At 47.0% G+C, this 71,117-nt stretch overlaps 3 protein-coding genes, 3 long non-coding RNA genes and 3 other non-coding genes across 15 annotated transcripts; 2 read left to right on the top strand and 7 right to left on the bottom strand.

Moving 5' to 3' along the window:
* Positions 1-20,365: 20,365 nt before the first annotated feature.
* Positions 20,366-24,364, bottom strand: LOC141041579 (uncharacterized). Its single transcript, XR_012202092.1, has 2 exons — positions 23,293-24,364; positions 20,366-22,032 (listed from the first exon to the last, which is right to left on the bottom strand). It is a non-coding gene; the product is annotated as an uncharacterized lncRNA (long non-coding RNA).
* Positions 24,365-26,837: 2,473 nt separating this feature from the next.
* Positions 26,838-29,363, top strand: LOC109755171 (exocyst complex component EXO70B1). Its single transcript, XM_020314060.4, has one exon. It carries the CDS (start codon positions 27,067-27,069, stop codon positions 29,029-29,031), a length of 1,965 nt encoding a protein of 654 aa, XP_020169649.1. The 5' UTR covers positions 26,838-27,066; the 3' UTR covers positions 29,032-29,363.
* Positions 29,364-31,924: 2,561 nt separating this feature from the next.
* On the bottom strand, positions 31,925-31,998 carry TRNAV-AAC (transfer RNA valine (anticodon AAC)). Its single transcript has one exon. It is a non-coding gene; the product is annotated as a tRNA-Val (tRNA).
* Positions 31,999-34,398: 2,400 nt separating this feature from the next.
* Positions 34,399-34,472, bottom strand: TRNAV-AAC (transfer RNA valine (anticodon AAC)). The gene has a single exon. It is a non-coding gene; the product is annotated as a tRNA-Val (tRNA).
* A 1,984-nt stretch (positions 34,473-36,456) lies between these two features.
* Positions 36,457-41,462, bottom strand: LOC109755172 (uncharacterized). 6 transcript variants are annotated; one of them, XR_012183856.1, is made up of 9 exons: positions 41,094-41,462; positions 40,927-40,965; positions 40,762-40,833; positions 40,348-40,546; positions 39,265-39,334; positions 39,008-39,107; positions 38,749-38,864; positions 38,414-38,646; positions 36,457-37,039 (listed from the first exon to the last, which is right to left on the bottom strand). It is a non-coding gene; the product is annotated as an uncharacterized lncRNA (long non-coding RNA). The 6 variants fall into 6 exon arrangements; XR_012183854.1 differs by having other exon boundaries at positions 36,645-37,039; positions 38,397-38,646; XR_012183858.1 differs by lacking the exon at positions 38,749-38,864 and having other exon boundaries at positions 36,645-37,039; positions 38,397-38,559; positions 39,226-39,334.
* Positions 41,463-41,624: 162 nt separating this feature from the next.
* Positions 41,625-44,193, top strand: LOC120968250 (uncharacterized). 2 transcript variants are annotated; one of them, XR_006669008.2, is made up of 2 exons: positions 41,625-42,420; positions 42,634-44,193. It is a non-coding gene; the product is annotated as an uncharacterized lncRNA (long non-coding RNA). The 2 variants fall into 2 exon arrangements; XR_005762540.3 differs by having other exon boundaries at positions 42,629-44,193.
* A 2-nt stretch (positions 44,194-44,195) lies between these two features.
* On the bottom strand, positions 44,196-44,269 carry TRNAV-AAC (transfer RNA valine (anticodon AAC)). Its single transcript has one exon. It is a non-coding gene; the product is annotated as a tRNA-Val (tRNA).
* A 228-nt stretch (positions 44,270-44,497) lies between these two features.
* LOC109755180 (cation/H(+) antiporter 15-like) lies at positions 44,498-47,299 on the bottom strand. The gene is made up of 4 exons (XM_073508218.1): positions 46,985-47,299; positions 45,884-46,879; positions 45,137-45,796; positions 44,498-44,854 (listed from the first exon to the last, which is right to left on the bottom strand). The coding sequence occupies exons 1-4, from the start codon at positions 47,174-47,176 to the stop codon at positions 44,498-44,500; spliced, it is 2,205 nt and encodes a 734-aa protein (XP_073364319.1). The 5' UTR covers positions 47,177-47,299.
* Positions 47,300-49,334: 2,035 nt separating this feature from the next.
* LOC109755183 (uncharacterized) lies at positions 49,335-52,149 on the bottom strand. The gene is made up of 2 exons (XM_020314079.4): positions 51,819-52,149; positions 49,335-50,744 (listed from the first exon to the last, which is right to left on the bottom strand). The coding sequence occupies exons 1-2, from the start codon at positions 51,890-51,892 to the stop codon at positions 49,619-49,621; spliced, it is 1,200 nt and encodes a 399-aa protein (XP_020169668.3). The 5' UTR covers positions 51,893-52,149; the 3' UTR covers positions 49,335-49,618.
* Between the last annotated feature and the right edge of the window lie 18,968 nt (positions 52,150-71,117).

Genomic DNA, 71,117 nt, shown 5'->3' with positions numbered 1-71,117 from the left:
CTATTTACTTGCTTTCTTTACTTTTACTCTTTATCATAAAAATACCAAAAATATTATCTTATCATCTCTATCAGATCTCACTCTCGTAAGTGACCGTGAAGGGATTGGCAACCCCTTTATCGCGTTGGTTGCGAGGTTCTTATTTGTTTGTGTAGGTGTGTGGGACTCGAGCGTAGTTGTAACACCCCGAGAATCATGCTACAGTAATCCCCCTCTAATGATGCCTTGTCATCATTGTTATTGTTGCTAATTTCACTTTGATTCTAATCCAGTCCAAATCTCAAATTCAAATTAAAGTCAAAAATCAAAAAATGTTTTAAAACTTTAGAAATTCATAGAAAATAAACCGTAGCTCGGATCAAAAAACTTTATACATGAAAGTTGCTCAGAACAACGAGACGAACCCGAATACGCTACCCACATATCTGTCAGATGCCTTTAAGTATCTGAACATGGAACATTCCCCTCCAGTCATCTGTCTGACACAGGTCCGGAACCGGGAATACATTCCCGGTTGAGTTCCCCCTTCACCTTTATCGTGTAGCCATACGTTAGGTCACACCCGGCACAACATATTGCCATGTTATGCTTTGTGATGTTATGTTTGCTTTATATTTACTGTTTCTTCCCCCTCTTCTCTCCGGTAGACCCCGAGACCGATGTTGCCCCTGTGATCGACTGCGTCGACGATGACCCCTCCTTGCCAGAGCAACCAGGCAAGCCCCCCTTTGATCGTCCCGATATCGCCCATTCCATTCTTTCATGCTTGCATTAGATTTTGCTACTGTAATTGTTTGCTCCTATTCTGATGCATAGCCTGCTTTTGTATCTGCTGTTGTACTACCTGCTTATCCTAAACTGCTTAGTATAGGTTGGTTAGTGATCCATCAGTGACCCCCACCTTGTCCTAGTTGCCCCTGCTTCATCATCGAAGACCCGATCAACGGGATCAAAGACCAGGCCCCGGCACCGCACATCACTTCCCCTTTTGTTGCTCGACTCTGCAGAGTTACTATCGAGTGCCGAGGGTGAGACCTCTACAACACTTCTGATGTTAACCCTGTAGTGTAGCTATTCGGTCGTGGTCATCGAGGGTGATTCCGCCTTAACCACTTCTGATACGACTCTGTCGTGCAACCCCTCAAGTGTGAACCTCGCGGGTGGTTCCTCTTACATTCACCTTGATGATTACATCGAGTGGAATTCACGGGGGGTGATTCCTCGGGTTTTCCCCTTGATGTTTGGACACACGGATACTTGGACTTTACAGCTGTTTCTTGGAAAGGCGGGTCGACCCTGAGGGGTCCCCGCGAGTGATGTGGAGACGGGTTGACCTGGAGGGTGCCCGCGAGATAATTACGAGGCGTGGCCGGGCATTCCTAGCCCTTGCCGCAAGTCCTCGAGACGGGGCGACGGGGTCACATCTTTCGTGAGTCTCTGCTTGTTACCGCGCGTTCCTAATCCACTGTGATTTGGATATTTGATCCGAGGGGCCTCTGGCCTGATAGCACTAACCATCACGTGGGCATAGTATGGGCGTTCTGCGTCGTATGCATCAGCCGAAGCTTAACAGACGTCAGCGACTGAGCGGCGCGCGGCGGGTTGGACTGGTAAGCTCCTGCCTTTTAGGGAGGTAGCTAGGTCTGCTCACCGGCCGCGTACGCAACGTGCAGGAGTTCCTGGGGCGATGGCCCATGACCCCTGGGGGCATAGGTTTAGTCCGGCGTGCTAACCTCTCTATTAAGCCTAGGTCGGGTTGCGGCGTATTGTTTGGCCGAGGCCGGGCATGACCCAGGAAAGTGTGTCCGGGCGGAGTTAAGCGAGCGTGGTGGGTAAGTCGGTGCACCCCTGCAGGGAAGAAAACATTTATCGATAGCCTGTCCTACGGTAACGGACACTTGGAGTTGTATCCCGATCGATACAACTAGAACTGGATACTTGTGATGAGTAATGGATTGTGATGATAACTGGATAGTATGGCTCTGGGATTGCTTTCTCGCAGGGAGTCGAGAAAGGATCTCTGGCTGAGGTTGATAACACTACTACTACTTTACTTATGCTACTCTACTCCCTCCTGTTGCTGCAAGATGGTGGTTTCCAGAAGATGCTAGTCTTCGATAGGACTAGGCCTTCTCTCTATTCTGGCATTTCTGCATCCCAGTCCACATATACAACCTTCCTTTGATAATGTTGCATATGTAGTGTAGATCCTTGCTTGCGAGTACTTTGGATGAGTACTCACAGTTGCTTTGCTCCCCCTTTTCCATTCTTCTCGGATGTCGCAACCAGATGGTGGAGCCCAGGATCCAGACGCCACCTTCGACGACAACTGCTACTACACTGAGGGTGCCTACCACTACATGGAGGCCGCCGACGACCAGGAGTAGCTAGGAGGCTCCCAGGCAGGAGGCCTTGCCTTTTCGATCGATGTTGCTTTTGTGCTAGCCTTCTTAAGGCAAACTTGTCTAACTCATGTCTGTACTCAGATAATGTTGCTTCCACTGACTCTTGTGTATTCGAGCTTATGTATTCGAGCCCTCGAGGCCCCTGGCTTGTAATATAAAGCTTGTGTTATTTTAATTTGTGTCTAGAGTTGTGTTGTGATATCTTCCCGTGAGTCCTTATTATTGATCGTACACATTTGTGTGTATGATTAGTGTACGATTGAATCGGGGGCGTCACAAGTTGGTATCAGAGCCAAATGCCTGTAGGTAGCCCCCTTTACAACTCCTTGGCCGAAGTTGAGTCTAGTCATTGAAAAACTTTTACTAACATGGCTGTGTGGCTTGCGGGCCCGCGTCGCCATTGGGTGGTATTAGGATCTTTTATTCCTCGTCTATACTCTAGGACTCTGATCTCTTTTCTAATTGGGTTAAACGATTTTGCAAACTCTAACATTAGGTTCTCGTAAATACTTCCTCCCGGAGAGCCCCTCATTCCAGATGATCGCCTGCTTCACCAGAACATTTCGAAGTTACTCTACGTTGTTCTCTCAATACTTTGTGCCAATGCTTTTGCAATTCCCTTCCATCGATAAACCCCTATGGATAACCGCGTATGCTTGCCATTCGTACAATCATTCCCCGTTGATCTTATTATTATAAGATACCCCGAAATTCTCTCTATTGTTCCGAGCATACTGTGTCTACTGCCTTGTAGTTCTTTGCCACATGAATACCCCTTCGGAGAATTCCTTGCCCTTACCGAGTATCCGCTCATCCCCAGTTGTTCATGTGTTTCACAAAAGTCTTCAAAATACCATTCAATCTTCCGTAAATCCTCAGTAGCCTATTGTTGTTGAAATTCTTGCTTGCTTGCATTATGGTTAATTCCATATTTCTAGTAATCTTTGTTGGCATCCTCTGTCACTATCGTTTCGAGTCCCTTGATCCAATATGTTGCGAATGCTCGCACTCCTCAATCTGATCCTAGCATTCATCCTTTTTCCCCCTTTTTCCCCCTTTTCCCCCTTTTCCCCCTTTTGGGTGAGTACTCACGGTTGCTTTGCTCCCCCTTTTTCCCCCTTTTCCATTCTTCTCGGATGTCGCAACCAGATGGTGGAGCCCAGGATCCAGACGCCACCTTCGACGACAACTGCTACTACACTGAGGGTGCCTACCACTACGTGGAGGCCGCCGACGACCAGGAGTAGTTAGGAGGCTCCCAGGCAGGAGGCCTTGCCTTTTCGATCGATGTTGCTTTTGTGCTAGCCTTCTTAAGGCAAACTTGTCTAACTCATGTCTGTACTCAGATAATGTTGCTTCCGCTGACTCTTGTGTATTCGAGCTTATGTATTCGAGCCCTCGAGGCCCCTGGCTTGTAATATAAAGCTTGTATTATTTTAATTTGTGTCTAGAGTTGTGTTGTGATATCTTCTCGTGAGTCCTTGATCTTGATCGTACACATTTGCGTGTATGATTAGTGTACGATCGAATCGGGGGCGTCACAAGTCTCCTACTGGATTGATACCTTGGTTCTCAAAAACCGAGGAAAATACTTACGCTACTTTACTGCATCACCCTTTCCTCTTCAAGGGAAAACCAACGCAGTGCTCAAGAGGTAGCAGTGACATGGCGTGCTTCATACTCTAGTGCACATAACAACCCATGTATCAACTCTCCTTCGAAGCAAAATGTTTACTCGATTCATCTTCAACTTAGTCTTATACAAGTAGCCTCAAAAGTTTAAGTCTGAATCTCGAGAAGTTTATAAATTTGTTGTGTCTCTCGAACACAAACTCTACCCCCAAGCATCCATCCGTAGTCCACTGCCCCAACCTCCGCGCCAATCACGCCCCTCCTCCATGCCACACCGTCATTTCCACCTTCGTGACTTTTGTCCTCTCAAACACTTTGAACATCTTGTCGTGCATGCCATTCCTGTGGCTTTCGCCTTTCTCAAGGCCACGTCATTTTCACCTTCCACTCATACCTCTGGCTTAACTCATTCGACTATCTGCCGCAAGTTACCCATCGTACATGAGCACTGCCACCACTCGAGCGTGACCTCATCCGTCTCGTGCCTACTACGAACCAGTAAAGACGATGGCTAGTCCATGTGCTATCGTTCTCTACCACAAGCAACATGATCACACACGACCACACAATCAACACTCTGCAAGGTGTCGGTCCTTAGGGAGACAAACTATGGAACACCACATGCCTACCAATTACGGTTAACACTCCTTTCATTCAGATAGAGGAAACTATACATGGCTTGTACCAAATATTGACTTACTGGTTTCTATTCAATACATTCTCGTTTCTTTGTTAATGATGCAACTTGAGATGATGAATGCAAGTTCTTTCTCATGACGTGGTGCTCTAGAGAAGCTACATTGCAAACTTCTCTCAATGAGATCAAATCACCTACATATGTACTACTTCATTCAGGGAGATGCTCACAACAATATAGGGATATATGCCCATGTGTTCAACAGTGGTATTGAAGTGCATTAAATTATCCGTCTCATGGTGGTTGCCCCATATTTTGTAAAGTTCCTATTTAAGCATGAGAAGACATACCCAATATGATCATAGTTCACAAAGAAGCAGCCATGAATCCTTAAGGTCGAGAAAGGAGTAGAGCCGGACTGTTGCTAGGTTTGTAGTAGTATACACCACATACATATATGCATTGTATTTAATTAGAACCGTTGTTGCAGTGTTGTTAAAACACAAACATCATAGGAGTTGGAAGCATCGGGATTTAGGACAATATTGCCATAGGTTTCTACATCAGTTAACAACAACGTGGCTATTGGTTGATGGCGTCCATGACATTAGGGCATCAATATTCTAGTTTTCAGGATTCTTGATTTCTGTCATACTCATGGAGCACCTCACTGGAGTTGCTAGAGGAGAAAAATGTTCCTTTGTTTTGGACAAGTCTGGCATACGTAACCACAGCGAAGTAGTCTCCTGCATGTACAATGATGCCGCAACAATTATCTTATTTACATTTTGGATATATTAGATTTTCAAGCAGTGGATGTGAAACAAAAAAGTGACAATGACCAAATAAATATATTGGTGCGAGACATAAACAGTTATGCCACTATCAAAAACATACTCGCGCACATCACGCCACATCATCGAGATTCTCATTCCCAACTTTGTGGTGCGTCGCCGCTTCCTTCGCATTTTCGTCGGCTATCTCAGCAAACACCGTCTTACTTTTCTCCGAGAGATGACGTGCCTTGTACTCTCGTGCACTTAACAACCCATGCAGGAACTCTCCTTCGAAGCAAAACGTTTACTCAATTCATTTCCAACTTTTTTTGCGGGAAAAAGGGAGATTCTCATTACTCAAGGTGGCTTCTCAGCCGTGGCCAGGCTTACAAAGGAGTCTATCCACGAATGGAACCAAACAACGGTTTGGGGAGTTCTACGGCCATAAGAGGCAAGTTCATGACTACACTTATTCTGTGAATGACTACGAAGAGTAAAAGAGATCTCCTCAATGGTGCTACGGTTCAACTTTGTCCTGTACCTATGGCCATCTAGCTTACGAGATTAAGGATCATATGGTAGTTAGGGAGTTTGTTCCTCTAAATATTAGCAGAGATCAGAATAGGGTAGCACATCAATTGGCAAATTGTAGTCGTACCGAAGGTTGTACTGAGGTATGGCTAAACTCGTGTCCTCCATGTTGTGAGGAGCAGTTGTCTCGCGATTGTAGCCCTATCGTAATGGAATAAAACTCCCCTTACACCCGAAAAAAAAACACCTCAAAGTTTAAGTTTTTTTCAAGAGTACACAAATGGCGTATCATATTTTTATAGAAGAAAGAGGTTATTAATTACAAGAAGTTGTCCTCGAATGCGAACATCCGGGATGGCACACCAACACCAACACACACACCTAGCTTGCTATCTCACAATACGGTCTAAAACACCTACCCCCAAACCCGCGGTCTTCCAGTCCCTAATCTCATCGAGCACCAAGTCAACCAATTGCAACGACGTTCTTTGTTAGTTTGGCTTGTTGAATACTCTCGCATTCCTTTGCTTATAGAGTGCTCACGCGGGCCCTATGATGAAGAAGTCGAAACCACGCCTGGACTTCCCTATGAACCTCTCCCTTTGCTTCACCCACCATTCCTTGAAAGTTTAAGTTGAATCTCGAGAATTTTGTACATCTGCAGTGTCTCTCGAACACAAACTGTACCACCAAGAGTCTATCATTTGTAGTCCACCCACCGGCCCTACCTCCGCATCAATCACGCACCTCGTCCACGCCACGCCGTCATTTTTTATTGATGATGCAACTTGAGATGGAGAATGGAAGTTCTTTCTCATGATGTGGTGATCTAGAGAAGCTACATTGCAAAATTCACTCAGTCAGATTAAATCACATATACATGTACTACTTCATTCAAGGGGATGCTCACAAGAACATATGCATATATGCCCGTGTGCTCCCTACGGAGGTATTGAAGTGCATGAAAGCATCCGTCTCATGGTTGTTGAGTCACGTCTCATAATGTTCCTATTTAAGCATGAGATGACAAACTGAATATGACCATAGTTCACAAAGAAGCAGCCATGCATCCTTAAGGTCAAGAAAGGAGTAGAGCCCAACTGTTGCTAGGTTTGTAGTAGCATACACCACATACATATATGCATTACATTTAATTGGAACCGTTGTTATAATGATGTTGAAACACAAACATCTTAGGACTTGGAAGCATCGGGATTTAGGACAATGTTGTCATAGGTTTCTGCATCAGGTAACAACAACGTGACTGCTAGTTGGATGCATATTTTTGTCCATCCTAGAAATATTCTAGTTTTCAACATTCTAGATTTCTGTCATAATCATGGAACACCTCAGTGGAGTTGCTAGAGGAGATAAAGGTACCTTTATTTTGGACAAGGCTGACATACGTAACCACAACGAAGCACTCCCCTGCATCTACATTGGTGTCACAACCGTTAGCCTGTTTCTATTTTAGGTGTATCGGATTTTCAAGTAGTGAATGTGAAACACAAATGTGACAATGACCAAATCAATTTATTGGTGCGAAATATAAACATTTATGCCATTGTCAACAACATACTCGCGCACATGATGACACATCATTGAGATTCTCATTCCCACCATGGTGCGCCGCGGCCATCGCTTCCTTCGCATTTTCGTCGGTTATCTCATCAAACACTGTCTTATTTTCTCTGAGAGATGACGTGCCTCGTGCTCTCGTGCACTTAACAACCCATGTAGCAACTCTCCTTGGAAGCAAAACGTTTACATGATTCATCTTCAACCTTGTCTTTGTACAAGTCGCCTCAAAGTTTAAGTTTGAATCTCGAGAAACGTATACATTTGCAGTGTCTCTCCGACACAAACTCTGCCCCAAGCGTCCATGGTCCATCCTCCATAGTGTTGGAAATATGCCCTAGAGGCAATAATAAATGGTTATTATTATATTCCTTTGTTCATGGTAATTGTCTATTGTTCATGCTATAATTGTGTTATCCGGAAATCGTAATGCATGTGTGAATACATAGACCACAACGTGTCCCTAGTAAGCCTCTAGTTGACTAGCTCGTTGATCAACAGATAGTCATGGTTTCCTGACTATGGACATTGGATGTCATTGATAACGGGATCAGATCATTAGGAGAATGATGTGATGGACAAGACCCAATCCTAAGCATAGCTCAAAGATCGTGTAGTTCGTTTGCTAGAGCTTTTCCAATGTCAAGTATCTTCTCCTTAGACCATGAGAATGTGCAACTCCCGGATACCGTAGGAGTACTTTGGGTGTGCCAAACGTCACAACGTAACTGGGTGACTATAAAGGTACACTACGAGTATCTCCGAAAGTGTCTGTTGGGTTGGCACGGATCGAGACTGGGATTTGTCACTCCGTATGACGGAGAGGTATCTCTGGGCCCACTCGGTAATGCATCATCATAATGAGCTCAATGTGACTAAGGAGTTAGTCACGGGATCATGCATTGCGGTACGAGTAAAGAGACTTGCCGGTAACGAGATTGAACAAGGTATTGGGATACCGACGATCGAATCTCGGGCAAGTAACATACCTATTGACAAAGGGAATTGTATACGGGATTGATTGAATCCTCGACATCGTGGTTCATCCGATGAGATCATCGTGGAACATGTGGGAGCCAACATGGGTATCTAGATCCCACTGTTGGTTATTGACCGGAGAGGCGTCTCGGTCATGTCTGCATGTCTCCCGAACCCGTAGGGTCTACACACTTAAGGTTCGGTGACGCTAGGGTTGTAGAGATATGAGTATGCGGAAACCCGAAAGTTGTTCGGAGTCCCGGATGAGATCCCGGACGTCACGAGGAGTTCCGGAATGGTCCGGAGGTGAAGAATTATATATAGGAAGTCAAGTTTCGGCCACCGGGAAAGTTTCGGGGGTCACCGGTATTGTACCGGGACCACCGGAAGGGTCCCGGGGGTCCACCGGGTGGGGCCACCTATCCCGGAGGGCCCCATGGGCTGAAGTGGGAAGGGAACCAGCCCTTAGTGGGCTGGGGCGCCCCCCCATGGGCCTCCCCCCTGCGCCTAGGGTTGGAAACCCTAGGGTGGGGGGCGCCCCACTTGCCTTGGGGGCCAAGTCTTCCCCCTGGCCGCCGCCCCCCATGCAGATGGGTTCCTGGCCGGCGCCCCCCCTCCCAGGGGGCCTATATAAAGGGAGGAGGGAGGGCAGCACTACAGCCTTTGGCGCCTCCCTCCTCCCCTGCAACACCTCTCCCTCTTGCAGAAGCTCGGCGAAGCCCTGCTGAGATCCCGCTACATCCACCACCACGCCGTCGTGCTGCTGGATCTCCATCAACCTCTCCTTCCCCCTTGCTGGATCAAGAAGGAGGAGACGTCACTGCTCCGTACGTGTGTTGAACGCGGAGGTGCCATCCGTTCGGCACTCGGTCATCGGTGATTTGGATCACGGCGAGTACGACTCCATCAACCTCGTTCATTGGAACGCTTCCGCTCGCGATCTACAAGGGTATGTAGATGCACTCCTTTCCCCTCGTTGCTAGTATACTCCATAGATGGATCTTGGTGAGTGTAGGAAAATTTTAAAATTCTGCTACGATCCCCAACAGTGGTATCATGAGCCAGGCCTATGCGTAGTTACTATGCACGAGTAGAACACAAAGCAGTTGTGGGCGTAGATGTTGCCAATTCTTCTTGCCGCTACTAGTCTTATCTTGTTTCGGCGGTATTGTGGGATGAAGCGGCCCGGACCGACCTTACACGTACGCTTACGTGAGACAGGTTCCACCGACTGACATGCACTAGTTGCATAAGGTGGCTAGCGGGTGTCTGTCTCTCCCACTTTAGTCGGAACGGATTCGATGAAAAGGGTCCTTATGAAGGGTAAATAGAAATTGGCACATCACGTTGTGGTTTTATGTAGGTAAGAAACGTTCTTGCTAGAAACCTATTCAAGCCACGTAAAAACTTGCAACAACAATTAGAGGACGTCTAACTTGTTTTTGCAGCATGTGAGATGTGATGTGATATGGCCAGAAGATGTGATGAATGATATATGTGATGTATGAGATTGATCATATTCTTGTAATAGGAATCACGACTTGCATGTCGATGAGTATGACAACCGGCAGGAGCCATAGGAGTTGTCTTTATTATTTCGTATGACCTGCGTGTCATTGAATAACGCCATGTAAATTACTTTACTTTATTGCTAAACGCGTTAGCCATAGAAGTAGAAGTAATCGTTGGCGTGAAAACTTCATGAAGACACGATGATGGAGATCATGATGATGGAGATCATGGTGTCATGCCGGTGACGAAGATGATCATGGTGCCCCGAAGATGGAGATCAAAGGAGCAAAATGATATTGGCCATATCATGTCACTATTTGATTGCATGTGATGTTTATCATGTTTTTGCATCTTATTTGCTTAGAACGACGGTAGTAAGTAAGATGATCCCTTATTATAATTTCAAGAAAGTGTTCCCCCTAACTGTGCACCGTTGCGAAGGTTCGTTGTTTCGAAGCACCACGTGATGATCGGGTGTGATAGATTCTAACATTCGCATACAACGGGTGTTGACGAGCCTAGCATGTACAGACATGGCCTTGGAACACACGCAATACACTTAGGTTGACTTGACGAGCCTAGCATGTACAGACATGGCCTCGGAACACGGAGGACCGAAAGGTCGAGCATGAGTCGTATAGAAGATACGATCAACATGGAGATGTTCACTGATCTTGACTAGTCCGTCTCACGTGATGATCGGACACGGCCTAGTTAACTCGGATCATGTTGCACTTAGATGACTAGAGGGATGTCTATCTGAGTGGGAGTTCATTGAATAATTTGATTATATGAACTTAATTATCATGAACTTAGTCTAAAATCTTTACAATATGTCTTGTAGATCAAATGGCCCATGTTGTCCTCAACTTCAACGCGTTCCCAGAGAAAACCAAGCTGAAAGATGATGGCAGCAACTATACGGACTGGGTCCGGAACCTGAGGATCATCCTCATAGCAGCCAAGAAAGATTATGTCCTAGAAGCACCGCTAGGTGAAGCACCAATCCCAGAGAACCAAGACGTTATGAACGCTTGGCAATCACGTGCTGATGATTACTCCCTCGTTCAGTGCGGCATGCTTTACAGCTTAGAACCGGGGCTCCAAAAGCATTTTGAGAAGCATGGAGCATATGAGATGTTCGAAGAGCTGAAAATGGTTTTCCAAGCTCATGCCCGGGTCGAGAGATATGAAGTCTCCGACAAGTTCTTCAGCTGTAAAATGGAGGAGAATAGTTCTGTTAGTGAGCACATACTCAGAATGTCTGGGGTACACAACCGCTTGTCTCAGCTGGGAGTTAATCTCCCGGATGACGCGGTCATTGACAGAATCCTTCAGTCGCTTCCACCAAGCTACAAGAGCTTTGTGCTGAACTTCAATATGCAGGGGATGGAAAAGACCATTCCTGAGGTATATTCGATGCTGAAATCAGCGGAGGTGGAGATCAGAAAGAACATCAAGTGTTGATGGTGAATAAAACCACTAAGTTCAAGAAGGGCAAGGGTAAGAAGAACTTCAAGAAGGACGGCAAGGGAGTTGCCGCGCCCGGTAAGCCAGTTGCCGGGAAGAAGTCAAAGAATGGACCCAAGCCTGAGACTGAGTGCTTTTATTGCAAGGGAAGTGGTCACGGGAAGCGGAACTGCCCCAAATACTTAGCGGACAAGAAGGCCGGCAACACCAAAGGTATATATGATATACATGTAATTGATGTGTACCTTACCAGTACTCGTAGTAGCTCCTGGGTATTTGATACTGGTGCGGTTGCTCATATTTGTAACTCAAAACAGGAACTGCGGAATAAACGGAGACTGGCAAAGGACGAGGTGACGATGCGCGTCGGGAATGGTTCCAAGGTCGATGTGATCGCCGTCGGCACGCTACCTCTGCATCTACCTACGGGATTAGTTTTAAACCTCAATAATTGTTATTTAGTGCCAGCTTTGAGCATGAACATTGTATCTGGATCTCGTTTAATTCGAGATGGCTACTCATTTAAATCCGAGAATAATGGTTGTTCTATTTATTTGAGAGATATGTTTTATGGTCATGCCCCGCTGGTCAATGGTTTATTCTTGATGAATCTCGAACGTGATGTTACACATATTCATAGTGTGAATACCAAAAGATGTAAAGTTGATAACGATAGTCCCACATACTTGTGGCACTGCCGCCTTGGTCACATTGGTGTCAAGCGCATGAAGAAGCTCCATGCAGATGGACTTTTGGAGTCTCTTGATTACGAATCATTTGACACGTGCGAACCATGCCTCATGGGTAAGATGACCAAGACTCCGTTCTCCGGTACAATGGAGCGAGCAACCAACTTATTGGAAATCATACATACCGATGTGTGCGGTCCAATGAGTGTTGAGGCTCGCGGAGGATATCGTTATGTTCTCACTCTCACTGATGACTTAAGTAGATATGGGTATGTCTACCTAATGAAACACAAGTCTGAAACCTTTGAAAAGTTCAAGGAATTTCAGAGTGAGGTTGAGAATCAACGTGACAGAAAAATAAAATTCTTACGATCAGATCGTGGTGGAGAATATTTAAGTCACGAGTTTGGTGCACACTTGAGGAAATGTGGAATCGTTTCACAACTCACGCCGCCTGGAACACCTCAGCGAAACGGTGTGTCCGAACGTCGTAATCGCACTCTATTGGATATGGTGCGATCTATGATGTCTCTTACCGATTTACCGCTCTCATTTTGGGGCTATGCTTTAGAGACTGCCGCATTCACTTTAAATAGGGCTCCGTCGAAATCCGTTGAGACGACACCGTATGAATTATGGTTTGGGAAGAAACCTAAGCTGTCGTTTCTAAAAGTTTGGGGATGCGATGCTTATGTCAAGAAACTTCAACCTGAAAAGCTCGAACCCAAGTCGGAGAAATGCGTCTTCATAGGATACCCTAAGGAGACTATTGGGTATACCTTCTACCTCAGATCCGAAGGCAAGATCTTCGTTGCCAAGAACGGGTCCTTTCTGGAGAAAGAGTTTCTCTCGAAGGAAGTAAGTGGGAGGAAAGTGGAACTTGATGAGGTGATAGTCACCCCTTCCGTACCGAAAAGTAGCGCAGCACGGGAAGATGTTCCTGTGGTGCCTACACCGACTGGGGAGGAAGTTAATGATGATGATCATGAAGCTTCGGATCAAGTTACTACTGAACTTCGTAGGTCCACAAGGACACGTTCCGCACCAGAGTGGTACGGCAACCCTGTCCTAGAAATCATGTTGTTAGACAACGGTGAACCTTCGAACTATGAAGAAGCGACGGCGGGCCCGGATTCCGACAAATGGCTAGAAGCCATGAAATCCGAGATAGGATCCATGTATGAAAACGAAGTATGGACTTTGACTGACTTGCCCGATGATCGGCGAGCCATAGAAAACAAATGGATCTTTAAGAAGAAGACAGACGCGGATGGTAATGTGACCATCTATAAGGCTCGACTTGTCGCTAAGGGTTATCGACAAGTTCAAGGGGTTGACTACGATGAGACTTTCTCACCCGTAGCGAAGCTGAAGTCCGTCCGAATCATGTTAGCAATTGCCGCATACTATGATTATGAGATATGGCAGATGGACGTCAAAACGGCATTCCTTAATGGCTTCCTTAAGGAAGAATTGTATATGATGCAGCCGGAAGGTTTTGTCGATCCTAAGAATGCTAACAAAGTATGCAAGCTCCAACGCTCAATCTATGGGCTGGTGCAAGCATCTCGGAGTTGGAACATTCGCTTTGATGAGATGATCAAAGCGTTTGGGTTTACACAGACTTATGGAGAAGCCTGTGTTTACAAGAAAGTGAGTGGGAGCTCTGTAGCATTTCTCACATTATATGTGGATGACATACTATTGATGGGAAATGATATAGAATTCTTGGAAAGTATAAAGGCCTATTTGAATAAGTGTTTTTCAATGAAGGACCTTGGAGAAGCTGCTTATATATTAGGCTTCAAGATCTATAGGTATAGATCAAGACGCCTCATTGGTCTTTCACAGAGTACGTACCTTGACAAGATATTGAAGAAGTTCAATATGGATCAGTCCAAGAAGGGGTTCTTACCTGTATTGCAAGGTGTGCAATTGAGCACGGCTCAATGCCCGACCACGGCAGAAGATAGAGAAAAGATGAGTGTCATCCCCTATGCCTCAGCCATAGGGTCTATTATGTATGCCATGCTGTGTACCAGACCTGATGTAAACCTTGCCGTAAGTTTGGTAGGAAGGTACCAAAGTAATCCCGGCATGGAACACTGGACAGCGGTTAAGAATATCCTAAAGTACCTGAAGAGGACTAAGGATATGTTTCTCGTTTATGGAGGTGACGAAGAGCTCGTCGTAAAGGGTTACGTCGACGCTAGCTTCGACACAGATCTGGATGACTCGAAGTCACAAACCGGATACGTGTATATTTTGAATGGAGGAGCAGTAAGCTGGTGCAGTTGCAAGCAAAGCGTCGTGGCGGGATCTACATGTGAAGCGGAGTACATGGCAGCCTCGGAGGCAGCACAGGAAGCAGTCTGGATGAAGAAGTTCATTACCGATCTAGGGGTGATTCCGAATGCGTCGGGCCCGATGACTCTCTTCTGTGACAACATTGGAGCTATTGCCCTTGCGAAGGAGCCCAGGTTTCACAGGAAAAGCAGGCATATCAAGCGTCGCTTCAACTCCATTCGTGAAAGTGTTCAAAATGGAGACATAGATATTTGTAAAGTACATACGGACCTGAATGTAGCAGATCCGTTGACTAAACCTCTCCCTAGAGCAAAACATGATCAACACCAGGACGCAATGGGTGTTCGATTCATCACAATGTAACTAGATTATTGACTCTAGTGCAAGTGGGAGACTGTTGGAAATATGCCCTAGAGGCAATAATAAATGGTTATTATATATTTCTTTGTTCATGGTAATTGTCTATTGTTCATGCTATAATTGTGTTATCCGGAAATCGTAATGCATGTGTGAATACATAGACCACAACGTGTCCCTAGTAAGCCTCTAGTTGACTAGCTCGTTGATCAACAGATAGTCATGGTTTCCTGACTATGGACATTGGATGTCATTGATAACGGGATCACATCATTAGGAGAATGATGTGATGGACAAGACCCAATCCTAAGCATAGCTCAAAGATCGTGTAGTTCGTTTGCTAGAGCTTTTCCAATGTCAAGTATCTTCTCCTTAGACCATGAGATCGTGCAACTCCCGGATACCATAGGAGTACTTTGGGTGTGCCAAACGTCACAACGTAACTGGGTGACTATAAAGGTACACTACGGGTATCTCCGAAAGTGTCTATTGGGTTGGCACGGATCGAGACTGGGATTTGTCACTCCGTATGACGGAGAGGTATCTCTGGGCCCACTCGGTAATGCATCATCATAATGAGCTCAATGTGACTAAGGAGTTAGTCACGGGATCATGCATTGCGGTACGAGTAAAGAGACTTGCCGGTAACGAGATTGAACAAGGTATTGGGATACCGACGATCGAATCTCGGGCAAGTAACATACCGATTGACAAAGGGAATTGTATACGGGATTGATTGAATCCTCGACATCATGGTTCATCCGATGAGATCATCGTGGAACATGTGGGAGCCAACATGGGTATCCAGATCCCACTGTTGGTTATTGACCGGAGAGGCGTCTCGGTCATGTCTGCATGTCTCCCGAACCCGTAGGGTCTACACACTTAAGGTTCGGTGACGCTAGGGTTGTAGAGATATGAGTATGCGGAAACCCGAAAGTTGTTCGGAGTCCCGGATGAGATCCCGAACGTCACGAGGAGTTCCGGAATGGTCCGGAGGTGAAGAATTATATATAGGAAGTCAAGTTTCGGCCACCGGGAAAGTTTCGGGGGTCACCGATATTGTACCGGGACCACCGGAAGGGTCCCGGGGGTCCACCGGGTGGGGCCACCTATCCCGGAGGGCCCCATGGGCTGAAGTGGGAAGGGAACCAGCCCTTAGTGGGCTGGGGCGCCCCCCCCATGGGCCTCCCCCCTGCACCTAGGGTTGGAAACCCTAGGGTGGGGGGGCGCCCCACTTGCCTTGGGGGGCAAGTCTTCCCCCTGGCCGCCGCCCCCCATGCAGATGGGTTCCTGGCCGGCGCCCCCCTCCCAGGGGCCTATATAAAGGGGGGAGGGAGGGCAGCAGTACTACAGCCTTTGGCGCCTCCCTCCTCCCCTGCAACACCTCTCCCTCTCGCAGAAGCTCGGCGAAGCCCTGCCGAGATCCCGCTACATCCACCACCACGTCGTCGTGCTGCTGGATCTCCATCAACCTCTCCTTCCCCCTTGCTGGATCAAGAAGGAGGAGACGTCGCTGCTCCGTACGTGTGTTGAACGCGGAGGTGCCGTCCGTTCGGCACTCGGTCATCGGTGATTTTTATCACGGCGAGTACGACTCCATCAACCTCGTTCATTGGAACGCTTCCGCTCGCGATCTACAAGGGTATGTAGATGCACTCCTTTCCCCTCGTTGCTAGTATACTCCATAGATGGATCTTGGTGAGCGTAGGAAAATTTTAAAATTCTGCTACGATCCCCAACACATAGTCCATGTACACCGGCCCGACCTTCGCGTCAATAACGCCCCTCCTCCATGTCACGCCGTCATTTCCACCTTGGTGACTTTTCTCCCCGTCGGCCACTTTGCACATCCTGCCTGTCGCGCATGCCACGGCCCCCGCCTTTCGCCTCCCTCGAGGCACGCCGTTTTCACCATCCACCCATCCCTCTCCCTGAGCTCATCCGACCGTCCGCCGCGAGTTACCCGTCCCACGCGAGCACTGCCAGCCACCACTCGAGCACGGCCGCTTCCGTCCCTTGCCTACTACTAGTAAAGTTGATGGTCAGTCCACGCGCTATCGTCCTCCGCCACAAGCAACCGCGTGGGAAAGGGAAGGAAGTCATCGCCTCACCCCCAACCCCCGTCTCTCTCTTGATGTTGCCAATCTATAATCTATAATCTATAATACCTAAATAGTTGATCCCCACTTTCTTATTTCTCTTAACATGCAAGCTATCCACATCATCAGCCAAGCTACATCAGCGTTTGTTATTGGCTTACAGGAGGGACCTACAACAGTGCAAAACTGCCACATTAGCATTCAGTTACCAGTAGGAGGACCCACCACAGGCTGATCACGCATGTATTTCTCCCTTAAAGGCCATGCACCACCTGTAGGCCTGCAGGGTCCCTTTTTCCAATGCGGGCCGCTTGCTGCTCTGCATCCTTCTCCACGCGAGCGTCTTTTGCCCCTAAAAAAATGCGAGCGTCTTTTCCCCAGCCGAAGCATTCACCATGTCGCTCGCTGGCGTTTCCTCCTGTACATGGAAGCCTCTCTCTCTTCACCTTCTCCAATTTTCATCAAATCCCACTACTCTTCTGCAATAGAAACGGTCTCCATTAAGTATCACTACTCCCATGCAACAAAAAACTGATGGATTTACTCCTCTCTCATGCACGAGTAACCAACGAGGTTCATCTCACTTATAAGATGTGGAACTGCTCCATTCCCGTTGCCTCTACGAAATCTCGCCCATGCCCTCGCTCGGGAGTCGCTGGAGTTTCGCGGGATAATCAGCGACGTCCATCGCCGGCTGGTGCGTGTTAGCCGGGACACATCTGCTTCCCGGACGCCGCGTCCACTCTTCGTACCAGGTTCTTTGCGCAACCTCCCTTGGCTACATGTCTCACTCTTAAATCCAAAGAATTAAAATTGTTGTCAGTAGAATAGAATTGCAGTCGTTCACTATCTTGCTTGGTTGTGATATCCCTGTCTTGGATAGGACATGCCTTGGTCTTGACCGATGCAAAGGCCATGATATAGCATCGCTACTGTACTGGAACATACTGCTCTGAAAATTACGGCGTCGCTACCGTACTGGAACAACAGCAAAATTACGGTGCCAATATATTTGTAGTATCAATCAATAGTTTACTAATACAATCTGTTAACCCCAAAACTGCACCTTAATACCTAGCAATATTTTTTCACGGAAGCACAGCTAGAACCCCATACCAAGAAGGAACTTATATATGAATAGAGAATTCCTACTATGTAGTCTACTTCTTTCACTTTTTATTTGTTTATATTTTTTCCTTTTAGGATCAGCTATATGTTGACCATGAATTTCGTCTTGGTGACCATGAATTGCCCTGCAGCATTCCAAACTAACTTTCCTGTTTAAGTACTATATTTTTTTTGCAGGCCATTGTGTTACAACTGATGGTGCAAGAGACCCAAATGGTAAATGTTTAATTTTTTTTTTGCATGGGTTTTCTTATCAATATTTAATCAGTACAATTTCCATGGGTTTAAGGTTAGCTAGCTTCTTCAGTAAATGCTACCGCTAAGAGTGTTTGGGCCAATACACAGGCACATATCGTCCTTGAATTAACCTCCATGGCACTTACGATAGAGATATGTACCATCATCCAGGCCCCACTTTGTGGTGTCACTTCATGTTGTAACCTGAAACTGCACATATTTTATTACTCCATATTGTATTTATTTTGGACCTTGCAGACTATGTATGTCCCTATCAAGCTCTTTTGTGGTTCTCTTTTTGTCTGGCACCTTGTAGATTATGTATTTATTTTGAACCTGGCACCTTGCAAATTTGTCTGAAGTTTGTCGTCTTACCATTGTGTGAATGTTTGGTATAGTTGTATTGCCTATTATCTATGGTCGATATTTCTATAGGGGGTTGTGCTGTACGGCAACCATTCACAAGTTCCCATGGCGGACAAATCTAGCATGTTATTGATTCAAATTATTTTCTTTTTTGATATATTGAAGTTAATTACTCGAAAATCAGCGACAAACCCCCGCAGCAACGCGCGGAGCATCATCTAGTTTTTTTATTACTCCACTACGTTAGGGAAGACATAGTGTTGTGCAAGGCCTCACTCATGTTGTCTAGATTATCCATAACACTACAAGCAGCCCATAGCCCATGATTTTTTGATCACCTACGGTAGGCTTGCATTCCGCTCCCAAAAAAATTCCTACTGTCGAGACCGAGCGAAGGGACATGATCACCCGCTCTACCTATTAGCAACAAAGGTACACGGTCGGATACACGAACTTTGGTTGAATAGATTTGCATTTGTACCTAAAAAAGTTCAACCTAAAATGTTCGCCCGGGCTAACTTTGGGTCCGCCACTGACTACTTCATCTAGGGGATGCTCACAACAACATAGGCATATATGCCTATGTGCTCCCTATGGTGGTATTGAAGTGCGTGAAAGCATCCGTCTCATGGTTGTTGCATCATATTTCATAATGTTCCTATTTAAGCAAAAAAAGATAGACGAAATAGGATCATAGTTCACAAAGAAGCAGCCATGCATCCTTAACTCCGAGAAAGCAGTAGAGCCCAACTTTTTTTAACACAATATAGACGCAGGCGCTCATACATACACGCATATACTCACCCCTATGAGCGCACACACGCACACCCTATCACTATGAGCATCTCCGAGAGACTGAGCTGGCATATCATTTTAAGATTTACGAAGTCACCGTAAGTGCCTCGTCGTCGACGGGACGTCTCCTCTCACTGAAAGTGCATCACCGGAAATCCCGAAATTAATCCAGAAATAATGCGAGCACCGGGACTTGAACCCTGGAATAATGCGAGCACCGGGACTTGAACCCTGGTGGGCTGGGGATACCACTGTCCCTCTAACCATCCAACCACAGGTTGGTTCGCGTAGAGCCCAACTGTTACTATGTTCATAGTAGCATACACCACAAACATATATGCATTACATTTAAATGGAATCATTGTTCCCGTGTTGTTGAAGCACACACATCATAGGACTTGGAAGCATCAGTCATGTGTTTTTACATCACGAAATAATAACATGATGGTTGGTTGGATCCAGATTCTTCTCCATCCTCGGGGGCATCCATGACATCATGACAGAAATAGTCTATTTTCAACATTTTATATTTTTGCCATAGGCATGGAATACCTCACCGGAGTTGCTAGAGAATATAAGGGTGCCTTGTTTTGGGGCAAATCTGACACATGCCATCAGAGTAAAAAAAATCTACGTCTAAAATGATGTCACAACAATTAGCTTTTTTGCATCGCAGATGTTCCATATTCCGAAGCAGTGAATGTGAAAGACAATTGTCAATTTATTTTTTGACATGTAACCACATGACTGGGTCATTCTATTAGTGTGAGGATGTGACGCCCCCGATTTAACCGTACACTAATCATGCACGCAAATGTGTACGATCAAGATCAGGGACTCACGGGAAGATATCACAACACAACTCTGAAACATAAATAAGTCATACAAGCATCATAATACAAGCCAGGGGCCTCGAGGGCTCGAATACAAAATACAAGTGCTCGATCACAGACGAGCCAGCGGAAACAACAATATCTGAGTACAGACATAAGTTAAACAAGTTTGCCTTAAGAGGGCTAGCACAAAAGTAGCAACGATCGAAAAGGCAAGGCCTCCTGCCTGGGACCTCCAAACTACTCCTCGAAGCCGAACTCCATGTAGAATCATCCTCGGGATCTCTAGCTCCTGGACTCCAGCATCTGGTTGCGACAACCAGGTATAGAAAGGGGAAAAGAGGGAGAAAAGCAACCGTGAGTACTCATCCAAAGTACTCGCAAGCAAGGAGCTACACTACATATGCATGGGTATATGTGTAAAGGGCCATATCGGTGGACTGAACTGCAGAATGCCAGAATGAGAGGGGGATAGCTAATATTGTCGAAGACTACGCTTCTGATAGCCTCCATCTTGCAGCATGTAGAAGAGAGTAGATTGAAGTCCTCCAAGTAGCATCGTATAGCATAATCCTACCCGGCGATCCCCTCCTCGTCGCCCTATTAGAGAGCGATCACCGGGTTGTATCTGGCACTTGGAAGGGTGTGTTTTATTAAGTATCCAATTCTAGTTGTCATAAGGTCAAGGTACAACTCCGGGTCGTCCTTTTACCGAGGGACATGGCTATTCGAATAGATAAACTTTCCTGCAGGGGTGCACCACATAACCCAACACGCTCGATCCCATTTGGCCGGACACACTTTTCTGGGTCATGCCCGGCCTCGTAAGATCAACACGTCGCAGCCCCACCTAGGCTCAACAGAGAGGTCAACACGCCGGTCTAAATCCTATGCGCGCAGGGGTCTGGGCCCATCGCCCATTGCACACCTGCATGTTGCGTACGCGGCCGGAAGCAGACCTAGCCTAGTGGCGTTCCAGTCCAATCCGGCGCGCGCCGCGCGGTCGCTGACGTCACGAAGGCTTCGGCTGATACCACGACGTCGGGATACCCATAACTACTCCCGCGTAGATGGTTAGTGCGTATAGACCAAATGGCCAGACTCAGATCAAATACCAAGATCTCGTTAAGCGTGTTAAGTATCCGCGAACGCCGACCAGGGCCAGGCCCACCTCTCTCCTAGGTGGTCTCAACCTGCCCTGTCGCTCCGCCATAAAGTAACAGTCGGGGGCCGTCAGGAACCCAGGCCCACCTCTACCGGGATGGAGCCACCCGTCCTTTCAGCCCCCTCATCAGAATCACTTGCGGGTACTCAACGAGCCGACCCGACTTTAGTCACCACATGTGTCATGTATATAAGGTACATAGTATATACCCGTGATCACCTCCCGAAGTGATCACGGCCCAGTAGTATAGCATGGCAGACGGACAAGAGTGTAGGGCCACTGATGGAACACTAGCATCCTATACTAAGCAGTAGGATAGCAGGTAAGGGTAACAACTGTAGCAACAATGATAGACTATGCAGCAGAATAGGATTAACGAAAGCAGTAACATGCTACACTACTCTAATGCAAGCAGTAGAGAGAAGAATAGGCGATATCTGGTGATCAAGGGGGGCTTGCCTGGTTGCTCTGGCAAGTAGGAGGGGTCGTCAACTCCGTAGTCGAACTGGGCAGCAGCAGCGTCGGTCTCGTAGTCTACCGGAGAGAAGAGGGGGAAGAAACAGTAAATACAATGCAAACATAAGCATGACGATGCGTGACATCCCGGCAACAGGCCTACTCATGCATGTGGCCCATGACAATGAGTGGTGCTAGGTGTGCCCTAACGCGGCAGTAGGTGGTACCGGCGAAGGGGGGAACATCCGGGAAAGTATTCCCGATGTTTCGCGTTTTCGCACAGACGGACCGGAGGGGGAAAGTTCCATGTTCGCTATGCTAGGAACGTGTGGCTGACAAACGGACTGCGTATTCGGATTCGTCTCGTCGTTCTGAGCAACTTTCATGTACAAAGTTTTTCCATCCGAGCTACGGTTTATTTTATATTAAATTTTAAAGATTTAAATCATTTTTAGAATTTAATAAATTAATTTAATTCAAAATTTAATTAATGCATCAGCATGACGTCAGCAGTCAACGTTGACCGTTGACCTGGTCAACCTGACAGGTGGGTCCCACCTGTCAGGGGCTGTTAGCTAATTAACTACTGTTTAATTAAATTAACTAATTAATTAGATTAATTTAAACAGGATTAGTTAACTTAATTAATTTAATTAATTAATTAATTAAATTTATTTTTATTATTTACTTTATTTATATTTTCTTGTAATTCTTTTTTTCCACGAGCGGGCCCCACGTGTCTGTGACTATGGGGATAGCTTAGGTGGGGGGGGATTAGCCCCGCTAATCAGAACAGGGGGGAATCCGGTTGGGCACGCGTAGCAGGAGCCACGGCCACCGCGCGGCCGCGAAGGCAAGCGGCGCCGGCAGCGGCCCGGCGGAAGTGGCGGCAGGGGCGGCGAGCGGCGCGGTTTAGGCCGTGGGTGGTCGCGGTCGCGGGCGCAGCCACGGCGCGGCAAGAGGCGGCCAAGGCGCGCGGGCGTCGCCAGGAGCCCGCGGAGGCGGAGCTCCGGCCGTGGCGGATGGCAGCGCGGGGGCGGCGTTGAGCAGCGGCAGGCGGCGGGGTGATGTGGGCGAGCAATGAGCGCGGTGGTCGCGGGCATCAGCGAGCGGCGGACGGAGCACGACGATAAGCAGGGGCGCAGCAGCGGGCGTGCCCAGATGCGGGCGGGCACGCGCGGGGAGTAGGGGAACAGGGCGCGGCGGATGTGGGGCTGGGCACAGTCAGAATCGATGGTTGGGACCACGTCCGGCGGCGGTGGAGCTACAGACGCGGCTGCGAGTGCTCGAGCTCGAATCCGAGCTCGGGAAAAAGGCGGGGAGGTAGGCGGGGCTCACATTGAGGGGAAGACGGGCTCGGGGAGGCCGGGAGGTCGCGGTGGAGTGGAGCCATGAGGGGGCAGAGGCGGCTTCCGCCGAGGGAATCGATGCGGGAGATGGCGCGGCAACGTCTCGGTCCAAGCTAGCAGGCGCAGGCGATGTGGACGACGATGGAGGTCCTCCTGAACATGCGCGGGCGTCGTGGGGAGGCAAGTGGCCGCGGGATCGAGCGACGCATGTCGACGGCGGCGTCGGGCGAGGGAAGAGGAAGAGGGGAGAGGCGAGAGGGTGAGTGGGGCTAGGGTTCGACAAAGGGGTCGACGACGACCTTGTAGGGTGGCGGGGTGGTCTGGATGGCCGCCATGCGTCAGATCCGCGGCATGGACGCACGGACGGCGTCCAGCGCGCTCCGTGAACAGGGAAGACGATGGAGGGGGTAAGTTGGGCTGGGCTGGAGTGTTGCGCGGCTGGGCCAAGTGCACAGTGCAGCCAAGCCTTTTCTTTCATTTTTCTTTTTAGTTTTTGTTTTTCTTTTAAATTCATCAACCCATTCTGTTTTGCAAATTGTTAGGCCTCAGAAATACTTTTGTAAAATATGGAATGGTGCCACCTAATTACTTTGCATCATCTAGCATTGTCATAAAATGGTTTGGTATTTAATACAAATGCTTGGTAATTTTTATAATTCAGAAGGCATTTAAATTATCGCTTTAGCCACTGCTTACTTACTATAGGGCAATTAAATATTTAATAATAATGTGGTTTCTTCACCATATTTACTTATAAATTATTTGGCTCACTCCGAACATTTTAGTTTTAATGTTTGAAAGCTTTTGTTGTTTGCCATATTTTCAATTTGAATTTGAATCGGTTTTTGAACTAACGCGAGATTGGCAACAGTAATGGAGGTGACGTGGCATCATTAACAGAGGTTCACTGTAGCTTAATTATCCGGGCGTCACAGAGGAACTGACAATTATCAGAGAAAAAAATTATGCCCCTGTCAACATCATACTCACACAGGCGAAAAATGTATTCCACTAGCACATAAGCAAATTCTCACTGCCGACGCCATGGAGCTTCAGTGCTTCCTCTGCATTTCCGCTTGCTATTTCATCAAAAACAGACTTACTTTTATGTGAGATGGCGCTTCGTACTCTAGTGCACATAACAACCCGTGTATCAACTCTCCTTCGAAGCAAAATGTTTACTCATTTCATCTTCAACTTAGTCTTATACAAGTAGCCTCAAAAGTTTAAGTCTGAATCTCGAGAAGTTTATAAATTTGCTGTGTCTCTCGAACACAAACTCTACCCCCAAGCATCCATCTGTATCCGTAGTCCACTGCCCCAACCTCCGCGCCAATCATGCCCCTCCTCCATGCCACAGCGTCATTTCCACCTTCGTGACTTTTCTCCTCTCAAACACTTTGCACATCTTGTCGCGCATGCCACGCCCGTGGCTCTCACCTTTCTCAAGGCCACGTCATTTTCACCACCCACTCATACCTCTGGCTTAACTCATTCGACTATCCGCCGCAAGTTACCCATCGTACACGAGCAATGCCACCACTCCAGCGCGACCTCATCCGTCTCGTGCCTACTACGAACCAGTAAAGATGATGGGCAGTCCATGTGCTATCGTTCTCTACCATAAGCAACATGATCACACGCGACCACACAATCGACACTCTGCAAGGTGTCGGTCCTTAGGGAGACCAACTATGGAACACCACATGCCTACTAATTACGGTTAACACTCCTTTCATTCAGATAGAGGAAACTATACATGGCTTGTACCAAATATTGACTTACTGATTTCTATTCAATACATTCTCGTTTCTACTTGTTGTTGATGATGCAACTTGAGATGATGAATGCAAGTTCTTTCTCATGATGTGGTGCTCTAGAGAAGCTACATTGCAAACTTCACTCAGTGAGATCAAATCACATACATATGTACTACTTCATTCAGGGGATGCTCATAACAATATAGGCATATATGCCCATGTGTTCAACAATGGTATTGAAGTGCATTAAATTATCCGTCTCATGGTGGTTGCCCCATGTCTCGTAAAGTTCCTATTTAAGCATAAGAAGACAGACCCAATATGATCATAGTTCACAAAGAAGCAGCCATGCATCCTTAAGGTCGAGAAAGGAGTAGAGCCCAACTGTTGCTAGGTTTGTAGTAGCATACACCTCATACATATATGCATTGCATTTACTTAGAACCGTTTTGTTGTAGTGTTGTTAAAACACAAACATCATAGGATTTGGAAGCATCGGGGTTTAGGACAACGTTGTCATAGGTTTCTACATCAGGTAACAACAACATGACTGCTAGTTGGATGCATATTTTTGTCCATCTTGAAAATATTCTAGTTTTCAAGATTCTAGATTTGTGTCGTAATCATGGAACACCTCAGTGGAGTTGCTAGAGGAGGTGAAGGTTCCTTTGTTTTGGACAAGGCTGACATACAACGAGGCAATCCCTTGCATCTACATTGATGTCACAACAATTAGCTTATTTACATTTTGAATGTATTAGATTTTCAAGCAGCGAATGTGAAACACAACGGTGACAATGACCCAAAACAATCCATTGGTGAGAGACATAAACAATTACACCACCGTCAACAACATGCTCGCGCACATGACGGCACATCATCGAGATTCTCATTCCTAATGCCGTGGTGCGTCCCTGCTTCCTTCGCATTTTTCGCAGGCTATCTCATCAAACACCGTCTTACTTTTCTCCGAGAGATAACGTGCCTCGTACTCTGGTCCACTTAACAACGCATGCATCAACTCTCCTTCGAAGCAAACCGTTTTCTCGATTCATCTTCAACTTTGTCTTTGTAGTATGAGGGCATGTACAATGCATAGCCTCAAGGTGATGCCTCGCATGCCATGTAGGATCGGATATGACGTAAAGTAGATTCGGATAGGGAAGCGGGATCCTCTCCAGGAGGCGGGTGCTTGAAAGAAAAAGTGTGGTCCGATGACAAAAGCTGAAAAGGTTGGAGTGAAAAATAGAGATGCATGTGTGGTAGAGTCTTTATTTTGTATTTCTTAATGAGGCCCACTAGCTGTAACTTGTATTGAAGAGAAAAACTAAATGTAGATGCCTCAAATTATTTTTTATCATGGGGCATATGTATCCATATGCCACCATTGCACATGCCCTGAGTCGCCTCAAAGTTTAAAGTTTGAATCTCGAGAAATGTATACATTTGCAGTGTCTCTCCAACACAAACTCTGCCCCCCAAGCGTCCATGGTCCATCCTCCATAGTTGTCCACCGGCCCGACCTTCGCGTCAATCACGCCCCTTCTCCACGCCACGCCGTCATTTCCACCTCGGTGACTTTTCTCCCCTCGGCCACTTTCCACGTCCTGTCGCGCATGCCAGTATGCCTTTCGCCTCCCTCGAGGCCACGCCGTTTTCACCACCACCCATCACTCTCCCTGAGCTCATCCGACCGTCCGCCGCGAGTTACCCGTCCCACGCGAGCACTGCCAGCGCGGCCGCTTCCGTCCCGCGTCCACTACCAGTAAAGACGACGGCCGGTCCACGCGCTGTCGTCCTCCGCCACAAGCAACCGCGTGGGAACGGAAGTCATCGCCTCACCCGCACCCCTACCCCCGCCGCAGTCCACAACCACCACCACCACCCGAAGCCGCGTGCGGGGAGCTGGAAACCTCGTCCAGATCGGAGCCAGCCGCAGACCCCCGTGGGAAGACCATCTTCGCGCGAACGACCTGCAATCCCACGGCCACGGGGCGCCGGCGATGGCGGAGGACGGCGAGGAGAAGCTGCTCGCCACGGTGCAGCACATCGTGCAGACGCTCGGCAGCAGCGACACCATGACGGAGGACATCCTCAAGGTCTTCTCCAACTACGACGGCCGCCTCTCGCTCGACAAGATCTACGCCGCGCGCGGCGCCGTGGCGGCGGCGGCGGGCGGCGGCGGCGGGGGAGGCGGGGGAGGGGAGCACTCGATGCCGGCGTCGCCGCCGCTGCCCCCGCCGCCCGCGGCCGCCGTGCCGGGCTCCTCCGCGAGGCCGCCCGTCACGTCCATGGAGCGGACCGTGCGCACGCTCGACCGCCAGATCTCGCAGTTCGTCACCATGGACAGGCTGATCTGGGCCGACTCGGGCGACGCCGACGCCTTCCTCGAGGCCGTCGACGACCTCATCGGCACCGTGCAGGAGCTGGACGCCGCGGGGACCAACCGCGTGCTGCTCGACCGCGCCGACGAGCTGCTCAGCCGGTGCATGGCGCGGCTGGAGGACGAGTTCCGGGCCCTCATCGAGCGCCCCGACGACGCGGCCCCCTCGGCGCCCGGCGGGTTCGCGTCCGACGGCAGCGACGACGAGGAGTTCTACGGCGGCGCGGACGGCTACGGCGACGAGCCCATCCCGATCGCCAAGCCCGTCACCGACTACGACGTCGTCATCGACGCGCTCTCGCCGGGCTCCATTGCCAACGTGCACCAGATCTCGCGCCGGATGGTGGACGCCGGCTTCGGCCGGGAGTGCGCCGAGGCCTATGCCGCCGCGCGCCGCGGCTTCGTCGACGAGAGCGTTGCGCGTCTCGGCGTCCGGCCGCGTACCGCCGAAGAGGTCCACGCCTCCCCCTGGGAGGAGCTGGAGTTCGACATCGCCCGCTGGATCCCAGCCTTCAACATGGTCTTCCGCATTCTGATCCCCAGCGAGCGCCGCCTATGCGACCGCGTCTTCGACGGTCTCGCCCCCTTCGGCGACCTCGCCTTTATCGCTGCTGTGCGCACTCAGGCACTGCAGCTCATATCATTCGGCGACGCCATTTCTTCCTCCAGCCGCTCGCCGGAGCGCCTCTTCCGCGTCGTGGACATGTATGAGGCTGTGCGGGACATCCTCCCGGACCTTGACCCTGTGTTCTCCGACCCTTACTCCGCCGCACTCCGCGCAGAGGTCTCTGCAGTGTGCAACACCCTTGGTTCCTCAATAAAAGGTATATTCATGGAGTTGGAAAATCTCATCCGCCGTGACCCTGCCCGGGTTGCCACACCTGGTGGTGGTATACACCCCATCACTCGGTATGTCATGAACTATCTCCGTGCTGCATGCGGTTCGCGACAGACATTGGAAGAGGTGATGGAAGGTGACCTTGGTGCTGGTGGTAGAGCTTCTGCTGCCGTGGACCCTGACCGCCCCACGTCTTCACTTGCTGTGCACATCGCATGGATCATGGACGTTCTGCACAAGAATTTGGATACAAAATCTAAGATTTACCGAGATCCGTCACTGGCTTGCATCTTCTTGATGAACAATGGCAAGTACATTATCCAGAAAGTGAATGACAGCGAGCTAGGTGTTCTACTCGGCGATGACTGGATCAAGCAGTTGTCAACTAGAGTGCGTCGCTGGAGCATGGATTATCAGCGTTCAACATGGGGCAAGGTTACAACTGTGCTGCAGATTGGTGGTTCAGGCGTTGGTGCACTCCCAGCCAAGGCAATGCTGCAGAAATTGCGGATGTTTAATACCTACTTCGAGGAGATCTACGCAGTACAATCAGAATGGGTGATAGCCGATGATCAGTTGCGAATGGACGTTAGGGCAGCAGTGGAGGATTCAGTGATGCCAGCATATGCGGCTTTGATTGCCAGGTTAAAATCAGCTCCTGAAACCGGACGTGACTTGTACATCAAGTACACCCCAGAAGATGTCGAGGCACATATCCATCACTTGTTTGAAGGAGCAGCAAAGTGATCAGTTGATCAGTACCTTGTGGTTCCGGTGATAATCTATTTTTCTCTGAGATTTGTTAAGTTGCTGGCAGGGATCTTGGTGAATATCTGTTCCTCAGTAATGGTGATATTCTTACCTCAACCTTGTAGTGTTGTATCATTTGTATTTTGTCCCTCCATAAAAAAATTATGGGGTTTGGCAAATGGTGTACATGATTATGATTGTAGGTGTGTGTATGTCAACTAGTAAGGTGATTATTTTGTAACAAAATTAGGGTCCCATTTTGGTTCCAATCACTCCTTCAGTTTATCCTTGTGACTGTTTTATGGGTGAATTCCAATGTTTATTTAAAACTTCATGTGCTCTAACATTTCCAAAGAATTGCTCTGTTATGATTTTGCGGAAGGCCCTGTTATAATTTTTTGGAAGGTCTAATTCTGTGATTGCCAAATATCTGTCCTAATTATGAAACCCATGGCAGACCTAAACATGCCACTATCACTTCATCATTGTAACATTATCAACAAAGAGATGCATATAAAGTGGCGAATTGTTTCCGTGCCAGGTGAGTCTTTAAAGGTATGCTTAATCATATAACCTAGAAACTTAAACAAGGTATTCTGCATAGTTCACAAATTTATGTCGTTATTTAGAATGTGGACTGGTTGCATCCTCTAGCAGTTATTCTGCGGGAATGAGTAGTCTAGTCTCGGGATGTTGGACTTTGTGTGTTTCACTTTACAGGTTTTCGTTTTGTAGCTGAAATATCAATCAGTGGCTGGTTTTTTTTCATTGAATTGTTGATACTTCTGTAAGCTGATATCCCCAGCGCTCCATTTATATTTTGCTTTTGTTTTAAGATTCACATTAACTTTCATTAAAAACTGCTAAATGCTCTAGAAACTCAGTAGTGAGGAACTTCATTGTGCAGTGTACCTTTTTTCAGAATTCATATGGTAGTACCAAGTAACTTCCATAAAAGAAAATTAGATGACACAGCTCTATTTATGCCGACGGTGGTTGCCATGTGCAGTTGTTAGGATATCATTTAGGCCTATCATAGATACATGTCCAGTGCAGCTGCCAGCAGTCAAATACACAACTGTTATACTTGTCCACTAAGTGACAATATAGGTTCAGTGTTAAGTAATTTTCGTTTCCCATGAAATAAATTTTGTTCGTCAGTTAGGGCATTATGCTGTTATGACCTAGGACTAGGAATAGTCACACAGGGAGCGCACACATGTCCCCTTTTCACTAAATTTGCTAGTCCCTCCGATCCGACTTAATTGACGCAGCCTCTATACAATATCCATTTTACATTGTATAGAGGCTGCGTCAATTAATTCGGAGCGGAGGGAGTAGTTAAGTTATCCTATATTATTTGTGTCTGCTAGTTCACCTTTACCATCCCAGTTTTGTCTGCTTAACGAAATTTCTCATTGTAACTTCCTGCTGGAATCGTTTTGTTTGTTTACTGATGTTTCTTTTACATGATGTTATTTTCTTTCTCTACCGTGCGTAAAAGACGGGGGCCTGGTTTCCCTCTCATGTCAGCAGTAGTGAGCAGAGGTCGGAGCTTCTGGAACACTTGGAACTGTTGGAAATTGATTAAATTTGCCCTAATACAGCAGAACTGAGTTCAAGGGTATACAACTTCACAGTATTCTGCATGTTTTTTTTCTTCTTATAAAACACTCTGTTCCTGAGGTATGTGATGCAGTGGTAACTGTACGTATATTTTTTTTTTGAGTAACACCTTGTGACTTCTTAGTTCCGCTGCAGATAATAGGACTTGCCCCTCTTCCCTAACTGTAGATTTAGGAATGGAAATTCTATGTTTGTTTTATTTCCATTGCAGATCACCGGACATGCTCCATCATCCTCAGTGCCTTGTACTGGGGCTTGTAGGTTCATGCATGGAAGTTGATATGAACCAAATGTACCCTTTGAAACTCTAGGGCTCTCAAAGTGATGCCTGGTAGCAAAGGAGGTTGGAAGGTAATGTGCAGCCCTCGGCCCTCGGCCTCCACTACCAGATGTTACAGTTCCTGGTATTGCATTGCACTATCACTTTGTGTTTATCAATGTTAATTGCTCCTGAAAGTTGCTGGTAAACCTACCGTGGTGATCCATAATCTTGACAGCCCAGTGTATCTCATAATTTGGCACCTCTCAGAGGTCAGAACGAACAGATTTGAAGTTTCGAATTTGGATCCAGTAACCATATGACATAGCCTATCTGACTGTCCCGTTATCTAGTAGTTGCAGCGCAAACTTCACTGGTGCTGCTGGAATCACTCAGGTGGCGCACATTGGTTGGATTAGGTTGGGACGTACTCAAGGAGAATCCTGTGTATAATACATTCAGATGGCCGGGGCTTGTTGGCTTAAGGCCATGTTAGACGAAGGTTCGCTGATGATGATTACCCTAGCTGCATCTTCTTCCGCTTGAGGTCCAGGACAGACTAGAAGATCATGGGAGGACCCCACATCGAAGAGTTTTTGCCCCTACAACTATCACCAAGGTAAATGGTTTTAAAACAGTTATGGTACAGAGACAACTATGAATGTTGTTTGCTTGATTGAAGATCTGTTTTCTTAAGGTTGAAACGGGAAGTTTGCATTCTGCACCATGTGCGATGCATACAGCAGAGGGCATTTGGACTGCTGCCGCTGGTGTTTGATTAGTTGATTGTTATTGCCATGCCTTGATTTCATTCTAGTAACAAGTTGTTCCAGTATGTTAGAGGAAAATGGATTTACAATTTTGCATGCTCCACACTTGACGGTTGTTGTAAAGTACAGTAAGAATTAGTTCGGTCAATTATAAAGTTTGGTCGTTGGGAAAAAGTATGCTGCGAAGCCAAATAATCTCTTACTATAATTTTAAAAGAAAACCCCAAAAAATACATGGCTTCGCCCGGGTTTGAACCGGAGACCTTCAGTGTGTTAGACTGACGTGATAACCAACTACACCACGAAACCGTTGTTGAATTTAGTCGCCTCGTTTTGTATAAGTACAAGTTGCATAAGGCCAGAAGTAGATCTCCTCTTTTTATTTTCGGTTCACATCGAATGACAAACTACTATTTTTTTTGCGGGGACAAACTACTTTTTCAACTTCCTGTACACAAGATACGAACTGCAAAAGTGATGAATTGGGAAATGTCAATTTAAATCAGATCCTAGGAACCTAGAGAAGTCAACATCTACATAGTTCACAAGTTTCTGTCGTTGTTTAGAATGTGGACTGGTCGCATCTTCTAGCAGTTATCCTGTGGGAATGCGTAGTCCAGTCTCGGGATGTTGGACTTTCTGTGTTTTACTTTACAGGTTTTCGTTTTGTTATCTGAAATATCAAGCAGTGGCTGTTTTTTGAATTGTTGATACCTTTGTAAGGTGGTATCCCCAGCACTCCATTTATATTTTTCTTTTGCTTTAAGATTCACATTAACTTTCATTAAAAACCGGTAAATGCTCTTAAAACTCAGCAGTGAGGAACTTCATTGTGCATTGTACCTTTTTTCAAAATTCATATGGTACCCAGTAACTTCCATGAAAGAAAATTAGAAGCCACAGAATAGCTTGTTCACACAGGTCCATTTATGTTAACGGTAGTTGCTGAGTTGTAGTTGTTAGGATATCATTTAGGCCTATCATAGACACGTGTCTGGTGCAGCTGCCAGCAGTCAAATACACAAACTGTTAAACTTGTCCAGTGCGTGACAGTATAGGTTCAGTGTTAAGTAATTTTCATTTCCCATGAAATAAATTTGTTCGGAAGTTAGGGCATGATGCTGTTATGGCCTCGGACTAGAAATAGTTACACAGTGAGCAAATACATGTTCCCTTTTCACTAAATTTGCTAGTTAAGTCTATTATTTCTGTCTGCTAGTTTACGTTTACCATCTCAGTTTTCTCTGCTTAACAAAATTTCTCATTGTAACTTCCTGCTGAAATCATTTTTGTTTGTTTACTGATGTTTTTTTTACATGATGTATGCCCTTTCTCTACCGTGCGTGAAAGATGGGGCCTGGTTTCCCTTTCACGTCAGCGATAGCGAGCAGAAGATGGAGCTTCTAGAAAACTTGTAACTGCTGGGAACTGATTAAATCTCCCCTAATACAGTATTATGGATTTTTTTCATCTTAAAGAACTCCTTGTTCCTGAGGTATGCTATGCACTGGTAACTGTAGGTTTATTAGTCGAGTAACATGTTGCGAGTTTTTATTTCCACTGCAGATCATTGTACATGTTCCCTCTTCCCTAACTGTAGGCTTATGAAAGAAAAGTATATGTTTTATTTCCACTGCAGATAATTGGACATGCTCCTGTCATCCTCAGTGCCTTGTACTGGGGCTTGTAGGCTCATGCATGAAAGTTGACCTGAACTAAGTGTTCCCTTTGATGCTGAACACAGAGTATCCACTACCAGGTTGTGTTTGTTAATGCTAATTACTCGTGAAAGTTACTGATAAACTTGCTGTAGTGATCCATAATCTCGACAACTCATTGAATCTCAACATTTGCACCTCTCAGAAGTCAGAACTAGCAGATTTGAAAACTCAATATATATCCAGTAACCATATGCCATAACCTATCTCATGGCAGTATCCGACTGTCCCATTATCTGGTAGTTGCAGCACACACTTCACTGATGCTCCTGAAATCACTCAGGTGTTGCACACTGGCTGGATTAGGTTGGGATGCACTCCAGGAGAATCTTGTGTATAAATTCTTCCCTTGAACAGGCAATTTTGCATATAAATTCTGGTCATCAGCTTCCACTTGTGCCATCTTCTTGATGAGCAAAGAGCGAGGTACCTTCAGATGGCTCTGGCTTGTTGGCTCAAGGCCGTGTTAGACAAAGGTTCGCTGATGATGATTACCCTAGCTGCATCTTCTTCCGCTTGAGGTCAAGTGCAGGATCATGGGAGGATCCCCCGTCGAAGAGTTTTTCGCACCTACAACTATGGCCAAGGTAAATGGTTTTACAGCAGTTGTGATACAGACAACTTTGAATGTTGTTTGCTTGACTGAAGATCTGTTTACTCAAGGCAGAAACGGGAAGTTTTGCATTCTGCACTGTGGGATGCATACGGCAGAGGGCATTTGCTGGTGCTTGATTAGCCATGCCTTGGTTTCATTCGGTAACATGTTACTGGAAGAATGGATTTACATGCTCCACACTTGACGGTTGGATCAGTAAGGGATTAACTTTTTTTTTGCGGCGAGTAGGGGATTAACTAGATCTTAATTGTTGTAAAGCAAGAATTAGTTTAGTCATTGGGCAAAAAGGGTGCTGCGAGAAGCTAAATATTCTGGAGTTTTGAGGTCATTGGCCAATCTTTTATATATCTTTAAAAGTATAAAAAAAACATAAATTGGCTTCGCCCGGGTTTGAACCGGAGACCTTCAGTGTGTTAGACTGACGTGATAACCAACTACACCACGAAACCGTTGTTGAAGATAGTGGCCTCACGTGCAATAAGTACAAGTTGCATAAGGCCAGAAGTAGATCTTACCAACTCCTTTTGCGCACATCGGATGACAAAACTACTTCAACTTCCTGTGGCTGTGCTGTACTGTTCTACGCAACATATGAACTGCGAAGCGATGAACTGGAAAATGCGTATTTGAATCAGGTGCTAGAAACTACTCCCTCCGTTCGAAATTACTCGTCCAAGAAATGAATGTATCTAGATGTATTTTAGTTGTAGATACATCCACTTTTATCCATTTTTGTGACAAGTAATTCCGAACGGAGGGAGTATCTAGTAAGGTGATTATTTTGTAACAAAATTAGGGTCCCATTGTGTTTCCAATCACTCCTTTAGTTTATCCTTGTGATTGATTTATGGGTGAATTCCAATGTTTAATTTAAAACTTCATGTGCTCTAACATTTCCAAAGAATTGCTCTGTTACGATTTTGAGGAAGGTCTAATTCTGTGATTGCCAAAAATCTGTCCAAATTATGAAATCCATGGCAGTCCTAAACATGCCATTATCACTTAATCATTGTAATGTCATCAACAAAGAGATGCAAATGAAGTGGTGAATTGCTTCCGTGCCAGGTGAGTCTTCCGAGATATGCTTCATCATGTAACCTAGAAACTTAAACAAGGTCTTCTGCATATTTGACAAATTCTGTCGTTGTTTAGAATGTGGACTGGTTGCCTCTTCTAGTCTCGGGATGTTGGACTTTACAGGTTTTCTTTTTGTATCTGAAATATCAAGCAGTGGCTGTTTTTTTTCATTGAATTGTTGATACTTTTTAAAGCTGGTATCCCCGGCGCTCCATTTATATTTTGCTCTTGTTTTGAGATTCACTGGTAAATGCTCTAAAAACTCAGCAGCGAGGAACATCATTGTGCAGTGTACCTTTTTTTTTCAGAATTCATATGGTACCCACTAACTTCCATGAAAGAACACAGAATACCTTGTTCACACAGGTCCATTTATGTTGACAGTGGTTGCTGATGTGCGGTTGTTAGGATATCATTTAGGCCTATCATAGACAAGTGTCCGGTGCAGCTACCAGCAGTCAAATATACAACTGTTATACTTGTCCAGTGCGTGACAGTATAGGTTCAGTGTTAAGTAATTTCCATTTCTTATGAAATAAATTGTGTTTGCAAGTTAGGGCATAATGCTGTTATGTGGCCTAGGACTAGGAATAGTCACACAGTGAGCACATACACGTCCCCTTTTTACAAAACTAGTGGTTGGGGCGCCACCTGGTGGCGCCTCTTAAAGCGAATATGTGCGCACTAATCTAGCTACCGTATTTGTTAACAGTAGGTTTAGTTCAGTGAGAAGGCAGACGCCTTCAGCAAGAAAAATCTGCTACGAGCAGTGCACATGCAGATATGCAGGCTTCCTGAGAGTGCTCCTTTATGTTGCCATGTACATTAGGCTGACTTGTGTTGATGCTATGTTGGCTCTTCACATTGGGCTGACTTGTTTGTTACTCCAACTTGTTTTGACTAATGTTACATGTCCAGGACCTAGTCACTACTGGAATAAACCTCTATGCCGCGGCATAGGGCCTTCGGCGTCGATATCGATGGTGTAGTCTTGTCAGGCTGTTGGCATATATATGCCCTTGACATAGACCCCTAAGCCGTCGGCTTCCGTACAACCGTCGGCACAGAAACGGCATTGCGGCAGCTGAGGCGCTGCTGCTAAGTCAAACCAACCAAAAGAGGCCACATGGCAGGGGGTAAGCCGATGGCTGTCAGCTTATATATTATTCCCTCCGTTCCTAAATATTTGTCTTTTTAGATATTTCAAATGGACTATCATGTACGGATGTGTGTAAACATATTTTAGAGTCTAGATTCACACATTTTGCTTCGTATGCAGTCACTTGTTGAAATCTCTGGAAAAACAAATATTTAGAAACGGAGGGAGTAATAGGCTATATTATTGGTTCTAATCAATAAGACATTAAACAAAAATATTTGCATTTCTACAAAAGAAGAGTTATTTATTCAACACACTTGCAAGAGAATTGCTTCAATCAGGACTGGCCATTACATAATCTAGTTATGACCAGGCTGCAACAATACAAAAAGCTTTCATCAACTTATGAATAAATGCAGAAAGAAACATGAAGAATGAAAACATATAAGAAGGAAATCTGGGTTATAATTTCATCAACTTATGAATAAATGTTCCTTGGTCCTCATTTCAGCAATCTGCTACTCTCCAAGAGGCAGCTCCGAACTGAAAACGAACATGGGAAAAATAAGAAGGAAATCTGGGTTTGAGGAAGCCGGCAGCAGGAGCTTCTGGCGCAGCTCCATGAGCTCATCCTGCTAGTACTTCGCGATGTTGACAGCAGGTCGGCCGACCTTGCCATCGGCCTGTTTGACGACGTGATCGACTGCAGCCCTGGCATCATGTCCAGGCTCCAGGGGATAAGTACCCAAGCAGGCAGTCGTGGAGCAGTGACGGTGCCCTTCGAACTCGCCGACATTGACATAATTTCTCTCAACACCAGCGAGGGACAGTACAAGAAGCCTGTGATCAGCAACATTTGTTAGAAGATAAGGTTAGAAATTTTCCAATAAACATCTTGATTAATGTATTCTTGTCTTAATTCAAATGTAGTATGTAGTTGTTACCTTTTCCTTGATATATACTCCCTCCGTTCCAAAATAGATGACTCAACTTTGTACTGTCTTTAGTACAAAGTTAGTACAAAATTGAGTCATCTATTTTGGAACGGAGGGAGTATTTGCATTTCAGGTATCTCACCAATTAATTGCAACTTGTATACGTATGTATGCATCGTGCAGGAGAAACAACGAAAAGCGATCAAGATCTCTTTTAACAATTGTTCCACATTATGATGGCCTTCATTGGAGAAAATAAAGGAAGAGCATTAGCGGGAGGGAACATGCTAGGTATCTATACTACTACTAAGCAATTCATTCAAGCATATCGTCACATTGCTACTGAAAAAACCCAACAAAACAAAACATATATAATACTTCATTGTTTTGATCTGAATATAACTGGCAATGAGTTCCGTAAATGCCTGATAGGAAAATCACACAACTTGAAGTGGAAGTGTGGAAATAAGAAATCATCTACAACCATTCATCATTCGTGAACCTGTGCCGTGCCAACTATGTTCAACCAATTCAAAAGAAGCTGTCAAAATAAATAAATATGTAAGATTGTACAGATTATGTCTTGTTTATTCGTATCTCAACTAACATACTTCCTGATCATCAGGTGAGAACCCACTGTTTCAGCAACACAAACAAAGAGGTGCTGGTGGTTACACATTATTTAATCCACGAAACAAACAAAGGTAATTGGCTGGGCTTACGCTCCATATATGTTGATTTCAGTAGCTAATCCACATTCCCTCAAACAAATGGAACCATCAGTAGCAATTCGACCTACCTACATGGGGGACAATTTTGTATTGATGAGGCCTATGATGTCAGGCTGTGGTTTAGGATCATGCAGAGCCACATGCTGCCCAGAAACTAAACAAGCTGGTGTAACCCAGAACAAATCTCTAAAAATCAGCACTTGACTTACATATATATGATTTGATACAGAACTCACACATCAAGCAAATTTGTTTTTTTTTACAAATTTTTACTCTAAGCCATATAACGCTCTACAGTTAGCTCAAGTAGCATGAAGTTTGAACACAAAACATATCGAATTAAGCAACCAAAATAAACTATCTGACAATACAAGTCAAATTTGCAAATCAACCAAAAGAAAAGGTACATAATCAGCCGTTAGAAAAGGTACATAATCCTTCATTTGTTCTGAAACACAAGCAAGATTTAGGATATAATGACAAGAATTGAGACAAAGCTTATAAATATAGCTCCAGAGAGAAGAGTAGTACCATGTTCACAAACATACCAGCATGTGAATAACTGAATACCAATCCTTGACATGTAATCCTGGGGGAAGCTTCCTTGAGCTGAGATGTTAATTTTTCAGCTGTTGCACTCCAAAAGCATAGTCGGAACCACATTACTGTGCCACACTTCGATCATCTTACTCATCTGCGTGAAAGCAAGCTCGTCAACCCGGTTCCCCACTTCTGGAAAATACCGGATATCGTGGAACGAGTCCAGGTACCAGTCTCTAAACTTTAAAATCATGAACATATCAACCATCAGTTTGGCAAAAGGACGATTAATTTGGAAATAATTTATAAGTCCTGCTATAAGATTTCTTCAATAAATACTTACTCTTCACTGCATTCAGATTTTTCTAGTATTGATTGATGTGATAAGGTCAGCAAGACAACACGATAAAAGCATCAAGCATACTAATGGAAACATTGTGTGAGCCCTCTACCCGACTCCTATATAGGAGAAAAAGTAAACAAGTTAGCAAGCAAGACTCTCCAAAATTTCCTACTTATCCTGTACAATAACTTTGCACTGAAAAATAAAATAATACAAGAGCCCAACTATCCTATTTTCAATCAATATGTAATAGATCTACCTTTAGAGAATGACCATATCTCATGTAACTCGAAAGCGTTATGTCGCAATAAAAAGATCACCAACAGTCCTCATGCATGGCGCTACTCTTTGACCTGAACCTGCATGTGAACCAACATCAAATTGGTAAGATAAATATTTCAGATCAGAGGATGTCCATGGGGGAAGATTATGGAGCACGCAAGAGTGCATACAAGACCACTACTACCCACACTCAACTTAACCGAACAATACGCCTCCATAGACCATAGCCCATACCACGGGTACCAGGGATGATGTACTCTGGAGGCTCCTCGTCATTGTGTTGTGGAGTATGTGTTCAGAGAATCTGTAGTTAGAGAAATAAGGAAGCTATGGGTTTCCTATAGAAATGGCACATATGAATTTCAATAGAATCGAACATAATACTGAAATAACTAAATTCTGCGGTTTGAGAGGAAAATAACTGGGTAAGCAGCAGTAATATAAAAAAGAAACTTTCACACAGTCTATTCCTTCACAAATCTACACACAGGTAATCAGGTATACATCACAGACTAAGAGGGATTAGGTAGGACTGCAGTGCCTTTAGAAAATGCTACATAGAGGTAGGTAGTAAGAGAAATTAGCTAATACTGCAGTGAATGAATTTAATTGTAACATCGAACATGAAGATACAGTGGAAGTAGTTTATATCATGTTGACGCAATAAAGATATATGTAAAATTGTCAGCAAGCATATGTTCCATGTCAGTGTGGGAACAATTCCTGAAATGGAAGTAGTTTCTTTTGATTCAATTTTGTAAAAGTATGAAATGGATCAGATTAGTTTCTTCTGCCAGCTCTGGAAATTATATATGAAGAAAAATACACAAAGGACCAATACTAAATTTGGCCATAGAGTTGTAGAGTTTGTAGTAGGTACAGAAATTTCAGTATGAAGTAGCGGTACCACTTTCAGACATGGGGGATGTTAAAATTATTGAACTGTTGAAACTATTTTCATGATGTACTCTTATCACCTATATTATACCAGGTCGTGTGCCTAATCCGATATATTCTGCTCATCTTCTCACCACCAGGCCAGCGCAGAAGCATTAATTATAACCCATCATTGCCTTCTAGGGCTTTGAAAAATAGGTCCAAGTTGGTACAGCCATAATGTATGCATCACCAGCACACCTTTTCTTTCAGATAAATAAAGTATCACACGGTAGAAGTTCAAAATAATCTGGACAATGACTACAAACAATGCAATAAAACTTGTGATGACAGAAAGAATAAACAGAAAGGACCATTGGCATCTAATCGCAGTTAACAGCTAGAAGCATCGGCACTCGTAAGGAAAAGACATAGGAGTACCTGTTATTTTAGCCCACACTAGATCATCTGGATCAAGACCTTGGTAGTCATGAAAGCTGACAGCAAGTGCAAGTAGCTCATCGTATCCCTTCTTATCCAGTTTAGATGTTCCAAATTTCAGGTTCAGGCACTTCATTTCCTCAGATGAAATGGAAAATTGTATCCTTTCATTAGCTAGGGTAAGGTCTTCATACTCCACCTGCAGTTCGTTTAGTTTTAGATATCAACTACACGACATTTCACATAGCACTCTTCATAGTGCAGACATTACATGGAAAACAGAGTTGTACATAACAGGCCTTTTAGTAAGGAAAATGCAGAAAAGATTATCAAACTCAACTGAGGATAATCCACTCAGCCACAGCAATTTTTCATGAATAAGAAAAATAAGAACCAGGGATATAGAAAGCATACAGAGTTCTTGGTTAGTTCCGTGTAGGCTGTGATGGAACTCTTGTATCAATCATCATCTTGGGGCCAGAAAACCTGCATTCACCATCAAAATTTAGGCCCCAGTTTTGCTGCATTCCATATAATGATGAAACAAACACATGCTCAGAACAGACGTCAAGAACTTACCTTGCACACTAAACCGACAAACGCCTGCGGATCGGCACCCTGAATTTCCAACTTGCGACAAAGCCAGCGTCAAAATTACACGGACAACAAGTATTCTAGTTGGCCGTTCCTTGTTGCTGAAGCCGTGAGGAGAATTTCATTGCGAAGCAAGCACAGATCCAACTTACTCTACCCATCTCCTCTCAGATGGAGAGGCCGCCTCCAGCTGGCTGCTGCGGCGCCGTCGCCTCCGGGGCGCCGAAGTGCTCTCCTTCTGCACTCCCCCTCTGCGCCTCGGCTGCCGTCGCCCCAGCAACTCCTCCCCGTCTGTATCCGCGCCCAATGCAGGCGGGGCAGACCCCAGGCTGAGCAGCTCGTGCTTGAGCGGGCGCGACAGCGGTAGTAGACGATCACGGGAGGCTTGCCGCCCGCGGCGGCGGACGCAGAGCTGCGGGGCTTCTTGGGGGCGGGCAGGGAGCGGTGGAGTAGACGCGGCCGATGTCCAACGCCGGAGGAGCCAGGATGGGATGAGCGGATGGTGGAGGCGCGTCGCCGGCGCGGGTGGGCGAGCCCTCGTGCGGTGGATATTGGGGGGCGGCGGCGGCGGCGGAGATGCAGGGAGGGGATGGGGCGTGGGGGAACGTATCCGGTGCAATACTTGTCGTGCTACCGGTACACCGGATGCTGTATAATATTTAAAAAAATCTGAAAATATTCTATCATATTGACACAACATCAATGTATGTCATCACAAAATTTCGTAGCAAAATTTAAAATATATTTTAAGATATAAAAATGACAAAATTCACATCAGTGTGATAATGGGCCAAATCTAAAGCCCAACTTATGTTATGTATTATTTGGTGTTGTATTTGTCATTTTTGTTTTAGGAGCTGTGTTTCGAATTTTGACTTGAAATTTTATGACAATCTACATTAATGTTGTCTGAATGTGCTACTTTTTTTCTTCAGAATTTTACAAACATATAAAATGTGCAACTTGAGTTCGATTCACCGGTAGCACCACAAGCACTGGTGCACCAGATATTCTCCCTGGGGCGTGGGGCTGGAGAAGATAGAACTAGAGAGAGGTCGCGTCTGTGGGTTTCCTTCTTTTTTCAGAGCGACCCTCTCATTCAATTGGCCACCACGCACAGTGCGCAGGTGATGATGTGGACGTCGCGAGAGTGCGCCCTTCGCGCGACTCGTAAAGGGTTTAATTTGCTACTGTAGTTAAGTCAATCTATATTATTTGTGTCTGCTAGTTTACGTTTACCATCTCAGTTTTATCTGGTTGACAAAAATTCTCATTGTAACTTCCTGCTGGAATCATTTTTGTTTGTTTACTGATGTTTCTTTTACCTGATGTATGTCCCTTGTCTACCGTGTGTAAAAGGTGGAGCCTGGTTTCCCTCCCATGTCAGCGATAGTGAGCAGATGTTGGAGCTTCTAGAAAATTTGGAACTGCTGGAACTTGATTAAATCTCCTGTAATACGGTTGAACCGAGTTAAAAGGGTATGCAGCTCAACTGTATTCTGTTTTTTCTTTTTTTTTTGCCTTCTTATAGAACTCCTTGTTCCCGAGGTATGCGATGCACTGGTAACTGTAGGTTTATTGTTTGAGTAACACCCTGCGGGTTTTTATTTACACTGCAGATCGTTGTACATGCTCCCTCTTACCTAACTGTAGGCTTATGAGTGAAAATTATATGTTTTATTTCCAGTGCAGATAATTGGAATGCTCCTGCCATCCTCAGTGCCTTGTACTGGGCTTGTAGGTTCATGCATGAAAGTTGACCTGAACTAAGTGTCCCCTTTGAAACCCTAGGGCTCCCAGAGTGATGCTGAATAGCACAGAGGGTCAGAAGGTAGTGTGCAGCCCTCGGCCTCCACTACCAGACATGAGACATCACAGTTCATGGTACTGCAGTGCTCTATCAGGTTGTGTTTATTAATGCTAATTACTCCTGGAAGTTTCTTACTGACTTGCTGTAGTGATCCATAATCTGGGCATCTCAGTGAATCTCAATGTTGGCACCTCTCAGAACTAGCAGATCCCAAATTTCAAATTTGGATCCAGTAACCATATGCCATCAGCCCATAACCTATCTCATGGCAGTATGACTGTCCATTATCCAGTAGTTGCAGCGCACATTTCACTGATGCTGCTGGAATCACTCATGTGCCGCACATCGGTTGGATTCGGTTGGGATGCACTCCGGGAGAATCCTGTGCTCCTTGAACAGGCAATATTGCATATAAATTCTAGTGATGCCATCTTGATGATCAAAAGGGAGTGGTACCTGAGAGAGGCTCTGCAATCTGAAGCTGTGGCTGTGGCTTGCCTTGCTGCTGTTGATGGGGCGGGCTATCAGGTTGGGAGTGGACCAAATCACAAAAGTAATCTTTCATTCTGACGCCTCCAGCCTGGTGCGAGCTCTTAGCAGCAACGATCATGACAGGTCGGTGATTAGTGTCCTGGTGAAGGAGGCGAAGAGGCAGTGTATGTTAGATTTTGATAACTTCCGCAGGCGTAGTAGTTCTCCAGCTCATGAACTTGCTAGGCTACTTTCTTTTGGTTCTCTTGTAAGACTTGGTGATTTCTGTTAATGGAAATCGGAGAGATGATTCTCTCTTTTATCAAAAGAGAAAAAGAAAAAAAGAACTTGCTAGGCTGCTGGGTGTGTAGGGCGAATCTGATGGCTCATTCTGGGAGGGCTTTGGTCCCAGCAGTGTAATGAGCATGGTCGCCAGCAAGTCCATGTCAAGTTAGTATCTGGCAAAGGGCGTACCGACGATGTTCGCTGATGAGGATTACTCAAGCTATAAGCTACATCCTCTTCTGCTTGAGATATCTAGTACGTAGGAGATCATGGGAGGATCCCCCGTCGATGAATTTTCTCCCCTACAACTATGGCTAAGGTAAATTGTTTTGCAGCAGTTAATGGTACAAACAGCTATGGATGTTATTTTCTTAAGGTAGAAATGGGAAGTCTGCATTCTGCACTATGCTCAGCAGATGGCATTTGGACCGCTGCTGTGTAGAATGAGGAGCTTCGCTGGGTGCTTTGATTGTTTTTTTGCCTCGCCTTAATTTCATTCTGTAACATGGACTGCCATGTTACTGCTAGAATGAATTAGATGTTCCAGACATGATGGTTGGATCAGGAAGAATTCAGTTAAGTCAATTATTAAGTTTGGTCATTGAAAAAAAGAGATGCTGCGAGAACTACATATTCTGAAGTTTTTGATGTTACTGGATAATCTACAAGTATTAAAAAAATAAAAATATGGCTTCGCCCGGGTTTGAACCGGAGACCTTCAGTGTGTTAGACTGACGTGATAACCAACTACACCACGAAACCGTTGTTGAATTCTTCCATATCTTCCTCCATAAGTATAAGAAAGTTCTAAGCACAAAACTATTTCCAACAGCGGGGCTGTACACTGTACTGTACGCAACATACGAACTGCGAAGCGATCAACTGAAAAATGTCTATTTGAATCGTCAGGTAATACTAGGAACTAGACAGGTCAACATCTACAATGCAAAGGTCAAAGATCACGTCAGCGCTGCTCGTCCCCGCGCCGGCCTACTGCCGGTATCTGCTAGACACGGCGGTGGTCATTGTCCGGTCCGGCGTCGGCGCCGCGGCACCGTCGTCGCCGTGCCACACGTCCTGGGCGCCCGGCACGGCGGCGTTCAGCCCGCCCTGGTCCTGCTGCTTCATGATGAGCACCGAGTAGGGCGTGTCGAAGTCGGAGGACGCGAGCAGGTCGCCGATGACGCCCAGCTCGGGGCACTCGCTCCAGTCCGACAGCCCGTTGGCCGACATCACCGGGTACCACCTGTGGCGCATGCCCACGATGACGAGGTCGTAGCCGGCCTTGTCGAGCCCCCTCAGCACCTCCACGATCTTCTCCATGTCGCCCACCAGCTCCTCCTGCACCTGCAGGTTCATGTACTTGCTCCGCGCCGCCAGCGCCTTCACCTCCTCGATGGCCTTGTTGTCCACCCGCCGGTCCGCCGGGTCGTCCTTGATGCCCCGGGTCGGCAGGAACCGGATCACCGCCGCCCTCGACCCCGGGTGCCGCGCCATGCGCGTCACGTACGCCAGGGCCTCGCGGTCGTCGCCGCCGCCGAAGAAGAGCGCTGCCACGGCCGCGTGGAAGCCGAGGCGGCCGCCGGACGACGGCGGATGGTCCTGCATGATGAAGGCGCTCAGGCCCACGCTCCCGGCGTTGCGGTCCACGAAGACCCCCACGGAGCACGGCGCCACCTCCAGCACCTTGCGGTTCACCACGCGGAGCCCCATGGCGGCGCGCATGCCGCCGGCCAGCATGTGCCGCTTGTGGTAGTGGAGGAGGATGAGCGACGTGCGCTTGTCGACGGCGAGGCGGCACACCTCGTCGTGCATGGACGAGTAGGGGGAGATGGTGGTGAAGGACTGCATGGACACGGCGCCCTCCGGGTGCCGCTGCTCGTACTGGAGGAAGGCGTTGATGATGCGGTCCGAGTCGGTGGACGGCGCGCCGGCCGACGACGTCGGGCCGATCCTGGACGAGGCGCTCCGGCGGAGCTTGTGGGGTATGAACACCGGCGCGGAGCGGCCGGCGATCTCGACGAGCTGGAGGAGGAAGAGGGCGACGGGCGTCTGCGGCGTGGCGTGCGACGCCTCCAGCAGCGAGAGCGTGCCCTGGACGTGGGACTCGTCGTGGATGCACGCCAGGATCCGCAGGTCGGCGTCCGCCTTGAGGTGCTGCACCGTGCGCCGCTTGTACACGGCGTAGCGCCGCGCCGGGTCGTACAGACAGCTCGCCACCGGCACCGACACTGCCGTGATCACCACCGACGAGAACACCAGCGCGCTGAACATGTGCTTGTCGATCAGCTGCCCGTGCAACCCAAATCAGTCTTGCATGTCAGTGTACGCACCGGATCGTGACTAGCGAGACGATGATTCAGATAAGTTAGTCACCTTGTTGGTGACGAAGAAGCTGAAGGTGATGACCTCGACGATGCCCTTGGAGTTCATGAAGAGGCTGAGAGACACGGCGTCCAGCGGCGGGATGTCAAGGCACAGCGACGACGCCAGGACGCCGGCGAGCTTCCCGAACCACCCAAGGAGCAGGATCAGCTGCAGCCTCCCCCAGTGTATCTCCCACATGTCGGTGCTCAGCCCGGTCATGGTGTAGTAGAGCGGCAGGATCAGCCCGGTCACCATGGCCTCGATCTTCTCGCCGAGCGCCGTGCCCAGCGGCGGCCCGTCGGGGATGGCCAGCCCCAGCATGAGCGCGCCGTGGAACGAGTTGGTGCCGATGATGTCGCTGTACAGCCCCACCAGGAGCACGATGAGGAGGAAGAAGAAGACGTACGCCTCGTCCACCGGGCTGCCCGCCGGCGTGCGCTCGATCACCAGGAGCGCGATCGGGCGCACGACCAGCAGTATGAAGGCGACGAGCGCCGCCACCGACATGAAGGCCCAGAGCGACGTGGCGGGGGACACGAGGTAGGCCTCGGCGAGCACGTAGCCCACCATGATGAGCCATGCGATGCCGTCCGTGGTCATGGACGCCGACATGGCGATGCGGCCGAGGTCCGAGTTGAGGAGGCTGAGCTCGGACAGGATCGGCGAGAGCACCGCGAAGGACGTGAGCGAGAGCGTGGCCGCGAGCGCGAACTGGAACGTGAGCCGCGTCGACATGTGATCCTCCTCCTTGGACAGAGCGTCGCCGGAAAATCCCGCCGCCGTCAGGCCCAGCGCGATGAGGAAGCCGGAGAGGCCGATCGTGACGCCCTTCTTGCCGGACCGGAGGGCCTGCATCGGGTCCATCCGCACGCCGATGAGGAAGATGACGTACATGAGGCCGAACGTGGCCACCGTGTTCAGCACCGGCTCCCCCCTCGCCGGGAACACCAGCTGCTTGAACCACTCGTAGCGACACAGCAGCGACGGGCCGAGTATAATGCCGCCCTGAAATCAGCACCAAATTGAGCACACACTTTCTCCATCGATTTACATCCACCCCAAGAGATCGATTCAAGCCGATGATCTTGTCAAATTATGGAGCTAGCGTACCATGATATCGGTCACGACGCGGGGCTGCTTGAGCGGCTTGCAGAGGAGGTAGAGGACACGGGTGACGACGACGATGAGGACGAGCTGCACGCCGAGGAGGGGCAGCGACGACGACAGCGGGCTGCCGCCCTGGAAGATGTTCCGGCCGGTGCCCGTGGTCTGCGGCACGACGTAGCAGTCGACCTTCTCCATCTCATCAACTCCTCCGGCCCGGCGTCGTTGGCGGTGGCGCGGTCGCCGCGGGCACCCGTGGTTCCTCTTGCCCGACGCCCGTGGCCTCGTCGTCAGGCTGTTTCTTCCATGGCGGTTTGCATGGTGGATGTGAGGAGCGATGGTGAGGGGCGAATACCAGAGAAAATAATGACATGTCAAAAAGTTTCAGAGCATGGTAGCCTTGAGAATATATTGAGCTCAGCATTTTTTTTTGCGGGTATATTGAACTTAGCTTGTTTAGTTGGATTCTTGTGGCTAGGAACTGCAAGCTTAGTGGATTGCTCGATCTAGGCGGGTCGATCTTGCGTCCAAGAATAGCAATTATGCTAAATTTGAACCCATGTCATGCAATCTTCTCTCAAGGAACACAAAATGGTTTTACTAAAAGCTACTCCCTCCGCCCACATAGCTTGAAAAACCATCTTATATTGTAGGACGGAGGGAGTAAGTCCGAGATTTTCTTATTTCTAATATATGCCTCGAAACTACGAAATACCACATACTGCAAATATATCGAAGACCGCTTTGAGAAACTTCTTAGCAGCTGGCGAGCCAGGAATTTATCCCGTAGAGGTCGGACAGCACTTATTATTTCGGTATTGAGCAGTCTCAATTTGTGTGATGTCCTTCTTAGAGATTCCGAAAAGGGTCAGGTAAGAATACTTGATTTTTACTGATCTAGATGTTCTTTTGCAGTCTGACCAATATCGAAAGAAACATTGACAAAAAGTGGTATCTCGTGTTCTCCAAAGGAACATGTGGGCCTGGGTATTCGAGGTGTAGATGTAAAAAATAAATGCCTACTCGGCATGGCAGCTCTAGCCATGGTGGTCAACTAGTCATGGTGGTACTGTGGTAGGCAACGGAGCTCCAGCAATGATCGACAACACAGGTTGCAAAAAGAGAAGGGGGATAATAGAGTAGAGATGAGAGTGCAAAAGAGAAGTATGCAGTCGTAGTTTTTGCAGGTGGCCATGATGTGCTAGCACTAGCACATGGGTTGGATGCAATGTGAGGATCTTGCTTTTGATAAGGATGATATGCATTTGTATGTTGCTGGTGGAATCTGTTAGTTTAGTGAAGTGGAAGTGAAATGATGCAACGAATGTGTGCTTGTATATCTTCCGTTATATTGCAATGAGATGATGCATCTGTTATCATTGAACTAATTTAGAGTGAATTACTCGTGCAACATTGTCAATGACTGAACAAAAGTTTGAGGAAGTTGTGGATAGTAGAATCATACAAAATCTTTGACAGGTTCATGGTGTGAGGATGCAAGAGAATGATCATGTGAATATCCATCACATCACGGTCAAGACTAGAAGAGAGTACATGACAACATAATTCACAACATGACCTAACCATTTGCAAAAGACCAATACCATTGCATAGAAAAGGAGCACCTAAAAGAATGAACTGACCATTAAAAAAGCAAAAGGGCACCTAAACAAGTTCATAACATGACCTAACCTGTATAAGACCAATACCATTGCATAGCCAAAGAACACCTAAACAAGTTCACAACATTGCATACGACTAGTACATCACAAGACTCCACACATTCTCATCATTTCAACACTCTTCAACAAACTTACTGCCATTAGATATTTAGATATCTTGGGACATTTGATCTGCAGGTGAATCTTGTGTCATGTTGATCTCAACATCATCACCTCCATCTTCTTCCGCTGCACCTGGGAGAACAGATGGGAGCTCACCGTAGTCGTGGCCGATGTCGACAGGTTCACATTCCATCCCCATCGCCCACACAATCATCAGCATGAGAAAGCCAAGCCAGAGGTCGACGCCAGCCCACAAGTTTGCGGTGTAGTTTGGCATTTTGCAAGTTGTATGAAACTACACTCGCATGCAGATCAAGTTGTTGTATATTTACATGAGAATTCAAAACACAATCTACGATTATAGTATATGTGGGTCCTTACTCACTTGGCTCCATGGCGAAGATATGGAAAAATACTCACTTCTAGATGTGACCATCAAGGACGGTTACACAAATGAATTCTCGCTTGAGGTAGACTGGTGGTGCACGTGACAGTGTTCTAGCAATTCCTCAAGTAAACACATATAAAATATATCTAACAAAGATAATGGCTTGCACTTCTAATACTCGGAGTTACTAGCAACAAATATAGCATCGTACCGTTGTTTACCCAATGTTAAGACATAGATTCTGACACCCATCTTGTCCGAATTAGTGAAGGTGATTCGATGCACAGCATGATCATCTACATATATCATTACAGTTCTACCTAACATAACGCTATGCAGACCTTCAGAGAAAGGCTCCCTTCTGACCTACATCAAGTACTATGTAATATGCCCTTCTAAATGATCCGGATGGCTACCAGCATAACGAAGCTACTCCAGTCAGCAAAAAATCCTCCTTCTGCTGCCATTTCAGTCACCCAGCTCCCACAATGGCGAGACGGTGAACTCAGCATCGAACCCATCGAGCTGGTAATCTTTACCATAGATGTCGGGGTGGTACGCCAGTTTCTCAGTGATAGCATCAACATCAATATACATGGCAATGTCCTTGAGGTAGTCAGCATAAACTTCCTCTCGTTCAGCCCAAGAAGCATCCCAATGCTGAGTGATCCACGCGTCGTCACCAACACCGTGCACCGGCATCGGTTTGACTTCATGCTCACCGAAGACAGAGGCAGCGACAATTGGCTTCACTTCACACTCACCAAAGACAGAGGCAGCGACCATTGGCTTCATTTCACGCTCACCGAAGTCAGAGGCAGCGACCATTGGCTTCACTTCACGCTCACCGAAGACAGAGGCAGGGACCATTGGCTTCACCTCACGCTCATGGAAGACAGAGGCAGCGACCATTGGCTTCACTTCGCGTTCACCGAAGACAGAAGCAGCGACCATTGGCTTCACTTCACGCTCACCGAAGACAGAGGCGGTGATCACCGGCTTTACTTCATGCTCATGGAAGACAGAGGCGGTGATCACCGGCTTCACTTCGCGTTCACGAAAGACAGAAGCAGCGACCATTGGCTTCACTTCACGCTCACCGAAGACAGAGGCGGTGATCACCGGCTTTACTTCATGCTCATCAAGGATAGAGGCAGCAGCCATCATCGGCTTCACTCCATGCTCAGTAAGGACAGAGGCAGCAGCGAGCATCGGCCTCAGTTTATGCTCAACAAAGACAGAGGCAGCAGCGGCAGAAGGAGAAGAAGACGCGGGATGGCATTGCACTGGCTGGGCGGTGGAGATGAAGAAGGCAGATGGGAAGTTGACGATTGCGCGGGAGCCAAAGATGGCCACGGCGGCCCTGTCGTATGCGAGGGCGGCGTCAACGGCGTTGTCGAAGGTGCCCAGCCAGTGTCGCTTGCCGCGGTTGGGCTCACGGACTTCAGAGGCCCACCTGCCCCACCTGCGCTGCCGAACACCCCGGTACATGTGGTCCCTATCCTCCGGACCACCCTCCCCTCCAGGAGGAGCCGCCACTGGAGTCTTGAGCGTGGCACTGCTCTTGGGACGAGCTCGCTTTGTCCTGATCGTACTGCACGCAAAGAGCGAAATGCACATCTCAGATGTCTTGCAAACTGCGATAAACAAGGCCATGCCGGTGTTCTAGGAATGGTTAATCAACAAATGTCAGCATGTATATGAGCAAGAAGATATGCAGAAATGTTGTGCTATTCCTGAAGCTGAGTTCTGAATTGGTAGCTAGTTGAACCGCACAGAGATATCAACTAGTCGTTGTTTGTTCATTGGAAATGCATATTTGCAAGCACACTCACTGGATTGGCTGAGTTCAGTTGTTGAATACTTAAATCCTAGGAGTTAGGAGCAAATGTATTTTGTACGAACTGTACCAAGGAATTGCTGTGCATCATGTGCTTTATTAAGCTAAAAATTCAGTAGACAATGCAAACAGTTTTCAGAAATCTATCAGGCCAGGATATCCTGTCAAACTTCCCAGAACTTGCAAGTTCCAAACAGAGAGATGCACATCTCAGTCTCTATGCAAACCGTGATAAACAAGGCCATGCCAGCGTTCTAGAAAATACATTTATCTGCTCTGTTAAGCTAAAATTTCAGTAGACAACTCAAACAACTTTCAGAAATCTATCAGAACAAGATATCCTGTCAGACTTCCCAGAACTTACAAGTTCCAAACATGAACACTGTTAGCCCTACTGCTGGAATCATTTGAATACTACAAGTACAACTAGTTCCATTTCCCCAAATTTTCACGACAAAGCAGTTCAATTTCGCATGTACAAAATTGGCCCCAATGTTTTTAACGAGGAACACGTTGGCATTCTCCGACAAAATTCAGTAGTCTGTCCAGCCACATCGCAAACAGAATTCGACCGAAACGCAGCTATACACCACCCCACCCTAGCAGTTGGCCAAATCAAAACAGCTCATCACGCCCACGGTTCATCTCCGGCGCCCAAAATCCCCAACGCCTGGAGCAATCGACGCCGCAAACTACAGCTCGCAAAAACCCCAGCACGAGAAACCCTCTTTCGAATCGAAGCTAAAAAGGAGCTACGGGGTGGGTTCCGGACGGAGACGGCGAAATTGGACGAACCCAGCAAAGGAAATGCCGCGGGGCATTCTGTACCTGGTGGTAGGAGTTGTCGCCGAGGCCTGCTCCATCTCCTCGCCCTTGATCCCCACGGCGCCTTCCACGGGCATCCTCCTCCGGCGACCCGCGGCGGGAGAGACCCGCGAAATGATCGGGGCGGCGTGCGCGGCCCGCCGCCACGGGGAACGATCGAGAAACGCGTCAAGCGACGGGAAGGCTCCCCTCCCAGGTCCCAGCCCCAGCGAAGCTCGGGGATTGCGGCGTGCTCCGGTGCCACTGCCGAGCAGGGTGGTGTGGTGTGAGGTGGCAGGTGGGCCGTGGGCCGAGGTGCCGCTGGAAAGGGACCGCTGGCCGGGCCTATCGTTTGCCGTCTCTCATTTTGAAATTCCTCTTGGTAGAAAATTGTTCGCTTGATAGCCAAAACCTTAAAATTGCTCACTAAAATAAGAGCATCCTCTTCGACGACATGTGGACCCGTTTCCTTTCAATGGGCATACTTGACTGAAACTAATTCTATCTTGAGGCTAAGGATGTAAATGGCGCAATAAACGGCGCCTGCAAGTCCAGTTTAAATTAAATTTAGTTAGCTCAATAGTTTATTTTTCCCAAAAAAATATATTAGAATAGTAGGTTTAAATGGGACCCGGTTTATATCCTTGAGGCTACCAGTGGATGGCTATATTACATTCTGCCATAAATATTCCCTAAAAGAACATTGTGCCACAAATATGACGTGTGATTGGTTGTTACGTGTTGATTCGTCAGGGATGAACGCAAGGTTTTCCATGTGAGGAAGGATGCAGTCTTTAAGAAAATACAAAAGTTGAACATTCAAATATGTCTAAAACAACACCACATTTCAATGTAGTTAAGTATACTTTGTAGAGGCTATCTTCTTTGTGGTCATGTCCTTTAGGGCATCTCCAAATCGACTCTCAAAACGGACACACTATTTGTCCCCGGACCAGTCTGAGGACATGGATGTGGGAGCTGGCCATCCAACCACATCCTCTAAATTAGACTTGGCCATAGGCAGCCTGGCCCAGTTGGCCCGACCCGACCCGGCCCGAAAAAGCTGGACCCGACCTTGTCCACGGGCCGGGTTCGGGCCTAGATTTCAAGCCCGACGGCCGGGACGGGCTGGGCCCGGGCCCGCCGTATTCACGCGTTAATGAAGAGGCCCGGCCTGAGGCCCGACGAGCTTTTAGCGCGATGGCCTGGGCTCGGGCCTGATTTTTAGGCCCGACGGCCGGGCCGGGCTCGGGCCTGGATTTTTTGCATCGGGCTTTGGTAGGCCCAGCCCGGCCCGACAGATGGCCAGATATACTCTAAATGTTCATCCAGGTCCGGTTGATTTCATATAAAATGCATAGTAATATGAGAACAAATTAAAGTGCGGTTTTCATAGCGTCTGATTACAACCAAAAAGAGATGATTTCATAAATTTTACATGCGCCCAAAAGTATCAGTCCGACAATCCGTGTGAAAAAAAGAATGTTTGCCCTGACAGACCGACTATCCAAGCATCTGTGCTTACTCTGCCGCCGCCACCTCCTCACCATCCGGTTCCTTCTCGGTCAAAGGTATTTATTGGCTAAACGATGCAGGGCTGCTAGTGGTATTTATCGGGTAGGGTGGCTTAGTCGGGAGTGGCCTGCATGGGGTCGTGCGTGCACAGGGCATAGGGATCTCAAACGAAGGTTGATGATGGGCGAGCTGGTCGGCAGGGTCCAGAGTCAGTGATAGAGAGAGATCAAAGAGAGCAATGCCGCCGCATTGCTGGCTGTTAGATGGAGATCTGACAAGTGCGATATATCCCGTGCGTACCAGTTCGTCCAGGCGGGTGTCGGTGTCAAAACCGGCGGATCTCGGGTAGGGGGTCCCGAACTGTGCGTCTAGGATCGATGGTAACAGGAGACGGGGGACACGATGTTTACCCAGGTTCGGGCCCTCTCTATGGAGGTAATACCCTACTTCCTGCTTGATTGATCTTGATGAATATGGGTGTTACAAGAGTTGATCTACCACGAGATCGTAATGGCTAAACCCTAAAAGTCTAGCCTATATGACTATGGTAATGTGGTCCTTTCCGGACTAACCCCTCCGGTTTATATAGACACCGGGGGGATCTAGGGTTTACATGGAGTCGGTTACATACGAAGGAATCTACATAGTCGGTTGCCAAGCTTGCCTTCCACGCCAAGTAGAGTCCAATCTGGACACGGGTACAGTCTTCGGTCTTCATGTCTTCACAGCCCATCAGTCCGGCCCAATGGTTAACAGGCCGGACGCCCGAGGACCCCTTAGTCCAGGACTCCCTCAGTAGCCCCTGAACCTGGCTTTCAAGGACGAGGAGTCCGGCGCGCAGATTGTCTTCAGCATTGCAAGGCGGGTTCCCCTTTCCGAACTCCCAGTTGATCTTCAGATGTGATGATTGTATCCGGACTTGTATACACAACTGCAGAGGATATAATACTTTACGAGTTCAATCCCCCAACAACTTTTTGGTAATATGACATCACGCCTGCTTCGGCCATTGTTTGCGAATCGCTTTAGCTAGCCCGTCGCCCCACGTCCCAAGACGCGATTTTATTGGCATGTCTTATCCAAACGGAGATCGTGGCTCCCTTTTTTAAGGGATTCCTGTCAACCCGGACGTGGGTAACCCAACCATCGCTTGGGTACAACTCCTTGGAAATAAGCAAGTTTTCGAGGCCTGAAAGGAGACGCTTGATATTCGCGGCCTTTATATACAGGGGTACAGACCCGTCTTTTTCTTCCACGCTTGCTTCTTCCTCAGACCCCGCTATCCCGAGTTTCACCACCCGAGTTTCGGTCGCCACAAGCCCCAATTATGTCCGGATCCAGCCGTCAAGGCCGGTGGGTAGCTTCGTCTGTCACGGAGGAAGATATTGCAAAGCTTCGGGCGGCGAGGTATTTGACCGCGGAAATCCATCATCGGCTTCCTGCCATGGGGCAGGTTATTCCCACCCCAAGATCCGGCGAGAGGGTCGTGCTCGTGTCCCACTTCCTTCGTGGGTTAGGGTTTGCACTTAACCCCTTCGTCCGGGGGCTCATGTTCTATTACGGGCTAGATTTTCATGATCTGGCCCCGGACTCTATTCTTCTTATCTCGGCGTTTATCGTCACGTGCGAAGCCTTCCTCCGGACTCCCCCGCACTTCGGCTTGTGGCTCAAGACCTTCGATGTGAAGCCGCAAGTGATAGAAGGGGAGCAGGCTGAGTGCGGTAGTGCTTCAATGAGCAAGCTCGCCAGCGCCGTTTGGCTGAAAGGATCCTTTGCCAAATCCTCCAATCCGTGGCAGCAGGGGTGGTTCTATATTACCGAGCCCTGTGGCTACAAGTGAGCAACGGCGCCCGCATTCCGATCCAGCGCTCCAATTCAGCTTGCATCGTGGGTTAACAACGGGCTGGATTGGGGATCAAGGAATGATGTGCGAACTCTGTACAGTCGCATCCGAAGCCTTATTGAGAAGGACATCGACATAGCCAACGCTGTTCAATTAATGCTAGTTCGACGGACCCTGCCGTGCCAGTGACGGCCTCTCCGCCTGTGGGAGTTCAATCCAGAAGGGCCGCGAACTCTTCAGCACTTCTTCGGCACTACGCACGAAGGAATGTGGAGATTATTCTTCGGGAAATGAAGGCAATGGCCGGACACCACCGAAGATGTCGGCCTAGACTGTAACCATCCGGCACCCCGGTAAGTCCCTTTTCACCGAATACCTTATGGTCAGATACCCAGTGGCTAGATACCAACAGTATCATCCTTTTTTCAGGGCTGGATAAAGAAGGTGGAGCGGATTAGGTGTCCGGCTCCCCTTCCCAAAGACTCAGCTACTCCCTTGTTAACAAGGATGCTGGCCTCGGCGCCATACCAGGCACCAGCAGGGGAGGGTGAGAAGACCCAAGATGACCTTGATTCCGGAGGTAAGTCGGACACTGAGTCCGGAGAAATCGACCTTTCCTCGCCCGAAGACGAAGGGGGGAAAGGACCCAGTATCCCTTCTCCAAGCAGGAGAAAAAGGGGCGCCTCCGAAGATTGGGAGGGGCGGTCTTCCAAAAGGGGCAAGATGCCGCCGTCGAGCGGCTTAGGTTTGGAGAGCGACGCCGTTGAACAGCTCCAACAAGGGGACAAGCCCTTGGCCAAACCGTAAGAGAATCCGGGGTACTTTGATAGGGTCCCGCTCCATTGTCGTTACCGAAGATATACGTAACGCATTTATGCATTTTTACAGGTCGGCACAGAATTTTTCTGGGCGATCCTCTTCTTCGGGAGTCTCCTCCCAGAGATGATGGATAGCGAGACGCCTCCTCGAACCTCCTCGCCCACTATGGCGGATGACTCTGAAGTGTCCTCGCGGAGGGTCCCTTTAGATCAAGGGACAAAAGAGGCAGTACCCGAAGGTGGACCTCCGACCATTCGGGATTCCAGGGCCGATGATAACGAAGGCCCCGGACTGTCTGGTTCACAACCGACAGTGATTTTGGAGGCGGGTGAACAGATTCCTTCAAAGGATGACTGTGCCCCTGGAGCAGTGTCCGGAAACCCGAATACTCCTGATATATTGCGGGACATGTTGCGGAAAGCATCTTTCTCGGGGGAACAGCGTACCTTGATGGGTACAGTGATTGAAAAGATTTCGTCCGCGAAGAGCGGATTAAATGAAGCCTTCATGAGCCTACTGAAAGGCTTCGAGGTTTGTGACATAATGTTTTTCCAGCTATGTTTCATTTGCAAAGATGCGCCTGTGTATAGGTAGTAGCCCCTGAGACTCAGGTTATCTTCCATTAGGAAGCAAACAGAGGATAAAAGATGATCGTTTTGAGGACTAACCCGATGAGCTTGAACATAGGCTGCTTCCCCCTTGGCCACTTCCTGGACTATGGAAATTGCCGAGCTACAGCGGAAGCTTGACGTGGCAGGGGATGATCTTGCATTAATAAATACGCGTCTTGACGAGTCGCAAGGTATGCATTCGGGGCAATCCTCATACATTGTTTGTGGTGCAAGCATGATGCTGAGATTTAGATGCTGGAATGTGCATGGCTGCAGATGGTGCTGCCGCTGTTGAAGTTCTTCGAGCGGAGCTGGCCCGGGCCAAGGAGCAGGCCCGTCGTAGCAATGCTGCTGCCGAAAAGGCATCGGTTGAATTAAAGGCCGAACAAGCTGCACGGTGCCAAGGTGAGGAGAAGATATCCACGATGACACTCGAACTGGAGAATGCTACTGGCCGCTGCGAATTTCTAGAGAAGGAGAATAAAGCCTTAACGGCTGAACTGGACAAGGCCCGACAGGAGGCGAGAGAAGCGCGATCAGAATCCAGAGCAATCCGTGAGGAGGTTCGGCAGGCGAAGGAGATTGTGGCTGGAAAGCCTTTTCGGATGCAAACTAAGTTCGGTGACCCGGACTATGCTCAGCTTAACCAAGTGTGGAGTTCTCCGGACGAGTATTTGGACTTGCTGAAGAGTTCTTTCGATGCGGCGCGTGATGAAGCTATGTACCTAGGGTAGGGTTATAGGCCTGACCTAGACACCCTCCCCAAGGACATCACCCTAAAGTCAGAAGCATTCGAAGGGTACCATCATCCACTCGACCAGAAACATTCCACTCGGAAGAATCACTGTCACTCGACCGTAAGAGAAACCACTCGACATACAAAAGATCTAAAGTCACTCTGCACAACAACGGTCGGGCGTTTACTCATAGACTTAATGATCATTTATAGCACTTTATTACGGACGTTACCTGTAACACTCCTTCTTTATGTACATTGAACCCTATGTAATGGGGAATGGCTGGGGTCCTGGCGCACTCTATATAAGCCACCCCTTCTCTGGGACAAGGGTTCGCACCCCCTGTAACACACACACACACACACGCATAATTCAGTCGACCGCCTCCGGGCACCGAGATGTAGGGCTATTACTTCCTTCGCGAAGGACCTGAACTCGTAAAACTCGTGTGTACAACTTCGCCATAGCTAGGATCTTGCCTCCTCATACCTACCCCCATTCTACTTTCAGTCTTAGATCCACGACAGTTGGCGCCCACCGTGGGGCCGGTGTCTTAGCGACTTGTTGGTGAAGTTGCGATTTTTCCGATTCCCATCATCATGGTTTCCGGCGGAGGATTGGCTGAGGGCCGTGAGATCTGTCTCGACGCGCTCGTCTTCGTCGCCGACGACTCCGCCTGGCTCCAAGAGGCTCCACTCGACGTCGAGGCGCTCCCCGTTTGCGGGGTGACGCACTTTCGCGCATGCGTCCGCGGCGTCCTTCTTCGGCAACCGTCGACTCAGTATCGATCGGCTCCTGTGGCATCCTCTTTCCCCGCTGTTCGCCGGCGCAAGCGTTCCGGTCGGTCGCGGCTCCATCTGTGGGTGAGGCATGCGGTGGCCCGCCAGTCGGCCACCCCACAAGTCGCGGCAATCAATCCCGATGAAACTCTCTACGGCCTGTTCGACTGGCTCCGTCGAGACCGCATCCGAGTGCGACAACAGTGACCCCGTGGCAGAAGTTTTGATGGTCAATGGACCACGCAATCCTCCTGGCTTCCCCCGCGACGATGGTGGTGATGGCGGTGGCGATCCGTCACGCGCTCACGAGGAGTACCGCCCCGAGCCTCTTTCTTCGCAGCAGAGGGAAGAGCTCCGCCGCCGCAATATGGATGCACTTCACACTCCTATCGTTGGAGAAACCCCCGAGGCCCGGGCCTTGGAGGAGGTGCGCCTGGCCAACTTGGCTGAGCGCACTCGACTGGAGAACCTGTAGCACGCACTCGACGAGCGTGCTCGGCAGCGGATTCCTGAGTCCAGTCAACGACAGCTTTTTCCGCCTCCAACTCAGGTATACCGAACTCTGATTCAGAATCTCACAGCTGCAGCCCGAATAGCAGAGTCGATTCAGCCTTCCCAGTCAGAAGCTGGCAGAGGTTTGATGCAGATCCGGGCTTTACTTCGGGCAGCGGGAGAGCAGAACACAGCAGTATCTCAGTCGCGGAATAGGATTCATAGTAGATCTGTGATGGCAGACACCGTTCAATCGGCTCACAGCCCAAGATCGCCCCCGCGGCATGAGGGACGTGGAGACCAGCGAGATCTGTACAGAAACCGTGAGCAGTATGATCACCGACCCGACCACGATGACCGTCGTCGAGTGCCCACACCTCCCCCGAGGAGTGGGTCATATGTGCCTCAGCAGCACGATGACAGACGCCCTCACAGTGGCAGGCGAAGAATTCCAGTCGACCCCAGAGAGCCGGGCTTTGATACGAGATCTATTCTCGTTCAAGGTCTGGTTGACAGGAACGGGGCACACAGAGAAGGTCATGACAGAGATTATCTGACTGGTAGCAGAGTGTATGTTTCAGGTCCAGAGTGTTTCAGCAGAGCCATCAGGGCTGCAGTGATTCCTCCCAACTTCAGGTTGGCGACTGGAGTCAGCAAGTTCACTGGTGAGTCCAAGCCTGACACTTTTGGCTTGAGGACTACCAAGTGGCTGTACAGATCGGTGGTGGCAATGATGAAGTGGCCATGAAGCACCTCCCTCTGATGTTGGAAGGCTCGGCCAGAGCCTGGTTGAATCAGTTAGCACCTGGCAGCATATATAGTTGGGAGGAACTTGCCCGAGTGTTTGTTAGAACCTTTGAAGGTACATGCAAACGACCAGCAGGGTTGACAGAATTACAGTCCTGCGTGCAAAAACCGAATGAGACCTTGAGAGATTATATTCAGAGGTGGATCACATTGCACCATACAGTGGAGAATGTGTCGGATCACCAAGCAGTTTGTGCCTTCAAGGAGGGTGTTAAGTATCGAGAGTTGAATCTGAAATTCGGTCAGACACGGGATATGTCCCTGACTCGGATGATGGAGATTGCCACCAAGTACGCTAATGGTGAAGAGGAAGACTGACTCTAGAGTGGCAAACACAAAACAGTCACCCAAGAAACCGGAGGAGGGAATTCCAGTCGGAAATAGAAACGCAAGGCCGAACCAGCGGCTCCTGGTGAAGCTTTAGTTGTGGCTCAAGGGAAGTTCAAAGGGAAGCCCAAAGGGCCGTGGAACCCCAAGAAAGTGAAAGATCAAGATGGAAATGATGTGTTGGATTTACCATGCCACATTCACACCAAAAAAGATGAAGAGGGTAATCTCATTTACCCTAAACACACCACTCGACAGTGTCGGCTCCTGATCTAGCAGTTCTGAGAGAAACAACCCAAGGAGAAGGAAAAGGAGTTGGACAAGGGTGAGGATATGGAAGAAGATGATGATGGTTTTCCCAACGTCAATTCCACTTTGATGATTTTTGCTGATGTTGAAAGCAAAAGTCGTCTGAAAGTTATCAACAGAGAGGTGAACATGGTTGCTCCGGTAACGCCAAGTTATTTGAAGTGGTCCCAGACTACCATCACATTCGACCAGTCTGACCATCCAGCGCGTATAGCCACCCCTGGGAGGCAAGCGCTGGTGGTCGACCCAGTTGTTGAAGGCACTCGACTGACTAAAGTGCTGATGGATGGTGGTAGTGGCCTGAATATCCTGTATGCTGAGACCTTGAAGGGAATGGGCATTCCGATGTCCAAGCTTAGTGAAAGCAATATGAGTATCCATGGCGTTATACCTGACAAGAAGGCTGAATCACTCGGCCAGATAGCCCTTGATGTGGTTTTCGGTGATTCCAAGAATTACCGCAAAGAAAAGTTGACATTTGAAGTAGTGGATTTCCAGAGTGCTTATCATGCTATTCTGGGTAGGCCTGTGTTTGGGCCTTTTCTCCTTTTTTATGGCCTCTTTTTTTTATTTAGTCCGGAGTCTCATCCCGACTTGTGGGGGAATCATGGTCTCCATCATCCTTTCCTCACTTGGGACAATGCTCTAATAATGATGATCATCACACTTTTATTTACTTACAACTCAATACTTGGAACAAAATATGACTCTATATGAATGCTTCCGGCAGTGTACCGGGATATGCAATGAATCAAGAGCGACATGTATGAAAGAATTATGAACGGTGGCTTTGCCACAAATACAATGTCAACTACATGATCATGCAAAGCAATATGACAATGATGGAGTATGTCATAATAAATGAAACAGTGGAAAGTTGCATGGCAATATATCTCGGGATGGCTATGGAAATACCATGATAGGTAGGTATGGTGGCTGTTTTGAGGAAGATATAAGGAGGTTTATGTGTGAAAGAGCGTATCATATCATGGGGTTTGGATGCACAGGCAAAGTTTGCACCAACTCTCAAGGTGAGAAAGGGCAATGCGCGGTACCGAAGAGGCTAGAAAATTGCGGAAAGGTAAGTGTGCATATAATCCATGGACTCACATTAGTCATAAAGAACTCATATACTTATTGCAAAAATTTATTAGCCCTCGAAGCAAAGTACTACTACGCATGCTCCTAGGGGAAGGGTTGGTAGGAGTTAACCATCGCGCGATCCCGACCGCCACACAAAGGAAGACAATCAACAAATACTTCATGCTCCGACTTCGTTACATAACGGTTCACCATACGTGCATGCTACGGGAATCACAAACTCCAACACATGTATTTTTCAATTCCACAATTACTCAACTAGCACAACTATAATATTACCACCTTTATATCTCAAAACAATTATCAAGCATCAAATTTCTCATGATATTAATTAAAGCAAATTGCCATGCTATTTTAAGACTCTCAAAATAATATAAGTGAAGCATGAGAGACCAATAGTTTCTATAAAACAAATCCACCACCGTGCTCTAAATGATATAAGTGAAGCACTAGAGCAAAACTATATAGCTCAAAAGATATAAGTGAAGCACATAGAGTATTCTAATAATTTCCGAATCAAGCGTGACTCTCTCAAAAGGTGTTTACAGCAAGGATGATTGTGGTAAACTAACAAATAAATACTCAAATAATACAAGACGCTCCAAGCAAAACACATATCATGTGGTGAATAAAAATATTGCTCCAAGTAAAGTTACCGATGGAAGTAGACGAAAGAGGGGATGCCTTCCGGGGCATCCCCAAGCTTTGGCTTTATGGTGTCCTTATATTATCTTGGGGGTGCCATGGGCATCCCCAAGCTTAGGCTCTTGCCACTCCTTGTTCCATAATCCATCAAATCTTTCACCCAAAACTTGAAAACTTCACAACAGAAAACTCAGCAGAAAATCTCGTGAGCTCCGTTAGCGAAAGAAAACAAAAGACCACTTCAAGGTACTGTAATGAACTCATTATTTATTTATATTGGTGTTAAAACTACTGTATTCCAACTTCTCTATGGTTTATAAACTCTTTTACTAGCCATAGATTCATCAAAATAAGCAAACAACACACGAAAAAAGAATCTGTCAAAAACAGAACAGTCTGTAGTAATCTGTAACTAATGCAAACTTCTGGAACTCCAAAAAACCAGCCAAAATAGGAAGACCTAGGCAATTTGTTTATTGATCAGAAGAAATTGGAATCAATATTTTATCACGTTCTGGTGATTTTTTAACAATTATTTTCGTGAACAGAAAGTTTCTGGAAATTACAGCAAGATCAAATAACTATCATCCAAGAAGATCCTATAGGTTTAACTTGGCACAAACACTAATTAAAACATAAAAACACATCTAACCAGAGGCTAGAACAAATATTTATTCCTAAACAGAAGCAAAAAGCAAAAAACTAAAAATAAAATTGGGTTTCCTCCCAACAAGCGCTATCGTTTAACGCCCTAGCTAGGCATAAAAGCAAGGATAGATCTAGGCATTGCCATCTTTGGTAGGCAATCCATAAGTGGCTCTCATGATAGATTCATATGGTAATTTTATTTTCTTCCTAGGGAAGAAGTGTTCCATGCCTTTCTTTAATGGAAATTGGAATCTAATATTCCCTTCCTTCATATCAATAATTGCACCAATCGTTCTAAGGAAAGGTCTACCAAGAATAATAGGACATGAAGGATTGCAATCTATATCAAGAACGATAAAATCTACGGGCACATAGTTCCTATTTGCAACAATAAGAACATCATTAATTCTTCCCATAGGTTTCTTAATGGTGGAATCTGCAAGGTGCAAATTTAAAGAGCAATCATCAAAATCACGGAAACCTAACACATCGCACAAAGTTTTTGGAATCATGGAAACACTAGCACCCAAATCACACAAAGCATATTATTCATGATCTTTAATATTAATTTTAATAGTAGGTTCCCGCTCATCATAAAGTTTTTTAGGGATAGAGACTTCCAACTCAAGCTTTTCTTCATAAGATTGCATCAAAGCATCAACGATATGTTTGGTAAAAGCTTTATTTTGACTATAAGCATTAGGAGAATTTAGCACGGATTGCAACAAGGAAATACAACCTATCAAAGAGCAATTATCATAATTAAATTCCTTGAAATCCAAAATAGTGGGTTTATTAACATCTAAAGTTTTGATTTCTTCAATCCCACTTTTATCAATTTTAGCATCAAGATCTAAAAACTCCGAATTTTTGGAACGCCTTCTAGGTAAAGGTGGATCATATTCAGTCCCATCATTATCAAGATTCATATTTCAAAACAAAGATTTAATAGGGGACACATCAATAACTTTTAGATCTTCATCTTTATTTTCATAGAAATTTGAAGAACACGCTTTCATAAAGCAATCTTTCTTAGCACGCATCCTAGCGGTTCTTTCTTTGCACTCATCAATGGAAATTCTCATGGCTTTGAGAGACTCATTGATATCATGCTTAGGAGGAATAGATCTCAGTTTCAAAGAATCAACATCAAGAGAAAATCTATCAACGTTCCTAGCCAATTCATCAACTTTAAGCAATTTTTCTTCAAGCAAAGCGTTGAAATTCTTTTGCGAATTCATAAATTCCTTAACAGTAGTCTCAAATTCAGAGGGCATCTTATTAAAGTTTCCATAAGAATTGTTGTAGGAATTACCATAATTATTAGAGGAATTGCTAGGATAAGGCCTAGGATCAAAGTTTCCTCTATACGCGTTGTTACCAAAATTATTCCTACCAACAAAATTCACATCCATAGATTCATTATTATTCTCAATCAAAGTAGACAAGGGCATATCATTAGGATCAGAAGAAACACTTTTACTAGCAAATAATTTCATAAGTTAATCCATCTTTCCACTCAAAACATTAATTTCTTCTATCGCATGCACTTTTTTATTAGTAGATCTTTCAGTGTGCCATTGAGAATAATTAACCATAATATTATCTAGGAGTTTAGTGGCCTCTCCTAAAGTGATTTCCATAAAAGTGCCTCCCGCGGCCGAATCTAAAAGATTTCTAGATGCAAAATTCAATCCGGCATAAAAAATTTGTATAATCATCCACGAATTCAAACCATGTGTAGGGCAATTACGTATCATTAATTTCATTCTCTCCCAAGCTTGTGCAACATGTTCATGATCAAGTTGCTTAAAATTCATAATATCGTTTCTAAGAGAGATAATCTTAGCGGGAGGAAAATACTTAGAGATAAAAGCATATTTGCACTTATTCCAAGAATCAATACTATTTTTAGGCAAAGACGAAAACCAAGCTTTAGCACGATCTCTAAGTGAAAAAGGAAATAGCTTCAATTTAACAATATCATTGTCAACATCTTTCTTCTTTTGCATATCACACAAATCAACGAAGCTATTTAGATGAGTAGCGGCATCTTCACTCGGAAGGCCGGCGAATTGATCTTTCATAACAAGGTTCAACAAAGCAACATTGATTTCACAAGATTCAGTATCGGTAAGAGGAGCAATCGGAGTGCCAAGGAAATCATTATTGTTGGTATTGGTAAAGTCACATAATTTGGTATTATCTTGAGCCATCGTGACAAACAAGCAATCCAACACACAAGCAAACAAGAGACGGGCAAAAAGAGGCAAACGGAAAAAAGAGGGCGAATAAAACGGCAAGGGTGAAGTGGGGGAGAGGAAAATGAGAGGCAAATGGCAAATAATGTAATGCGGGAGATAAGGGTTTGTGATGGGTACTTGGTATGTTGACTTTTGCGTAGACCTCCCCGGCAACGGCGACAGAAATCCTTCTTGCTACCTCTTGAGCACTGCGTTGGTTTTCCCTTGAAGAGGAAAGGGTGATGCAGCAAAGTAGTGTAAGTATTTCCCTCAGTTTTTGAGAACCAATGTATCAATCCACTAGGAGGCTACGCGCGAGTCCCTCGCACCTACACAAAACAAATAAATCCTCGCAACCAATGCGATAAGGGGTTGTCAATCCCTACACGGTCACTTACGAGAGTGAGATCTGATAGATATGATAGGATAATATTTTTGGTATTTTTATGATAAAGATGCAAAGTAAAATAAAAGCAAAGGAAATAACTAAGTGTTGGAAGATTAATATGATGAAGATAGACCCGGGGGCCATAGGTTTCACTAGTGGCTTCTCTCAAGAGCATAAGTATTTTACGGTGGGTGAACAAATTACTGTTGAGCAATTGACAGAATTGAGCATAGTTATGAGAATATCTAGGTATGATCATGTATATAGGCATCACGTCCGAGACAAGTAGATCGACTCCTGCCTGCATCTACTACTATTACTCCACACATCGACCGCTATCCAGCATGCATCTAGAGTATTAAGTTCATAAGAACAGAGTAACGCTCTAAGCAAGATGACATGATGTAGAGGGATAAATTCATGCAATATGATAAAAAAAACCCATCTTGTTATCCTCGATGGCAACAATACAATACGTGCCTTGCTGCCCCTACTGTCACTGGGAAAGGACACCGCAAGATTGAACCCAAAGCTAAGCACTCCTCCCATTGCAAGAAAGATCAATCTAGTAGGCCAAACCAAACTGATAATTCGAAGAGACTTGCAAAGATAACCAATCATACATAAAAGAATTCAGAGAAGATTCAAATATTGTTCATAGATAATCTTGATCATAAACCCACAATTCATCGGTCTCAACAAACACACCACAAAAGAAGATTACATCGAATAGATCTCCACGAGAGAGGGGGAGAACATTGTATTGAGATCCAAAAAGAGAGAAGAAGCCATCTAGCTAATAACTATGGACCCGAAGGTCTGAGGTAAACTACCCACACTTCATCGGAGAGGCTATGGTGTTGATGTAGAAGCCCTCCGTGATTGATGCCCCCTCCGGCGGAGCTCCGGAACAGGCCCCAAGATGGGATCTCGTGGGTACAGAAGGTTGCGGCGGTGGAATTAGGTTTTTGGCTCTGTATCTGATCGTTTGGGGGTACGTAGGTATATATAGGAGGAAGGAGTACGTCGGTGGAGCAACATGGGCCCCACGAGGGTGGAGGACGTGCCCAGGGGGGTAGACGCGCCCTCCTACCTCGTGGATTCCTGGTGGCTTTCTTGACGTAGGGTCCAAGTCTCCTGGATCATGTTTGTTCCGAAAATCACATTCCCGAAGGTTTCATTCCATTTGGACTCCGTTTGATATTCTTTTTCTGCGAAACTCTGAAATAGGCAAAAAACAACAATTTTGGGCTAGGCCTCCGGTTAATAGGTTAGTCCCAAAAATAATATAAAAGTGAATAATAAAGCCCAATAATGTCCAAAACAGAAGATAATATAGCATGGAGCAATCAAAAATTATAGATACGTTGGAGACGTATCAGCCTGCCTACGCACGTTTCATGGCTCGACCATGTTACGTGTACCTCAAGTTGAAAATGCCTGGTCCCAGAGGAGTGATCACTATCACTGGCAATCGACAGAAGGCAGAAGAGTGCTTCCAGAAGGGCTGAAAAATCGCCGATGCACAAATGGCGGCAGTCGAAATGCAAGAATACCGGAAGAACGTGGATCCGAGTGATTTGTTGCGCTCCAAGAAGCCTGCCACTGATTCTGCATTTCAGTCGTCCGGTGAAACCAAGCGGATTCATATTCACCCGACCGATCCTAGTGCTGCTCCTACTCATATCTCAACTTCACTCGACAGCAAATAGGAAGAAGCGCTCATCCAGTTCCTCCGTGAGAACTGGGACATCTTTGCATGGAAGCCTTCTGACATGCCGGGTGTACCCAGGGGACTGGCTGAGCATCGTTTGCGAGTCGACCCGAAAGTAAAACCAGTCAAGGAACATCTTCGACGGTCCGCCGTACAGAAGAGAAAAGCAATTGGTGAGGAAGTGGCTCGGCTCCTGGCAGCTGAGTTCATCCGTGAGATTTACCACTCCGAATGGCTCGCCAATGTTGTCATGGTCCCCAAGAAGGACGACTCACTTCGCATGTGCATTGACTTCAAGCATATCAATCGGGCCTGTCCTAAAGATCATTTTCCTCTCCCCCGCATCGACCAAATCGTCGACTTGACTGCGGGATGTGAGCGATTGTCTTTTCTGGACGCCTATTCCGGGTATCATCAGATCCGACTGTATGGACCCGATGAGATAAAAATGGCTTTCATAACTCCATTCGGATGCTTCTGTTATGTCACCATGCCATTCGTCCTAAAGAACGCCGGAGCCACATTCATGAGGATGATTCAGAAGTGTCTGCTCACTCAAATCAGTCGGAATGTGGAAGCATACATGGATGGCATTGTGGTCAAGTCACGTAAGGGTTCCGACCTGCTGGCTGACCTTGCTAAAACCTTTGCCAACCTCAGAAGGTATGATATCAAGCTTAATCCATCAAAGTGCACATTCGGAGTTCCTGGCAGAAAGTTACTCAGCTTCCTCGTTTCCGAACGAGGGATCGACACTAACCCAGAGAAAGTTGGTGCTATACTCCGGATGAAACGCCCTGTGCGTATACATGATGTCCAGAAGCTTACTGGTTGTTTGGCCGCCTTGAGTCGATTCAGATCTCGTCTCGGTGAAAAGGCCTTGCCTCTTTACCGACTGATGAAGAAGTCTGACAAGTTCGAGTGGACAGATGAAGCTGACGCAGCGTTTGCAGAGCTCAAAGCCCTGCTTTCCACCCAGCCGGTGCTTGCTGCCCCAATCAGCAAAGAGCCTTTACTGCTTTATATTGCAGCCATAGGACAAGTTGTCAGTACAGTACTCACGGTCGAGCGGGAAGAAGAAGGAAAAGCCTATAAAGTTCAGCGCCCAATATACTATGTTTCTGAAGTTTTGACTCCATCCAAGCAAAGATATCCACATTATCATAAGCTTGTTTATGGAATTTACATGACCACGAAGAAGGTTGCTCACTATTTCTCCGATCACTCCATTACAGTCGTCAGCAACGCACCATTGTCAGAGATCCTGAATAACAGAGATGCAACTGGTCGAGTGGCAAAGTGGGCGATTGAACTCCTTCCTTTGGATATCAAGTTTGAGGCAAAGAAAGCTATCAAGTCCCAAGCAATAGCAGATTTCCTCGCCAGTGGATCGAACAGCAACTTCCGACTCAGATTCACTCAGAGCATTGGACCATGTTCTTTGATGGATCCAGGATGCTGAATGGTTCCGGTGCTGGGGTGGTATTGGTATCCTCCTGAGGCGACAAACTCAGCTATGTTCTCCAGATTCACTTTGACTCCTCCAACAATGAAGCCGAATATGAAGCACTTCTGTACGGGTTGCGTATGGCCATTTCGCTCGGCGTCCGTCGCCTCATGGTCTATGGCGACTCGGATTTAGTGGTCAATCAAGTGATGAAGGAGTGGGACGTTAGAAGCCCAGCTATGACTGGCTATTGTAATGTAGTGAGAAAGTGTTGGGGAACGTAGTAATTTCAAAAAATTTCCTACGCACACGCAAGATCATGGTGATGCATAGCAACGAGAGGGGAGAGTGTTGTCCACGTACCCTCGTAGACCGACAGCGGAAGCGTTATCACAACGCGGTTGATGTAGTCGTACGTCTTCACGATCCGACCGATCAAGTACCGAACGTACGGCACCTCCGAGTTCTACACACGTTCAGCTCGATGACGTCCCTCGAACTCCGATCCAGCCGAGTGTTGAGGGAGAGTTTCGTCAGCACGACGACGTGGTGACGATGATGATGTTCCACCGACGCAGGGCTTCGCCTAAGCTCCGCAACGGTATTATCGAGGTGTAATATGGTGGAGGGGGGCACCGCACACGGCTAAAATATCGTATATCAAGTGTGTCCATGGGGTGCCCCCCTGCCCCCGTATATAAAGGAGCAAGGGGGAGAGGGCCGGCCAAGGGGAGGTGGCACGCCCAAGGGGGGAGTCCTACTCCCACCGGGAGTAGGACTCCTCCTTTCCTTGTGGGAGTAGGAGAAGGGAAGGGGGAAGGAGAAAGAAGGGGGCGCCCCCCTCCCTAGTCCAATTCGGACTAGCCCATGGGGAGGGGTGCGGCCACCCTTTGGGGTCTTTCTCTCCTTTCCCGTATGGCCCATTAAGGCCCAATACGAATTCCCGTAACTCTCCGGTACTCCGAAAAATACCCGAATCACTCGGAACCTTTCTGAAGTCCAAATATAGTCGTCCAATATATCGATCTTTACGTCTCGGCCATTTCGAGACTCCTCGTCATGTCCCCGATCTCATCCGGGACTCCGAACTCCTTCGGTACATCAACATACATAAACTCATAATAAAACTGTCATCGTAACGTTAAGCGTGCGGACCCTACGGGTTCGAGAACTATGTAGACATGACCGAGACACCTCTCCAGTCAATAACCAATAGCGGAACCTGGATGCTCATATTGGTTCCCACATATTCTACGAAGATCTTTATCGGTCAGACCGCATAACAACATACGTTGTTCCCTTTGTCATCGGTATGTTACTTGCCCGAGATTCGATCGTCGGTATCTCGATACCTAGTTCAATCTCGTTACTGGCAAGTCTCTTTACTCGTTCCGTAATACATCATCCCGCAACTAACTCATTAGTCACAATGCTTGCAAGGCTTATAGTGATGTGCATTACCGAGTGGGCCCAGAGATACCTCTCCGACAATCGGAGTGACAAATTCTAATCTCGAAATACGCCAACCCAACAAGTACCTTTGGAGACACCTGTAGAGCACCTTTATAATCACCCAGTTACGTTGTGACGTTTGGTAGCACACAAAGTGTTCCTCTGGTAAACGGGAGTTGCATAATCTCATAGTCATAGGAACATGTATAAGTCATGAAGAAAGCAATAGCAACATACCAAACGATCGGGTGCTAAGCTAACGGAATGGGTCAAGTCAATCACGTCATTCTCCTAATGAGGTGATCTCGTTAATCAAATGACAACTCATGTCTATGGCTAGGAAACATAACCATCTTTGATTAACGAGCTAGTCAAGTAGAGGCATACTAGTGACACTCTGTTCGTCTATGTATTCACACATGTATTATGTTTCCGGTTAATACAATTCTAGCATGAATAATAAACATTTATCATGATATAAGGAAATATATAATACTTTATTATTGCCTCTAGGGCATATTTCCTTCAGAAAGTTAGAGAAGAAGTTTGAGGGGTTAGAGCTCCATCACATACCCCGACTGAAAAATCAAGCAGCCGATGATCTGGCAAAGATAGGTTCCAAGAGGGAAGCCATTCCCAGCAATGTGTTCTTGGAACATATTCATTCTCCTTCAGTTCAAGAAGATCCTTTCACTGAAGAGCCTCCACAACCAAAGAGTGCCACTGATCCGACTGAAGTCGAAGTCCCAGCCGTGGTCGACTTGATCATGGAGGTTTTGGTCATCACTCCCGACTGGACAGTACCGTATATCGCGTACATTCTTAGAAAGGAACCCCCAGAGGATGAAGAAGAGGCTCGGCAGATCGTCCGTCAATCCAAAGCCTTTACTGCGATAAGAGGACAGTTATTCAGAGAAAGTGTGACTGGAGTCTGCCAGAAATGCATAACACCAGAAGAAGGTCGAGTGATCCTCATTGACATCCACTCGGGGACCTGTGGTCACCATGCGTCCTCTCGGACCATTGTGGCCAAAGCATACCGAGCGGGATTTTATTGGCCACGAGCAAATGAGATGGCAAAAGAAATAGTCGACAAATGTGAAGGTTGTCAGTTTTACTCCAACATGTCTCACAAGCCTGCATCAGCCCTGAAGACCATTCCACTCGTCTGGCCCTTTGCTGTTTGGGGATTAGATATGGTTGGACCTCTGAGGACTGGTAGGAGCGGCTTCACTCATGTGGTCGTGGCAGTCGACAAGTTCACCAAATGGATTGAAGCCAAGCCTATCAAAAACCTTGAAGCCAGTACTGCTGAGCTTCATCAGAGAGTTAACATTCAGATATGGTGTTCCACACAGCATCATCACTGACAATGGGTCGAACTTCGATTCTGATGAGTTCAGAGCCTTCTGTGCTTCCCAAGGTACTCGAGTTGATTATGCTTCA

Source organism: Aegilops tauschii, chromosome 1 (genome assembly GCF_002575655.3).
Source record: "Aegilops tauschii subsp. strangulata cultivar AL8/78 chromosome 1, Aet v6.0, whole genome shotgun sequence".
Taxonomy (NCBI): domain Eukaryota; kingdom Viridiplantae; phylum Streptophyta; class Magnoliopsida; order Poales; family Poaceae; genus Aegilops; species Aegilops tauschii.
Note: the sequence above shows the minus strand (reverse complement) of the source record. Positions and strands in the feature narration are given on the sequence as shown.

Bases quoted from the DNA above. Each gene is read 5' to 3' on its own strand.
- LOC109755180 (XM_073508218.1), bottom strand. From the start codon at position 47,176: ATGGAGAAGGTCGACTGCTACGTCGTGCCGCAGACCACGGGCACCGGC. The intron at 45,797-45,883 runs GTGACTAACTTA...TTGCACGGGCAG, and splicing joins GCTTCTTCGTCACCAACAAG to CTGATCGACAAGCACATGTT. The intron at 44,855-45,136 runs GTGGGCCTGAGC...ATGAACCTGCAG, and splicing joins TGGACCGCAACGCCGGGAGC to GTGCAGGAGGAGCTGGTGGG.
- LOC109755171 (XM_020314060.4), top strand. From the start codon at position 27,067: ATGGCGGAGGACGGCGAGGAGAAGCTGCTCGCCACGGTGCAGCACATC.
- LOC109755183 (XM_020314079.4), bottom strand. From the start codon at position 51,892: ATGCCCGTGGAAGGCGCCGTGGGGATCAAGGGCGAGGAGATGGAGCAG. The intron at 50,745-51,818 runs GTACAGAATGCC...CTTTGCGTGCAG, and splicing joins GCGACAACTCCTACCACCAG to TACGATCAGGACAAAGCGAG.